This window comes from Triticum aestivum, chromosome 2B, assembly GCF_018294505.1.
Source record: "Triticum aestivum cultivar Chinese Spring chromosome 2B, IWGSC CS RefSeq v2.1, whole genome shotgun sequence".
Lineage (NCBI taxonomy): Eukaryota > Viridiplantae > Streptophyta > Magnoliopsida > Poales > Poaceae > Triticum > Triticum aestivum.
In genome coordinates this window covers 375,466,648-375,537,899 of record NC_057798.1, presented here as the reverse complement: position 1 = coordinate 375,537,899, position 71,252 = coordinate 375,466,648, and the positions used below count along the sequence as shown (strand labels likewise).

Below are 71,252 nucleotides of genomic sequence, written 5' to 3'. Positions count from 1 at the left end.
TCGACGGCAGCGGGATCGAGACCATGTACAGGCTGTGTGTGGGATGCATCGATGTACTGGCGAGGAAAGAGGATCCAGGATTGTGGAGGAGGTGGGATAAAGATGAGCATTTCATATTCTCTCTCAACGCCGCGAGTTCCATCTTCAACTCTTCCAACATAAGTTATGTGTCTGCTGATGATCCCACAGTAGCCCCTTTGAGGCTCTATCAGAGTGCAAGGGTGCCAACAGAGAGTTCGGTCTTGGGAAAGAAGTTCAATGTCTCATGGAGCTTTAACATTGACCCTGGCTTTGATTACTTGGTCCGGCTGCATTTCTGCGAGCTGCAGTATGACAAGGCTGAGCAACGCAAGTTCAAGATTTACATAAACAACAAGACCGCTGCAGAGGGCTATGATGTGTTTGCCAGAGCTGGAGGGAAGAACAAGGCCTTTTATGAAGACTTCCTTGATGCTGCCTCACCGCAGATGGACACTCTTTGGGTTCAGCTGGGGTCTGAGTCTTCAGCAGGTTCCGCGGCTGCTGATGCTCTTCTGAATGGCATGGAGATCTTTAAGGTCAGCCGGGAAGGAAATCTTGCCCATCCAACCGTCAGGATTGGAGGCATCAGTGGCGGCGCAAGGAAACCAAAACGGAGCCCCAAGTGGGTGCTAATTGGTGCTGCTTCCGGTCTGATAATTTTTATCGCAATTGCTGGTGCTCTTTATTTCTGTTTCAATCTGCAAAGGAAGAAAAATAGTTCGGCCAACAAAGCCAAGGACAATCTCCATGGTGTTACACATACCCGTTCTCCAACTCTTCGCACGGCTGGGGCATTTGGGAGCAAAAGGATGGGCAGGCGGTTCACCATTGCAGAAATCAGAACAGCCACCGTGAACTTTGATGAGTCCTTGGTGATTGGGGTTGGAGGCTTTGGCAAGGTCTACAGGGGTATAATGGAGGATGGCACTCGGGTGGCAATTAAGAGGGGTTATACAGATTCTCACCAGGGTCAGGGTGTGAAGGAATTCGAAACTGAGATCGAGATGCTCTCAAGGTTGCGGCACCGGCACCTTGTGCCCTTGATTGGCTATTGTGATGAGCAAAACGAGATGGTCTTAGTTTATGAGCACATGGCAAATGGCACATTAAGGAGCCATCTTTATGGAAGTGACCTTCCTGCTCTTACATGGAAGCAAAGGCTCGAAATATGTATCGGCGCAGCACGAGGGCTTCACTACCTTCACACTGGGCTTGACAGGGGTATAATCCACAGGGATGTCAAGACTACCAACATTTTGTTGGACGACAACCTTGTTGCCAAGATGGCAGATTTTGGCATCTCAAAAGATGGTCCAGCTTTAGATCATACTCATGTTAGTACTGCTGTCAAAGGGAGTTTTGGTTACCTCGATCCAGAGTACTATAGGAGACAGCAGTTAACGCCAAGTTCAGATGTGTACTCTTTTGGTGTCGTGCTGTTTGAAGTGCTGTGTGCTCGACCAGTCATAAATCCAACCCTGCCAAGAGACCAAATAAACCTTGCTGACTGGGCTCTCAACAGGCAAAGGCACAGGTTACTTGAGACCATAATCGACCTTCGATTGGATGGAAATTACACACTGGAGTCCATCAAGATATTCAGCGAGATAGCAGAAAAATGCCTCGCAGATGAGGGGGTGAACCGGCCTTCGATGGGCGAAGTCCTCTGGCACCTAGAGAGTGCTTTGCAGTTGGAACAAGGTCATCCGCAAAGCACAAATGGTGATGGTTGCTCAGACCCTCAACTGAAGCCTTCTGATGTACCTACCCGTGTGGCGTGCATCAAAGAAGTTGAGCAATCCACTCGTCCAGGCTCCCACGATTCAGATGGGCAAGTTGTTGATGTCAAGATTGAGGTGCCATGATACAGAAGGGCTTTGGAAGTTTCAAGCAAAATGAATAGGGCGGGTGTCCAGCTAACAACATGCTTAGGTGCATGTCACTTGTAGTACTGTAACGCCATATGTTGAGGTCCCTACAATATACTGAAATTCTTTTGGTAAGAGCAAAAATATTTCTGTTTTGCTAGTGCAAAAAATGGTTTATGATGTCAATTTTATTGATTCTTCGTAACACGCTGGAACCAAATGCTATGCAGAGCATTAGCGGAGACGTGCTAAGAGAAAACAAATTGAACAATTTCCTCATGAGCTGTCCCATATTTCAGTTGTGTCATGTTCAGCTATTTTATTCAAGTCAGGCTCTGTGCACTCATATATCCACTGCCTTGTTAGTTGAAGGTGTAGCATTTTGCTGATTATTTAGTCTTGATTACATCAATTGCACAACATATAAGACCATTATTTGCATATCGGAAACTTATCGCTTTTGGTAATTAAGTATAGGGATATAGGTGTCCGAAAATCTACCCTAGATGATGTAAATCCTTGCATGGTACATAATCTGGTTTCCGATACCAGGCTTCAAGAAGCCAAAGCACTAGTATTGTAAACAAGCAGAGCACCACCCAGCAGAATTCCAGCAAGAGTAGCCACCCAGAGCAACAACCATGTCTTTCCTGCATAAACCAAGGCATGAATGTTATTTATTTCCCAAAGAAAAGAGGCAACTGAAACGCCTATTTATTTAAATGTAGCGGCGAGAGCTTTAAGATCATTGTTTCCGGATAGTTGTGTGTGCTTACCTCCCGCATAGTAGTCACCACTTGGAGACCATTCTTCTGGGTTATATATTGGGCTACATTAAAGACATCGCAAATATCATATATGCAATGAAAACTGAGGGCAGTAGATGAATTCTGAATGCTATTATTTTCACTGGCATCTTCTTGAACATTTTTATCATCTAAACAGTACAGCCTGCTTATATATATATTATATATATATTTATTTATTTTTATATTGGGGTGAATGTTCTACCTGCCCCATCAACATTTGCTCCATACTTGCTGGCAAACTGGTAGACGCCCTTCCCCTGATAAAAATGTGCAATATTAAGTGACGAATAATGATACTTATTACTAAGAAAACACATTTCTTCAGCCTGAAAACTAACCTTGGCTAGCCTTCCAGATGCATCAACACCATCTTTCAGTTCCAATCCTCCCCCGGGCCCTAGATGTTAAGAAAGCACAATTTCATAGCTTTTGTAGGATATACTGAGCTACATTGATAAACAAAAAAAATGCTATCCAATAGGCCAGTAATAGTTCCTTTTTATTCCTAGAAATTCCGTATGACAGAAGGTGGATTTTATAGCATGTACTGACCGAAAGGCTGAGAAGTCTGAACTTTCTTTGCCTTTTTGGACATTACTCTGAAAGATGATGATCGTGCTGAAGGCTGGATGCGCTGGAGCTGCGACTGCCCAGAAAATGGCGATGGAGATGATTTCAGAGCCATAGAAGCCATGATCGAGGTCGCCATGCGAATGACAGTAAGCTCTCGCTCTTCCTTTTTTGCTGCTAGTCTAATTTGCTTCGCTAAATCATGTGCAATACTTGCCTTAAATACAAGAAAACAGGTTGGATGTAGCAGCAAGTGATTAAGCTTAGTTTGACAAGTGTCAGTTGTTGTCTGGTGCCAATAGGCTAATGGATTACTACCATGTGACCAATCGTTGTTCTTCACATGACCAACTGAAGATGATAGATTTTGAAGGAAACATCTAGGTCGTGACCGTATAGTCCTGAGAGTTCTGCTTCCATCTTCCCTGACAGAGATATGCATTTTGTTTGTTTGTGAATAATTTCATGGCAGTTCGAGTTTCAGATAACCTAGCTGCAACTGAGACATCATAATCCAAATATTTTTCTTACTATGTAGAAGAAGATTATCCGTTGCATCTTTTTACGGTTCTCTCGGGCTAGACTGTTCCATCAGAATGAGGCCTTTATGATGCAACGTCGTGAATTTATGATGACATTTTATTTTCCCCATAGTTTTGTTCGAGTATTCCTGCATGTTGTATGACAGACAACACTTATTCTATTTTATAACATATATAAATAAAAGATTAGTATACATGAGGGTAGGAAACTTTCTACTCCTGGTAGGTAACATTCTTTTTCGAAAAGGTGTTAAATCCGGCCTTTCCATCATTGTGATGCACACAGCCATCCTAGTAAGTGACATAAAAAAATGGAAAGTATCGTAGTCTTTTGATCTTGCAACAAAACGGCAAAACTTTGTGGTTATGAATTTATGATGATGGATAACTGATACAGGGAGTAGCATCCTGGCATCAGCTATTTATTATTGTATTATTAAAACAAGAGACAAATAACTCACCACATTTATCCACATAGACTAAAATTAAAACAATACTGGAGGAGAAGCATCTTGGACAGCATTTGTAAATTAAAACAATACTCGAGGAGAATCATCTTGGATAGCATTTGTAAATTAAAACAATGTATTTCTTAGAATTATTTCGTGAAACCTTATCTTATTATTGCTTTTGATAAAGGATGTTTTTTAAACTTAAAGTGTAGCATCAAGTGGATACAAAGCAATGAGCCACACCAGGCTTTTGCATGACCAAGATGCACACAGCCAAAATTCGACAGTCTGACAAAAGAAGATAAAATAAAAAACTGACATAAGGCCACAATAGAGTCATGTAAAACCGACATTATGCCTGTGTCGAAGGAGGTGATGGAACGATCTGGAGATTATGTTGCCACCCATTTGGGTACAAACCTCTCTGGCCACCTGCTCCAACCGCGTACACATCGTCTTGAACAACAGTTGGTACTTCATACGATGTGGCATAGACCACGTACGAAGCGAATGCGTACAAAGGAAAATAACCTACAAAGGAGAAGAATTTATGCCACTAAAAACCAAATCATTTCTATATAGGCAAAGTGAACATAATAAGGCATACGCTTCCACCCTTAACAGCGTTTTGAATCTATTTGAGATACCGTCCAACCAATGACCAAAAATATTGGCCACGGTTGTGGGTGAATATAAATTGGACGCTATTTGGATGACTGACAATGTAGAGTGCGCAAACTTGTACTGGAAAAATAGGTGTTCAATTGTCTCATCATGGGCACAAAAGATACACTTCTTGCTTCCTTGCCGGTTACGCGCAAGATTGTCTTTGGTTAGCACAACACCCTTCCAAAGATACCACGTGAAAAATTAAACTTTTGTTAGGATCTTTGACTTCCAATTTTTCTTGTTATTATCCACGGAAACCTCAGAATGCGTGAGAGCATGGTACATAGAGTCGATAGTGAAGGACCCAAATGTAATGAGGTTTCAGCGAAACACATCTCGTCCTTGTGTCATGTTAATCAATTCCAATCGGGATAGGAGATTTTGCATTACATGAGACGAGGGCCAACCAAATCCTGCCGAAAGGAAATATTCGGCGGAGATGAACTGAGCACATGTGCCAGCGTATCATTCTTATCCCGAGCAATAGGGTATAAGGCTGAATATTGTTCTCGGAGACTGGCGTTTCCTAGTCACTTATCCTCCCAGAAACGAATCTCTGACCCGTCCTTTATCGCGAAGGTTTCAGAACGTATGTATTGTAAATCCTTTTTCTTAATGTCTTAGTGTTGGTAAGGCTATAACTTTCAGTTGCAGAAACATTGCCATAAATATTGTACGGATCTTTCTTTTTTTCTATTGAGGTGCGGAGGACATGTATTTTCCTGATGTGCACAATGCTTTATGACCATATAGTTTAAAATAGCAATACCTGAAAATAGAAAATAAGCAATAAAATCAAATAGGCACGAGACATGAGGCCAACGGGACCTTGATGCGGGAGGCGACTGGGGGGGGGGGGGGGGGGGGGGGACTAAGGGGGCGACCGCCGCCAGTCCTCGATCTCCATCTCCAGGCCTCGATGCCCTGCGGCGCGTCAGAGGCCGCTTCTGGGCGCTCGCTCTTGAAGATGCGGATGATGCGGACGGGGAAACAGGCGCGGACTCGCCGGAGTTTCCACCGTCGTCGACGCCGTCTGACCTTATTTGCAATTTTTTCCAGTCGGGATACGATGAGGAGGAGGTGGCTTCGACGATCGACAAAGTGCTACCCCTAGATGATCCGGCTAGGATTGGTTTACACGCGGGGGAGAAGAAGGAGATGATCCGACGGGTAGTTCATCGACGGACGGTGGCAACAGCGGTCCGGCCATGGAAGGGCCCCCTCCCCAAGGTTTGTCTTCCAAATCTTACGCTTTTTGATTTAATTCGTCCGGAGTCTTGGATCAAGGTTGTGAGGAGGAAAAGTGGTCGTTGGGCGATGGCTCGGCCACCGCCGACGGTCACCGCGGCGTCTGCGCCGAGGATCCTGGAGATCGGGATCAAAGACGACCGGGCACGGCGTTTGAATCAATTGCTGGCCCAGAGGGGCTGTCTCTGGCGGCGGAAGGTATGGGCCGACCTGATTTCGAGTTGGCGGCCCGCGGCGAGACGTTGGGGGATGGGCCGGGACTAGCTGGTCATGAGGTCCAGGCAAAACTGGTGCCCAACTCTGGCTATTACGTAGACGCATGCAGGGACTCGTCTGACTGTAATCGAACTCCATCGTTGCCGCCGCCTAGGGTTCCATCGCGACGCTTTCTTCCTGGTTTTCCCAAGTGCGGTGCCAGCCGCGCCACTCGCATTCTCCCTCTTACCAGCTGCCGGGACTTTGCCGCCCGGGCATGGAGCGGTGCCTCCCTCGGGCCAGAGGCAACCGGCGGACGCCGGTGCTACGGGCGTGGGCCATGCCGCTGCGGCTCCGCCTGGGCAACAACCGTCGGGGGCCAGGGGGCCGGCTCCGGCTGGTCGGGGTGGTGCTGCCCCGCCGGGTCAGCGGCCTCCGAGCGCCTCTGTGGCTGCGCTGGCTGCAGCGGGTCGAGGCTTTGGCTCGTTGGAACCTCGGCCACCGCTGCCTGGGGCCGCCGTGGTGGCGCAACGCAAGCAGGTGCAGACACAAGGGCAGCAGCCTCGGGCGCCGCCTCCCCATGTTGCTGCTAGGCCCGCACAGAAGCGCGCTGGTGCGATGCCAAATCATGCTCCCACGCAGCAAGCGGGCGATGGTACCGCCAGTCTTGCTCAAGCCCCAGTCCACCGTGCCGCTAATGGACCACCTCGGGGTCAGTGGGGCAACGATGGAATTAATGCTTACGGGGAGGGGCATCATCGTGGCTCGTCGTCGTCGGGCGGCGGGCGTGGCTATGCTTGGCAGAGTGATGAGAATGGCTGAAAGACCGTTTCTTGGTCCGCCAGGAGGCTTTATCGAGGGGGCATCTGGCTCTGATCACCGACACAGAGGTGGATACCGTGGTCATCACGGTGGGAGAAACCGCTACCGCCAGCATCCGTCGTCGGTTGTTGTGGAACCGACGGCGTCCACGGAGGTGGCTACTTTCGGGCAGGCGCCGGAATTGTCCGGTGAGGCTATGGAGGTGGTGATGGCGCTGGCTACTACTGAGGTCCCTGTGACTGAGCCAGTGACCTCTGGTGCTTCAGGTGCCGTTGACAAGGCAGATGGTGAGAGAGCTTCCAAATGGGCTCGGAAAAAGGAGAGGATGTTGTGCTATCGTTGTGGTGAGAGGGGTCACTTTATTGTTGAATGTGTGACCGAGTTATGTGATACTTGCCTCAAGCCAGCGCATGACACGGGTGAGTGCCCGATACTGCGTGATCAGATGCCGAGTATTACTATCTATGGAGTATGTTGTGCCGAGCTGACGTTCTTTGAGTCTCCTTGTGCGAGGGGCGTCCCCGAGGAGTCCCCAAACACGACCACGGGGATCGTTAAAGTCAAGAAAGGTGATGTGTCTGAGGCTCGGATTCTGCAAAGGCTTAGGGACTTGGATCCAGGTGATTTTCAGCGGGAGCTTGTTCGTCTCGAGGCCAACATGTATAAGGTTGACTTCCCTACTACTGAGGACTTGGAGCGTCTTCTCGGTTTTGGGTTGTGCAGAGTTCCTGGCACAGAGTGCATTCTTGAGTTTCACGAGTGGAAGAAGGTAGAGCCACAGGGCAAGCCTCTCACTAAGGTCTGGTTGCATTTTTTGGGGGCTCCATCGAGGCTGATTCAGGACGCCTGGGTTGCTGCTAGCTTGGGAATTCTGGTCGGGAAAACTGAGAGGGTGGACATGGCTTTTACCCGAGCTAACGGGGTTGCCCGGCTTCTAGTGAGTGTTCTGGATATCGAGTTTGTTCCTGACGTGGTCAAGTGGACACATAAGGACCTTGTTTACAACCTTGAAATTAAGTTTGAGGATTCCGAGTACTTCGTTGAGGCCCTGGCAGGGACTGATGTGCACATGCATGATAAGAATGATGGATCGGGAAATTCAGAGGCGCGAGGGGAGGATGCTGGGCATGAGTTGCCCAATGGCCCGGGGGCTGACCCACAGATGCCCGGGAATGGGATTGCACCCTTTACTTTGGTGCCAATGAGTACTTTGTGTTTTGGCTCTTTTCAGCCAGCTTCCGCTCCTCCCAGGATGTGGAGCGACAGGGTGGAGTCTGAGGATGTGCTTGAGCGCATGCTTCCTCCCCTGGATTTTGCGGAGGCTGATGAATCTCTGGAGGGGAGGGATGATCTTGGGCAGGTGCCCCCCTGTACTTCCACCCTGACTGTTGTTTCGCCGCACGGGAGGACTACGTTGAGACTGGCCGCGGTGATGGCTGTGTCACCGATCGGGCAGGCGGCCCCGGCTACCTCGTACCCTGGTGTGTCCAGGGGGCCGAGCCTGGAGCGTTCACCGAGCCCTGCCTGACGCCGACAGGAGTGGACACGGCGCACTTCAGTATGACTATCGGGTCGGGTGGGGCGCGGGGGCAGGCGGCCCCCGTCCTCTCTTCTCCTCGCGGGACTCCGGGTGGAGCCTGGGCAGGTGGCCCAGCCCTCGCCAACCCCGCGCTTGCCGGCCGGACTCTGCGGTTCTCCGACTTTACTTTCCGTCGTGCGTTGGGGGTGGGGCAGGAGGCCTTACCCCCAACGGGGCGACCCGGGAGGAGGTCATCGCTTTTGGAGGTATTCTGGATCCTGTGTCTGAGGGAAGACGGATGAACTGTCGCCTTCAGGACCAGACGGATGTTGATGATATGCAGCTGAGGTGCGCCATGTGGGCGGCCAAGCTTCGTGACATGGAGGTCACTACTGGTATGTCGGTCAACACTTCCAATTCCATTTTACACTTTTCTAATGATGAGATCATTCAAAATGCAAATGAGTTAGGAGTTTCACTAGGTAGTAATGATAGTGAAATCTCTAAATCTGTTAATGATTTACTGGACCTGGAACTGGAAGCGGAACGTGCTTTAGAGTTGATTTGTAACTTAACAGCGGTCAAACCTATGAATGATTCAAACATAGATGCTTTGGGATTCAGGGTGCTAGATACGTTCTGTGCGGATCTTGCCCCATCCGTCCCTGAGACAGAGGAGGATGATGGTTCTATACCCCTCGGGGAGAGTGCCCCTGTCAAGGGTTAGGAGGTTAGATCCATGGAGCCCGGTGGTGAGGACCGGGTAGAGGACCAGAACAAGCCTAAGAGAAAGTGGAGGCGTAAGATCTATCCTACATCCGTGGTGCGTAGAAGTGCTAGGGTTCGTACTACCAAAAAATTCCATGATGAACTATGAGAGGCATCTTTTGGAATAGCGGAGGTCTGGCGGACTTGGCTAAAAGAAGGTTTCTAGCAGATGCTTCAATTGAACATAGACTGGATTTCATTGCCCTCGGGAAGGGACAATTTCTCTCATCATTTTCTGAGCACTTTATCCGGAGGTGTCGATTTTGATTGGCACTGCTTTCCCCCAAGAGGAAGATCAGGGGGATCCTACTTGGGGTAAGATGTGAGGTGTTGGAAGTCTGAAGTGTGGGTATGGGTGATTTCGCCGTCAAATTTCGGGCCAGATCCAAAGTCGATGGTTTTAATTGGGCACTGGTAGCGGTGTATGGGGCCGCGCAGCCAGAACTCAAACCAGACTTTTTGGCGGATCTCGTCCGTATTTGCGGGTCTAAGCAGCTTCCAATCTTGGTTGGGGAGATTTTAATATTATTAGAAGGAGAGAAGAAAAGAACAATGATAATTTTGATGCCAGGTGGTCGTTCATGTTTAATACCATCATTGAAAGCTTGGATCTTAGAGAGATAGAGCTTTCGGGTAGAAATTCACTTGGGCTAATACTTTGCAAAACCTGACGTATGAGAAGCTGGATCGAGTCCTAGCGAGCGTCGACTGGGAACAGAAATTCCCCCTGGTTACAGTCCAAGCGTTATCTCGCGGTATCTCTAACCACACCCCTTTGCTGGTTGACTTTGGTGAGGCAACGCATGTGAGTAATAAAAATATCTTTTCTTTCGAACTTGCGTGGTTTGAAAGGGAAGGTTTCCTGGACTGATAGCCAGGGAATGGCCGATAGATGCAGGAGGAAGGTCTTCTATTGAGAGATGGCAGAATAAGATTAGAAACTTGAGAAGTTTCTTGCGAGGGTGGGCTAAGCATCTCAGTGGGATCTATAAGGTTGAAAAGGAAAGGCTCCTTACACTTATCCAGTCCCTAGATTTAAAAGCCGAGTCCACAATTCTATAAACCTCGGAGCTTCATGCCAAAGTAGATGCGGAGATGAGATTGAAAGAGCTGTTGCGAGAAGAGGAGTTGAAGTGGGCATTGCGAGCTAAGGTTCGCAAAGTTGTCCAAGGGGACGCTAACACTCAATTCTTTCATATGATCGCCTATGGCAAGCATAAAAAGAAAATAATCTTTCAGCTTGAGCAAGACGAGGGGACGATCTTAGGGCATGAGAACTTAAAATTATACATTACCATTTACTACAAGCAGCTATTTGGGCCTCCAGAGGATAATTTTGTGTCCTTGGATGAGTTTAGGATTGAGGACGTGCCTCAGCTAGTTGCAGATGAGAATGATGTATTAACTGCACCATTCTCGAAGAAAGAGGTGTTTGAAGCGATTTCACAGATGAAGAATAATAAAGCTCCGGGGCCGGATGGATTTCCAGCGGAGTTCTATAAGAAATGTTGGCACATTATTAAAGGGGATTTGTTACCGATGTTCCATAATCTATTTTCCGGACAGCTTTAGTTGTTTCATTTGAATTTTGGAACAATAACTTTGCTTCCAAAGAAAAAAAAGGCTGTGAGAATTGAGCAGTTTCGGCCTATCTGTCTTCTTAATGTTAGTTTCAAAAAATTTACCAAGGTTGGGACTAATAGACTCACACAGGTTGCGCACTCTGTGGTGCAGCCGACCCAAACTGCTTTCATGCCGGACAGAAACATCCTAGAAGGGGTTGTGGTCCTTCATGAAACACTCCATGAAATCCATACAAAAAAGCTGGATGGGGTTGTTTTCAAAGTGGATTTCGAAAAGGCGTACGATAAAGTCAAATGGCCATTTCTGCATCAGGCCTTGCGCATGAAAGGTTTTGACCCGGCTTGGAGGCACCAGGTTGAATCTTTCACGCAAAAAGGGAGTGTTGGAATCAAAGTAAATGACAACATAGGTCACTATTTCCAGACACATAAGGGCCTGAGACAAGGAGATCCGATGTCACCTATTCTGCTCAACATTGTAGTCGACATGTTGACCATTCTAATAGGTAGGGCAAAGGATGTTGGTCAAGTAGGAAGCCCGGTACCTCATCTAGTTGATGGAGGGGTGTCTATCCTACAGTACGCTGATGATACTATCATCTTCATGGAGCATGACTTGGCAAAAGCGAGAAACATGAAGCTGGTGTTATGCTTATTCGAACAATTGACCGGGTTAAAGATTAACTTTCACAAAAGCGAATTGTTTTGCTTTGGAAGAGCCAAAGAGGAACAAGAGGCATACAAGCAATTGTTTGGGTGTGAACTTGGGGCTTTACCTTCCACGTATTTGGGTATACCAATTCACCATCGTAAGCTATCAAATAGAGAATGGAAGTGTATTGAGGATCGATTCGAAAAGAAATTGAGTTGCTGGAAGGGCAAGCTGATGTCGTATGGGGGCCGTCTAATTCTCATTAATTCGGTACTCACAAGCATGCCTATGTTTCTCTTGTCGTTTTTCGAGGTACCAGTTGGAGTTCGGAAAAGACTGGATTTCTATCGATCCCGCTTTTTCTGGCATAGTGATTGTTTGGGAACGTAGTAATTTCAAAAAAATTCTTACGCACACGCAAGATCATGGTGATGCATAGCAACGAGAGGGGAGAGTGTTGTCCATGTACCCTCGTAGACCGAAAGCGGAAGCGTTAGAGCAACGCGGTTGATGTAGTCGTACGTCTTCACGGCCCAACCGATCAAGCACCGAAACTATGGCACCTCCGAGTTCTAGCACACGTTCAGCTCGATGACGATCCCCGGACTCCAATCCAGCAGAATGTCGGGGAAGAGTTCCGTCAGCACGACGGCGTGATGATGATCTTGATATTCTACCATCGCAGGGCTTCGCCTACGCACCGCTACAATATATTGAGGTGGACTATGGTGGAGGGGGGCACCGCACACGGCTAAGAGATCCAAGGGATCAATTGTTGTTGTGCCTAGAGGTGCCTGCCCCCGTATACAAAGGAGCCAGGGGGAGGGGGTCGGCCGGCCAGGAGGGGCGCGCCACGAGGAGTCCTCCTCCCACCGGGAGTAGGACTCCCCCCCTTCCTTGTTGGAGTAGGAGAGAAGGAAAGAGGTGGAGAAGAGGAAGGAAAAGGGGGCTGCACCCCTTGTCCAATTCGGACCAGAGGGGGGCTGCGCCCCTCCTTCCTTTCGGCCTCTCTCCTCTATTCCCGTATGGCCCAATAAGGCCCATATACTCCCGGCGAATTCCCGTAACTCTCCGGTACTCTGAAAAATACCCGAATCACTCGGAACCTTTCCAAAGTCCGAATATAGTCGTCCAATATATCGATCTTTACGTCTCGACCATTTCGAGACTCCTCGTCATGTCCCCGATCTCATCCGGGACTCCGAACTCCTTCGGTACATCAAAACTCATAAACTCATAATATAACTGTCATCAAAACCTTAAGCGTGCGGACCCTACGGGTTCGAGAACAATGTAGACATGATCGAGACACGTCTCCGGTCAATAACCAATAGCGGAACCTGGATGCTCATATTGGCTCCCACATATTCTATGAAGATCTTTATCGGTCAAACCGCATAACAACATACGTTGTTCCCTTTGTCATCGGTATGTTACTTGCTCGAGATTTGATCGTCGGTATCCAATACTTAGTTCAATCTCGTTACCGGCAAGTCTCTTTACTCGTTCCGTAATACATCATCCCGTAACTAACTCATTAGCTACATTGCTTGCAAGGCTTATAGTGATGTGCATTACCGAGAGGGCCCGAGAGATACCTCTCCGACACTCGGAGTGACAAATCCTAATCTCGAAATACGCCAACTCAACATGTACCTTCGGAGACACCTGTAGAGCTCCTTTATAATCACCCAGTTACGTTGTGACGTTTGGTAGCACACAAAGTGTTCCTCCGGTAAACGGGAGTTGCATAATCTCATAGTCATAGGAACATGTATAAGTCATGAAGAAAGCAATAGCAACAACTAAACGATCAAGTGCTAAGCTAACGGAATGGGTCAAGTCAATCATATCATTCTACTAATGATGTGATCCCGTTAATCAAATGACAACTCTTTGTCCATGGCTAGGAAACATAACCATCTTTGATAAACGAGCTAGTCAAGTAGAGGCATACTAGTGACACTTAGTTTGTCTATGTATTCACACATGTATCATGTTTCCGGTTAATACAATTCTAGCATGAATAATAAACATTCATCATGATATAAGGAAATAAATAATAACTTTGTTATTGCCTCTAGGGCATATTTCCTTCAGTCTCCCACTTGCACTAGAGTCAATAATCTAGTTCACATTGCCATGTGATTTAACACCAATATTCACATCTTTATGTGATTAATACCCAATAGTTCACATCGTCATGTGACCAACACCCGAAGGGTTTACTAGAGTCAATAATCTAGCTCACATCGCTATGTGATTAACACCCAAAGAGTACAAAGGTATGATCATGTTTTGTTCGTGAGAGAAATTTAGTCAACGGGTCTGTCACATACAAAGCCATATATATTTTGCAAATATTCTATGTCTTCAATGCTCTGCATGGAGCTACTCTAGCTAATTGCTCCCATTTTCAATATGTATCCAGATTGAGACTTAGAGTCATCTGGATCAGTGTAAAAATTTGCACCGATGTAACTTTTACAACGAAATTTTTTATCACCTCCATAATCGAGAAACATCTCCTTAGTCCTCACTAAGGATATTCTTGACCACTGTCTAGTGATCTACTATTAAATCAAAATTATATTCCTTTGCCAAACTTAGAGCAAGGTATACAATAGGTCTGGTATATAGCATAGCATACTTTATAGAACCTATGACTGAGGCATAGTGATGTGGAGCATCCCACGTTCATCCCCATGTACACTCCGACTACTCCACAAGCCCCAAGAGGACATATGACGAGACCTCGAATATACACCATTGGACACAAGGTGAACTCGCTCCTCTCCGAACCTTCACTTTCTACATGTGAGACATGGCTACTACCTCATGCATGGATCTTGCATATACTCAGGTACGACCGAGACGACCATGGAGAATCCAAGGACCAAGGCCAAGCATGGAAGAGAAGGAGGAAGAGAACCTGGCCGCTCCAGAATGAGCGGTACAACCGGTCAACAACCGCCCGGGCGGTACAACCGGTCGACTACCGGCCACCATTCTGTGATCGTGCGGTGCAAGGCCGGTACTGCCCCGGATGTACCGGTAATTCCCAAATGACCGGTATACCGCCCCGACATCCGGTACAACCGCTGGCCCCTATGACGTCCATCTCCTGAAGCCAGCGCCTGACCTCCCAGCGGTAGTACCGCCTTCCTTGTTCAGTACTTCCGCCCTGCATGAGTTGCCAGCGGTACAACCGCCCCCATGACCGGTACAACCGGCCTGTCTGCGCACAGTGTATTGGGCCGAGCCCGTGTACCCCTTCGCCCTCACTTACCCCTTCGTGGCTCTAGACTATATATACTCCTCCACCTCCTCCTAGTTAAGGTAGCATAGGTTTAGCTCATATTTTGTGTGAGAGCCTTGCTCGTCCACTTGGCTACTTCTCCTCGGAGCTCAGGACCTCTTCGGAGAAGATCCCCCAAGCGGATTCAAGACCCCTTTCTAGGGAAGACCATCAAGGCCTCCGTAAGGAGAAGAACGGTTCCTTTGTATCCTTACCTTTGTTGATTGTGGATCATATGTTACTCTATGTTGTCGGTGATCTAGCACTCATGTGATTGATTCTATGTCGGTTTAGCGTTTTCTCTGGTTCTGCCCGTGTTTCTTCCCTCGAGTTCTTCCGCATGTTCTTCGTGATTCCCCGTAGGATCCCTCCAAACGTGAAAGATCGACCACTTAGGGTTCCGCCCTACATCATCTTGGTATCATGAGCCACGTTGATCACGTTTTTGGAGCCCCTACCCCGTGTTTTCTAGCTTGATTTTGTTGTTTTTGTCCTAAATCCGAAAATCCCCACCAAAAATAGCCCCCAAATTTTTTTGTGATTTGTTGGTTTGATGATGTTTTGTTGATTTTGATCCGTGGATTTGCTTGGTTTCAAGTGGATTTAGCATTCCCCCAAGTTTCCCCTCTTCTCATCCATGAAATCCATCCAATTTTGGCCTCAAAATCATCCATTTCCGCCCCAAAATCGCGCCCCGAGTCGATCTGTGAAAAATCCTGACACGAGCGGTACTTCCGCCCCTCCGAGCGGTACTACCGCTGAGTTCCACAAGTGGTACTACCGCCCTCCCAAGCGGTACAACCGCCCCTCCCAGTTTCAGCGTTCCGAGTTTCACCGTTTTGCCCATAACTTCCACATCCGGAGTCCGTTTTTGACGTTCTTTAGCTCGTTTTGAAGCTATTGACATCCCCCATCCCACAAAAATACCACCAACATCATTTGACTCCATAAAATTCTCGAAAATTTGGCAAGTTTGCCTAGGCCTTCCACCATATCATCCGCATATCCACCATAGCCTTCCGCAAACCTAACCCAATTTTGTTTGAGTTGTGGCTTGTGTCTCCTAAGGTGTTTCGGCTACTTAGGGACGGCAACTTCAACTCCGACACATGTATAGCCCGTCACTCCACTTCCGCATTGCCAAGTGCAAACCACCACCGCTTTTCGCTACCACCATTTTGACATTTGACGTTTGAGATTTTGAGTTTGCGGTTTTTCCGTTTCCTAAGGTGTTTCGGCTACTTAGGGATGAGACTCCATCATCTTGGTATCTGCATCAAGAACACCGCCACTCATCATCGCCACGGACGGTAACCTCCATATCATCTTGGTATCGTGGTATTCCTCCATTGTATATTACCCTTGCCATTGCATTGATAACCTCTAGCCCATTTTGCGTTACTTGCCTATCGAGACTAGCCATTTGAGTATTGCCGGCAACGTGACTTGTGCACATTAGTGATCATACTTCCCATAGCATACATACCATATCATCGTGGTACATATATTGGTATCATATCTTGTGTCACAAGTTTGTTCCCGCATATACACAATTGCTATTTTGGTTTGTGCATTGTGCAAAAGTGGCCATAGAAAAAAAAGAAATAAAGCTTTTAAGCAAAAGAAAGAGAGCAAAGAAGATTGTAAGCAAGTGTCATAGCATCATACCACATTGCACATAAGATTGTCATATCCGATCATCTTGGATCATCTTGTGAGAAACACCGGGAACCATACATACATAGCATACTTGGGATAGAAAGTATATCCATTTTGCATGTTATAGGTTGTGCACAAGTGTCGTATCCGTCTATTGAGCAATCGTGCTAGCGTCTCTCTTGAGTTGTGCAACACGAGCGTTTTCCGTGGATTCCACATTTTGTGCTCATTCCTTGGTTGCACGACCCCATTTATCTATCCGTGTGTGTGTTTCCGTGTGCCACATATTGCTATTGGTCTACTTGTTTCGCTTGCGAATTTGTGAATCTCTTTCAACATTATTAACTCTTGCTAACATTTTGCATTAAATTTTTGTGCCACTATCCTCACCGAGCTCCACCATAAGCTTTACTTGTGTAGGTGTGAGAACCGACAAGGATTGGTACCAATAGTGCTATTTCATTGTCCGCATTTGAGTGAACTTGATTCATTGTCAACATCGGTCAAGGTACATTGGTATAAGTTTTTTCTTTCTCCCACTCATTTGCTCGAGTCTTGTGATGGATAGGCAAGGCATTTCCTCTCCGGTCTACGACAACAACGACGGCGTGAACAACTACATCACCAAAGCGTCTATCTTCGATCTACAACGACAAGTGCAAGGCACACAATCAAGATTGCGAGAGCGCATCGAGAACATCTCCATCGACATTCGCCACTCCGAAGCAAGGAGAAGGGACTACATCGACAAGAAGCTTGTCGCACATAAAGAGGAGCAAGATGCAAGGATGGAGGAGATTCGGACCTTCCTCAAGTCTACTTCCCCTTCGTCATCTTCAAGGCGGCGACATTCAAGCCACAAGTCTTCGGAGCGCGAAAAAGATGCAAGTGCAAATCGTCCTCGTCCACATCTACATGGCGACCATCATCACGTTCGTGATCCACATTGTCATGAAGGGCAAGTCACCTCCAAGCATCATGTGTACGACGACGACGAACGCCAAGGAGCTCAAGCACGACAACGACATCATCATCATGAAGATGCTCCACAAGCACAAACATACAAGTCCCAACAAGACCTACGTCACGCCAAGTCCAAGCTTCATGAGCACAAAAGAAGACCGCGAGACGACCACCACCAAGACGGCGCTACGGCTACAACAACCACTTCGGCATCTTCGCCAAGTGCTATCAAGGCATCTTCGCCTTTGGACGTACGACATCTTCGCCTACTTCCCATGAGTACGCCTACATCGACTTCATCAAGTCCAAGGCGACCACCTACAAGCGAGGGCGACACTTCCATCTTCGGAAGCCCCTCAAGGAAGATGGCCGAGCATGAGAAATTCCCTTCGGTCATGGAGACGAGCTACGAGGTGCCACATCATATGGACCTCCAACACCAAGACGGCGACAAGACGGTCGAGCAAGGGCCATCCCCTTTGACTACGGCGACAAGCACAAACCTCTTCAACAACATGAAGATGGTGCCCATGTTGGACTCATCCTCCGAGTCAACCTACGAGACCGTGCATGGAGACTTTTGCCACCATATTGAGAGTGAGAGTGACTTCACCACTAGCCCCATATATGATGAGCCGCACCAATTCCCATGTGAGGAGAACCACCACCACCACCACTTGACTGATTTGAGTGCCTCCACCATATGCGATATTGAGTACACCTACCTTGAGGGAGTGAGTGAGCCACCGCCACATAGAGAGAGTGAGATAGTTGATGAGGCATATGAGTCCATTTCGCTTTCTAACAACTTAACCTCTACCTCTCTTGTGTTTTCTTCTTTGGTGCTAGGACCCATATATGATGACGCGCCGATTCGCGATGACTACGTCCTCCCTTTGGACACGACGATGGCCATGGTGGAACATGATGCACCCCCCACATGGTTCCATCAAGATGAAGATGACCACCATTTGGTCTTTCCCACCTCACCTACACCACTTGAGTGGAATGACAAAGGTAACAAAGGTGACGGTGATGCTCTAGTCCCACTAGTGGACTCTCTTGACCTTGATTGCTCCCATGATGTTGACCCACCTATTACCATGCTTCATGCTAGTGAAACTTCTTCATGCCTTGAATTACCTATTTATGTTGAATATGATGATGAGCATGTTGAGTTGCCTAGTTGTGATGCTATGCTTCATAGGATATCTTGTGAAAATTCTATTGGTCACTTCATGTTTGACAATCCATTGACCTTGTCATATGCTATGAGTGAGATCTCCCATATTGCCTCATTACAATCTCAACATAGTAACTATGCATACCCCATTAAAATCAATCCCATTTGCACTTATGGCATAGATGATGAGATGATGGTCATTGGCTTTTGCTTCTCTTGTGATGATATTGCCATGCTTCCTTTACATGATTTGTGCAATTCATCTCCTATACCATGCCATGAGCACATTGGTCCGAATATGCATTGTTTTGGATGTTGTCAATATTCTCCATGTGATGTTTCCACTAATGCTCATGTGGAGACCCCCATAGTTTCCTCATACATATTAGGAGATTTTGATGCATTCCATACTTTGCATGATTCCCATAATTGCGTGCACCATATGCATTCCATGAATAACAATGCTTTAGAGATTGCTCGTGATGCATTACACAATTTGAGTCTCCATTATGCTATACATAACAACAAACCTATCATGATGGATGACATGTTTCTATATCACGCATCTCATTTATTTGAGCATTGGTTATTTTGTGCTAACCGACACATGCACGTGCGCATCATGATGGATGATGTGTACATATACCATGCACACACAATTTTCTCTTTGTCTTTGTTTTGTGTAGGTACTTATAAACACTCGTCAACCTCACAATCCCATGAGTTGACGAAACGAGCTCTTGAGAGCAACGATGACTTGGGATCCCGTGGACTATCCTTATCACCATTCCCTTCACGCAAGGACTACGCGCATCTCTTCTACTTGGCTCTCACACGGCTATGGGCTATTTACCACTTGTCACCTTATGCTCATTTCCCGTGTTCACTTTGCATGTTATACTTGCTTCTATGCATTTGCCATGCAATTGTGACCCTTGCTTGCATCTACCCATGATTCACCATTATGATACTTCTATGTGTATTTGCATGCTTGGTGGAGATCCTTGTTGCTATTGCCATGTTTATCATGTGCCTCATACTATTGTTGATTCTTGTGTTGGGAGAGTCATGATGTTACATTGCTATTTACATAGGACTTCTTGCCAACACCATGAACCTACTTTCCTCATATCTTGTTTTCATGCTTGTGCTATGACATGTGAATTATTCATGCCCACTATTAGCACACATGACATGCTTGTCATTCTTCCCTATAGTATGTTACACCTTTGCACTACTAGCTTGCTTGACTTGATCGCTATGATTGCTTGCTATGTTGCATCGCCCATGTTCCACTATTACTCGCTTTCTTGGGTTGATGACATATATGCTCATGCCTCTCACTTGATTTGTCATAATCATTGCCTCTTGTCTCCATTAGTTGCATCTCTCATATCACCTTGTATTGAGTGCCAACTTGCTATGCTTATTGATCTTGGAGACTTGGACACTTTACTTGTGATGCATGATTGTTTGATTGAGCCTCTTGTATTTGGTTGTTCTTACATCATAAGCCTTCATACTATGAAATGCTCCCTTGTCCATTCTTATGATGAGCATGATGCATACACTTGTTGGGTATCTTACCACACGAATGATAGGTTTTGCACTTCCGCTAACCTCATTTGTTTTTCCGAGTGTTTGTCATGTTCTTTCATTTTGAAGGATTCACAAGGCGGTACCATCACGCGGCATATTGGTTATGTGAAGGCATACAAGATGCGCAATCCTTGTGACACTCCTAAAAGTGAACTCCTTCTCTTTGAGCCATCCTCAAATGCGCATATTGGATGGGTCACTCTTTCATTGTTGTCTCCTTGTTGTCTACATGATACATCTCGTGAACGGAGGAGCGGCATTGGAGATCGGCTACATGGACCTTCACATTGAGGAGCGCTCACACTTATTGGATGCACCTTCGAAACTCCACTCATGCCTCGACATCGAGCTTCGGTACGCCAATACCTCCATATTTGTTGATTGTGCTCATACATGTCATGCTCGATGGACTTATCATACTCACCACAAGTTTGCACCCTATGCATGGATTGGCTCACATTATGATTGCCTTGTTGCATCTTGTATTCCCACTTCATCCATGATATATGAGCTTGTGCATTTCCTTAGCAAATTTGTTGTGATCTTCCTTGATGGCATATTCATAATGATCATATTGTCCACCATCAATTGCATGATAACATACACATGTTGAGCATCCATTGCCATATTCATGCTATTGATAAACCGTCTCACTATGACATCATTTTGCACCATGGTTGCATTGATCATACTTACAACACATTTATGTGCACAATGATTGCATTTCCTCCCATGAATGCTTTGCATCTCATTCTAGATCATCTTGATAAGCTTCATGCGCTTTGTCACGACCAATCTTGCCGCACGGACTCATTCTTACATGATGGACATTTTGTGTGCGCTAACCATTGTATTCCCGAGTGTTGCTTGTGTTTGCTCTTTTTGCATGTCTATCACTCCGGCGACACCTTGGACTACTTGGATTGCGCCATGTCTTCAACTTCGACCAACTACAAGTTCGTCCACGACAACCGTTTCCATGGTGATGAGGATCACGATCCGAGGTTGGATCTTTCCCAGGGGGGGGAGATGATGCGGAGCATCCCACGTTCATCCCCATGTACACTCCGACTACTCCCCAAGCCCTAAGAGGACATATGACGAGACCTCGAATATACACCATTGGACACAAGGTGAACTCGCTCCTCTCCGAACCTTCACTTTCTACATGTGAGACATGGCTACTACCTCATGCATGGATCTTGCATATACTCAGGTACGACCGAGACGACCATGGAGAATCCAAGGACCAAGGCCAAGCATGGAAGAGAAGGAGGAAGAGAACCTGGCTGCTCCAGAACGAGCGGTACAACCGGTCAACAATCGCCCGGGCGGTACAACCAGTCGACTACCGCCCAACTACCGACCACCATTCTGTGATCGTGCGGTGCAAGGCCGGTACTGCCCCGGATGTACCGGTAATTCCCAAATGACCGGTACTACCGCCCCGACATCCGGTACAACCGCTGGCCCCTATGACGTCCATCTCCTGAAGCCAGCGCCTGACCTCCCAGCGGTAGTACCGCCTTCCTCGTTCGGTACTTCTGCCCTGCATGAGTTGCCAGTGGTACAACCGCCCCCATGACTGGTACAACCGGCCTGTCTGCGCACAGTGTATTGGGCCGAGCCCGTGTACCCCTTCGCCCTCGCTTACCCCTTCGTGGCTCTAGACTATATATACTCCTCCACCTCCTCCTAGTTAAGGTAGCATAGGTTTAGCTCATATTTTGTGTGAGAGCCTTGCTCATCCACTTGGCTACTTCTCCTCGGAGCTCAGGACCTCTTCGGAGAAGATCCCCCAAGCAGATTCAAGATCCCTTTCTAGGGAAGACCATCAAGGCCTCCGTAAGGAGAAGAACGGTTCCTTTGTATCCTTACCTTTATTGATTGTGGATCATATGTTACTCTATGTTGTCAGTGATCTAGCACTCGTGTGATTGATTCTATGTCGATTTAGCGTTTTCTCTGGTTCTCCCCGTGTTTCTTCCCTCGAGTTCTTCCGCGTGTTCTTCGTGATTCCCCGTAGGATTCCTCCAAACGTGAAAGATCGACCACTTAGGGTTCCGCCCTACATCACATAGGGAATGACTTTTCATTCTCTTTCTATTTTCTGCCATAGTCGGGTTTTGAGTCTTACTCAACTTCACACCTTATAACACAGGCAAGAACTCCTTCTTTGACTGTTCTATTTTGAACTACTTCAATATTTTATCAAGGTATGTATTCATTGAAAAATCTCATCAAGCGTCTTGATCTATCTCTATAGATCTTGATGCTTAATGTGTAAGCAGCTTCGCCGGGGTCTTTCGTTGAAAACCTTTTATTCAAGTATCCTTTTGTGCTATCCAGAAATTCTATATCATTTCCAATCAACAATATGTCTTGCACATATAATATCATAAATGCTACAGAGCTCCCCCTCACTTTCTTGTAAATACAGGCCTTTCCAAAAGTCTGTATAAAACCATATGCTTTGATCAACTCATCGAAGCGTATATTCCAACTCCAAGATGCTTGCACCAGTCCATTGATGGATCACTGGAGCTTGCACATTTTGTTAGCACCTTTAGGATTGACAAAACCTTCTGGTTGCATCATATACAACTCTTCTTTAAAGAATCCATTGAGGAATGCAGTTTTGACATCCATTTGCCAGATTTCATAAAATGTGGCAATTGCTAATATGATTCGGACAGACTTAAGCATCAATACGAGTGAGAAAATCTCATCGTATTCAACACCTTGAACTTGTCGAAAAACCTTTCACAACAAGTCGAACTTAGTAGATAGTAACACTACTATCAATGTCTGTCTTCCTCTTGAAGATCCATTTATTTAACATGGCTTGCTGATCATCGAGCAAGTCAATCAAAGTCCATACTTTGTTCTCATACATGGATCCCATCTCAGATTTCATGGCCTCAAGCCATTTCGCGGAATCTGGGCTCATCATCGCTTCCTCATAGTTCATAAGTTTATCATGGTCTAGTAACATGACTTCCAGAATAGGATTACCGTACCACTCTGGTGCGGATCTTACTTTGGAAGACCTACGAGGTTTTGTAGTAACTTGATCTGAAGTTTCATGATCATCATCATTAGCTTCCTCACTAATTGGTGTAGGAATCACTGGAACTGATTTCTGTGATGAACTACTTTCCAATTCAGGAGAAGGTACAATTACCTCATCAAGTTCTACTTTCCTCCCACTCACTTCTTTCAAGAGAAACTTCTTCTCTAGAAAGGATCCATCTTAGCAACGAATAACTTGCCTTTGGATCTGTGATAGAAGGTGTACCCAATAGTTACCTTTGGGTATTCTATGAAGACGCACTTCTCCGATTTGGGTTCGAGCTTATCAGGTTGAAACTTTTTCACATAAGCATCGTAGCCCCAAACTTTTAAGAAACGACAACTTTGGTTTCTTGCCAAACCACAGTTCATAAGGCGTCGTCTCAACGGTTTTTGATGGTGCCCTATTTAAAGTGAATGCAACTGTCTCTAATGCATAACCCCAAAATGATAGTGGTAAACCGATAAGAGACATCATAGGTCGCACAATATCAAATAAAGTGCGGTTACGACATTCAGACACACCATAACATTGTGGTGTTCCAGGTTGTGTGAAGTGTGAAACTATTCACATTGTTTTATATGAAGGTCAAACTCGTAACTCAAATATTCTCCTCCACGATCAGATCGTAGAAACTTTATTTTCTTGTGACGATGATTCTCCACTTCACTCTGAAATTCTTTGAACTTTTCAAATGTTTCAGACTTCTGTTTCATTAAGTAGATATACTCATATCTGCTCAAATCATCTTGTGAATGTCAGAAAATAACGATACCCGTCACGAGCATCAACACTCATTGGACCGCATACATCAGTATGTATTATTTCCAATAAGTTACTTGCTCGTTCCATTGTTCCGGGAAACGGAGTTTTAGTCATCTTGCCCATAAGGCACGGTTCGCAAGCATCAAATGATTCATAATCAAATGATTCAAAAAATCCATCTTTATGGAGTTTCTTCATGCGCTTTATACCGATATGACCCAAACGGCAGTGCCACAAATATGTTGCACTATCATTATCAACTTTGCATCTTTTGGCATCAATATTATGAATATGTGTATCATCATGATCAAGATTCAATAAACCATCAACATTGGGTGTATGACCATAGAAGGTTTTATTCATGTAAACAAAATAACAATTTATTCTCTGTCTTAGATGAATAATCGTATTGCAATAAACATGATCTAATCATATTTATGCTCAACGCAAACACCAAATAACATTTATTTAGGTTCAACACTAATCTCGAAAATATATGGAGTGTACGATGATGATCATATCAATTTGGGAACCACTTCCAACACACATCGTTACTTCACCCTCAACTAGTCTCTGTTTATTCTGTATCTTCTGTTTCGAGTTACTAGTTTTTAGCACCCGAACAAGTATCAAATACTCATGGGATACTATAAACACTAGTAAGGTACACATTAATAATATGTATATCAAATATACCATTGTTCACTTTGCCATCCTTCTTATTCACCAAATATCCAAGGTATTTCCGCTTACAGTGAACATTTCCTTTGCAGTAGAAGCATCCAGTTTCAGGCTTTGCTCCAGCTTTGGGCTTCTTCGCGGGAGTGACAACTTGCTTGCCATTCTACTTGAAGTTCACTTTCTTTTCCTTTGCCCTTTTCTTGAAACTAGTGGTCTTGTCAATCATCAACACTTGATGCTCTTTTCTTGATTTCTACCTTCGTCGATTTCAGCATCACGAAGAGCTCGGGAATCGTTCTCGTCATCCCTTGCATTATAGTTCATCACGAAGTTCCAGTAACTTGGTGATGGTGACTAGAGAACTCTGCCAATCACTATCTTATCTAGAAGATTAACTCCCACTTGATTCAAGCGATTGTAGTACTCAGACAATCTAAGTACTTGCTCACTAGTTGAGCAATTCTCCTCCATCTTTTAGGCGAAGTATTTGTCAGAGGTCTCATACCTCTTGACACGGGCATGAGTCTGAAATACCAATTTCATCTCTTGAAACATCTTATATGTTCCATAAAGTTTCAAAAACGTTTTTGTAGTCCCGGTTCTAAGCCATAAAGCATGGTGCACAAAAACTATCAAGTAGTCATCATATTGAGCTAGCCAAACGTTCATAACGTCTGCATCTGCTCCTGCAATAGGTCTGTCACCTAGCGGTGCATCAAGGACATAATTCTTCTATGCAGCAATGAGGAGAAACCTCAGATCATGGACCAAGTCCGCATCATTGCTACTAACATTTTTCAACTTAGTTTTCTCTCGGAACACATATAAAAACATAGGAAAGCAAAAACATAGGGAAGCAACAACGCGAGCTATTGATCTACAACATAATTTGCAAAATACTACCAGGACTAAGTTCATGATAAATTAAAGTTCAATTAATCATATCACTTAAGAACTCCCACTTAGACAGACATCTCACTAGTCATCTAAGTGATCACGTGATCCAAATCAACTAAACCATGTCCGATCATCACGTGAGATGGAGTAGTTTCAATGGTGAACATCACTATGTTGATCATATATACTATATGATTCACGTTTGACCTCGGTCTCCGTGTTCCGAGGCCATATCTGTATATGCTAGGCTCGTCAAGTTTTAACCTGAGTATTCCGCGTGTGCAACTGTTTTGCAGCCGTTGTATTTGAACGTAGAGCCTATCACACCCGATCATCACGTGGTGTCTCAGCACGAAGAACTTTCGCAACGGTGCATACTCAGGGAGAACACTTCTTGATAATTTAGTGAGAGATCATCTTAAAATGCTACCGTCAATCAAAGCAAGATAAGATGCATAAAGGATAAACATCACATGCAATCAATATAAGTCATATGATATGGCCATCATCATCTTGTGCTTGGGATCTTCATCCCCGAGGCACCGTCGTGATCACCATCGTCACCGGCGCGACACCTTGATCTCCATCGTAGCATCGTTGTCGTTACATCATCTATTGCTTCTACGACTATCGCTACCGCTTAGTGATAAAGTAAAGCAATTACAGGGCATTTGCATTTCATATAATAAAGCGACAATTATATGGCTCCTGCCGGTTGCCGATAACTTCGATTACAAAAATGATCATCTCATATAATAAAATATAGCATCACGTTTTGATCATATCACATCATAACATGCCCTGCAAAAACAAGTTAGACGTCCTCTACTTTGTTGTTGCAAATTTTACGTGGCTGCTACGGGCTTAGCAAGAACCGTTCTTACCTACGCATCAAAACCACAACGATAGTTCGTCAAGTTAGTGTTGTTTTAACCTTCGCAAGGACCGGGCATAGCCACACTCGGTTCAACTAAAGTTGGAGAAACAGACACCCGCTAGTCACCTGTGTGCAAAGCACGGCGGTAAAACCAGTCTCGCGTAAGCATACGCGTAATGTCGGTCCGGACCGCTTCATCCAACAATATTGCTGAACCAAAGTATGACATGCTGGTAAGTAGTATGACTTGTATCGCCCACAACTCACTTGTGTTCTACTCGTGCATATAATATCAATGCATAAAATCTAGGCTCGGATGCCACTGTTGGGGAACGTAGTAATTTCAAAAAAAATCCTACGCACACGCAAGATCATGGTGATGCATAGCAACGAGAGGGGAGAGTGTTGTCCATGTACCCTCATAGACCGAAAGTGGAAGCGTTAGAGCAACGCGGTTGATGTAGTCGTGTGTCTTCACGGCCCGGCCGATCAAGCACCGAAACTACGGCACCTCCGAGTTCTAGCACACGTTCAGCTCGATGACGATCCCCGGACTCCGATCCAGCAGAATGTCGGGGAAGAGTTCCGTCAGCACGACGGTATGGTGACGATCTTGATGTTCTACCGTCGCAGGGCTTCGCCTAAGCACCGCTACGGTATTATCGAGGTGTACTATGGTGGAGGGGGGCACCGCACACGGCTAAGAGATCCAAGGGATCAATTGTTGTTGTGCCTAGAGGTGCCCCCTGCCCCCGTATATAAAGGAGCCAGGGGGAGGGGGTCGGCCGGCCATGAGGGGCGCGTCAGTAGGAGTCCTCCTCCCACCGGGAGTAGGACTCCCCCCCTTCCTTGTTGGAGTAGGAGAGAAGGAAAGAGGTGGAGAGGAGGAAGGAAAAGGGGGTTGCATCCCTTGTCCAATTCGGACAAGAGGGGGGCTGCGCCCCTCCTTCCTTTCGGCCTCTCTCCTTTATCCCGTTATGGCCCAATAAGGCCCATATACTCCCCGGCGAATTCCCGTAACTCTCCGGTACTGTGAAAAATACCGAAATCACTCGGAACCTTTCCGAAGTCCGAATATAGTCGTCCAATATATCAATCTTTACGTCTCGACCATTTCGAGACTCCTCGTCATGTCCCCGATCTCATCCGGGACTCCGAACTCCTTTAGTACATCAAAACTCATAAACTCATAATATAACTGTCATCGAAACCTTAAGCGTGCGGACCCTACGGGTTCGAGAACAATGTAGACATGACCGAGACACGTCTCCGGTCAATAACCAATAGCGGAACCTGGATGCTCATATTGGCTCTCACATATTCTACGAAGATCTTTATCGGTCAAACCGCATAACAACATACGTTGTTCCCTTTGTCATCGGTATGTTACTTGCCCGAGATTTGATCGTCGGTATCCAATACTTAGTTCAATCTCGTTACCGGCAAGTCTCTTTACTCGTTCCGTAATACATCATCTCGTAGCTAACTCATTAGCTACATTGGTTGCAAGGCTTATAGTGATGTGCATTACCGAGAGGGCCGAGAGATACCTCTCCGACAATCGGAGTAACAAATCCTAATCTCGAAATACGCCAACTCAACATGTACCTTCGGAGACACCTGTAGAGCTCCTTTATAATCACCCAGTTACGTTGTGACGTTTGATAGCACACAAAGTGTTCCTCCGGTAAACGGGAGTTGCATAATCTCATAGTCATAGGAACATGTATAAGTCATGAAGAAAGCAATAGCAACAACTAAACGATCAAGTGCTAAGCTAACGGAATGGGTCAAGTCAATCATATCATTCTCCTAATGATGTGATCCCGTTAATCAAATGACAACTCTTTGTCCATGGCTAGGAAACATAACCATCTTTGATAAACGAGCTAGTCAAGTAGAGGCATACTAGTGACACTTAGTTTGTCTATGTATTCACACATGTATCATGTTTCCGGTTAATACAAATCTAGCATGAATAATAAACATTCATCATGATATAAGAAAATAAATAATAACTTTATTATTGCCTCTAGGGCATATTTTCTTCAGTGATGACCTGAAAAGGAAGTATAGGCTCATTAAATGGGATATTATTTGTCGACCGAAAGACCAAGGGGGTCTAGGTATCGAAAATCTTGAGGTTAAAAACAGATGTCTTTTCAGCAAGTGGCTGTATAAGCTATCTGTAGAGTCGGAGGCCACGTGGGCGCAGATTCTGCGTAATAAGTACCTTCATTCGAAAACTTTGTCACAGGTGACAGTGAGGCCGACGGACTCACCTTTTTGGAAAGGGCTGATGAGAATTAAATCAGTCTTTTTCAACAGAACAAAGTTTCTAGTCGGAAACGGTACTTCGACGAGATTCTGGGAGGATACTTGGCTAGGGGAAACACCCCTCGCGCTTCAATATCCCTCCCTTTATAGCATTGTGCAACGAAGAGAAGCTTTCGTTGCAACCGTGCTTCAGTCCACTCCCCTCAATATCCAATTTAGGAGAACACTTGCCGGAACCAGTTGGGAAGCATGGCTCCATTTGGTGAGAAGACTGATGGATGTGCAGCTTTCTCAACTGCGGACATGTTATGCTGGAAGCTAAACAAGAATGGAGAGTTCACGGTTAAATCTATGTATTTAGATGTCATCAACTCTAGCTCTATTCCTAGTTCGGAACATGTTTGGAATGCCAAAGCGCCTTTGAGAGTTAAAGTGTTTATGTGGTTTGTACACAAACAAGTCATTTTAACTAAGGACAATTGACAAAGTGCAACTGGACTGGTTCTACGAGATGTTGTTTTTGTGATCGGGATGCATCAAACACCTCTTTCTTGACTGTCCGATGGCGAAGGTTCTATGGCGGACTGTTCATATTGCATTTAATATTACTCCTCTGAATACGATCAACACGTTATTTGGGACGTGGCTTGACGGGATAGATTCCCAAACAGCGAGACATATTCGTGTAGGAGTATGTGCTTTACTTTGGGCAATCTGGAACTGCAAGAATGATTTGGTTTTTAACAGAACAACAAATACTCATTTTTGCAGGTTATCTTCCGAGCCACTGCGTTGATCCGTATGTGGTCGCTACTCACTCAGACGGAGGTCAGGAAGCGTTTGGTTACTGGATCTACCCGATGGGAGATGGTAACTCAGGCTATATTCAACCGGTTTGGATGGCGGTCATGTAATAAGATATGCAATTAGTTTTCCTATCTATGTTTTGCCTGCCGGTTGGGGCTTTTCTTTTCCGCTCTTCGTGAGCTGGTTCTTTTGTTTAAGACTTCATGACCTTTGTTGAACTTATTTGCTTTATAATAAAGGTGGCCGTAGGTTTGTTTTTGTTTCAAGATACCAGTCTACGCGTACCTCCAACATAAACGTCACCGCTTGGAGATGCAACGTAGGTTTGTTTTTTGTCAGTAAAAACATAATTTAGGCACCTCCAACATAAACGTCACCGCTTTTAAGTGCATAAATTATGTTTTTGTTTTTTGAAAGAGATGCCTAAATTATGTTTTTACTGACAAAAACTGTAGGTTTGGGTCTGCGTGTTTTTACCTGTACCCATCAACACTAGATCGGTACCGCGCCTTGGCGCAAGGGTGCCGATCCAAACGTTTTGGTCAAGTAGGTAATACCAAGTTAGTAGGAATTCAGGTTTAGCATATGCACTCATACAAAAAAACAATAAAGTGAAGAAGAAACATTCAATCATGATAGAAGCAAGACATAGTGGAGCTCAATATCGTCATCAGATTATAAGCTAGCATCAAGTATAAGCCAGCATCAAGTTAAGAACGTTCATAAGAGCACAAAAGATAGCCACTCGACATGAAATTCGATACCAAAAGCGAGAATACAGGAGAGGAAGTAATAAGACCAAGAACATAATAAAGGAGAGCCAACTACGGAGCCATAACTACTAAACATACTAATAAGTGGCTCCGTTCAGCTGCCTTGTCGATCAACTTCTTTCCAGGAAAGGTAAGGTGATAAAGTTGAATTGACCTGCACAGAGAAATGCATATCTTTGTCGGCCGAGCAACCAGTTCCAAACAAACTTAATTTTGCACTCGTTATTCTATCAATGCACGATAGAGATAAAAAAATAATGAAACACAATGGAAAATCACCAAGCAAGATATGAGCATAAAAGGCACATTCCATGATAGGTTTAGTGGCAAACATCCCTGACATAGAGCATACGACAACACATGGTAGCTTACAAACAATCCGCAACTTTCATAGATAACTAAAGTCTTAGGCATAATGTAGTCTAATAGGAACAATGACACGACACGTACAGAAGGAAGTGCAACATATGCACAAGAAGCTGAAACCAGTTCAACAGTCGAACAAAAGAAAGTGCGGCGTTTTTGAAAGAACAATCTAGTTAATTACCAGTTGAAAATACAATTTTTTTAGCAAGAGCGGTCGATAAGATAAGATCTATTATCTATATGATCACCTCTTGTTCAAAGATAGAAAGCTAATCGTCACGATGCTTGGTCTTTCTAAAGAAAATGTAATTACATATAAGGCCTATACAACATCTAATCAATTGAGAAACACCTATAAAGCTATTCACTGCATGAAGAGCATGTCAAAGAAATAGAGTTTAAATTATCACACCCCCTAGATCTAAACATCACTATTTCTCTACTGCTATCCGTGAGCACCTAAACAATCTCTCGATTAGATACATTTACATCAGTGAGCATTTTCTTTGATTCTAACATTAGCCGAGGCACATACTGATCATATTTTTTCAGCCGTTCAGTAAAATCAGAGATGGGACACGATGGAGCTCAGCTGACCTAGGCAAGTGCTCGCAGACAGCTGTTAGTGGGGGAAGCGGAACCCGGCGAGCCGTGAACCTGGAGCTCTTCTTCCACCATAGTGACCTGAACAGAATATATGGATCCAAGAAATCCCCAGATGTGGGCACACCTTTAGAGCTTAGAAGAAAAAGGAACCATGGATGTAATTGAACATAAGCACAGACTGACCTGGTCGCCGGAGCTGAGTTCCGAAGGGATAATCGAAGAGGCGCAACAGAGGTCTGATCCAAGGCGGCGCCGCCGCGCCGAGAAGACGATGTATTCGCATGAGCAAAGGAAAATGTCGGAGAGAGAACGTGTAAATCCTTCTAGGTTTGACCTATGTATCAGACAGGAAGATGACCGAAATAGCCTTGCCCAACGGCCTTCTCAAAGGTAGGCTCAATGGTGGAGCGCCGCTGTGACTTTTGGGCCGGCCCATGAAGTTCTCTTCCATCTTTTTCCTGTTTCTCATTTACTTTCTTTGTGTTTGTATAGGTTTACTTATTTATCTTAAATTCTGGTTTTTAAAATTCATTCGTGATTTCGGAAAAATGTTGACAAACTACCACGCGTGGGAAAATATTTGGCCCGTGCAACATGGCACTCTTGCCTCTCATAATCAAATTCACACACGCAGACTTTACCAAAACAGTACACAATTATGTAACATGCCTTTGGTTTGCTGTCTTTCTGAGCTCACCAACCATAGGCACAAGAAACATATATATTGGCTGTAAGAAGAGATGGAAAAGGAAAGTGGCACAGAGCAAACTATCTGCTATATACTACGTCTGAAACATTAAAAACATGTGCATATAACCAGTTCCTAGTTTACACCGACAACCATAGCCAAAATAAAGAGAAGATTAGGCAGAACCAGGTAACCAGGTTAAAATCCTAGCTGAGACTTTAACGATTCTACAAATTTGGTCCAAATAGCATGAATAAGAAAATGTACAATTGTTATTCCAAAGACCTGGAAAGAACTAACACTTCCATACAATTGAGAAAATAAAAATAATGTAATACTTCTTAACAGCCGGTATGTGGATTGAAATTTAACTCGAAATAACATATGCATTCATATTTAACTACACATGTTTTCATCCCAGTTTACTTCTAACCAAATTGTTTAAGATATTATACTCAGAATGTTAATTAAGAGAATATTGTGAACTATCACGAAACACATAAGATCCGTTAAGTTTACATCATTCAAGAGAACAGATCAATATTACCAGTTTGAGAGAACAATAGTTTTATCACCAATGCACTATGTAATGCTTCTATCATACCAATGACTAAAGCACAACTGCCAAGCAATGCTATATTCATCACTCTCAGTAGCTGCCTCACAGGAAACAGTTAAGCTTGTGTAAACAAAAGGATGTCATATACAATCTGGAGCATTTGGTCACATATAAGCCATGGAAAGAAATTGGTGGAATTCAGAGTGTGCTCTAACAACCTACCTATAACGCTTTACTACTGAAATGCAAGACAACATGAATTGATCATCCCTTTAGAGTAAGATCATAAGGTCATTTTACACAAAGGTAAAGGGAATGTTCTGAATTCTGAATTTAAAATTTCAACCTTGGTGAAGTCAGAAATAGCGGAGTCCAGTTCTCTTTGAAATGCATATGTTGTACCTCTCCCAATTGGTGCCTCTGGATATGTTAGACTTTCCCTCAGTATCTGCAAATGTAAATGCAGATTTTCAGGCTCCTTTTCTGATTAGAGAGAATAAGCGAGAAAAACTGATAATAGACCAAACAAAACCTGATAAAAAAACTGATTATAGGTTACAAAACCTGAGAAAAATTAATGGTGAAATTTGCTCCAAAACAACAGTATCCACATGTAAAAGAAATAGAGATTACACCTACAGAAACTTCACTACAAATGGAAGAGCTTTTTTCATTCAGGTGTTCTTTTGATCATTGGTGTACCTTGGACTCAGAGCAGGGGAGCATCCTCTTACAAGCCAGGCTAGCAGCCAGCAACAAGCCCAACGTGCAGAATGATCCATAGATCCAGCGATATGAAGTTAGAGAAGACACACACAGAGGCACAGACCTACTCCAGAAAGCTTCAGGGCACGGTTGAACACGGCCAGTGCCATGTCCTCTACAGCCTGCTTGCTTGTGAACTGCAGGGGCAATTGGAAACCAAAAGCATGGTCGGTGAGTCAGTCTGATGAGTGCCTAGGGCGTGTCAAACGTGATGGCTCCAAAGTCCTTTCTTGATGGAAACAAGCACAAATGATTTTGCACTATCTCTAAAAACTCATACAAAAACATAACCTATTTGCTGAATGGTGCTAGAATCGCTTAGCCATGAAAACATTGAAATATATACCCCAACTTCAGACTCAAGGAAGGCAGGTTAGAGAAAGCCAACATCCCAATCTCAATCTGAAGCGCATCACCCCTAGGAAGCCATCTGGAGCCTGTGACAACACAATCACATCAAAATGCAGTAACAAATTTCACTGCATACACGAGAGAGAGAGAGAGAGAGGTACTTTTTGTTCAATATTTTCTGCAGGCAAATTCTTCATCTTTCGTCCCTTCTCGAACCTGCAAACATGGTGTACGATTAACCATATATTACATTATGAAATCAAAACCAGGGAGACATATTAATAACTCCTTTGCTTCCTTACCTTCAGACCTCTACTAATAGAGAAATCCTTTAGTATCTTGTGATCAACCCCCTACTGCTGCGCGGAGCTAGCCATCCCCCTGTGCGCCGAGGAGGTGGGAAAGGCGCAGCAGAACACGCTCCTCCTATGGAGTCTGAGCTCGTCTGCAGCTCGAGCTTACTCCCATGCACCTCTGGAATATATAAACAGACTTAATGCACATACTTATGATATAAGAAGCTGTACATGGGAAGTATAACCAAAACCAGTTTACTTTTATAGACTTATTATAGTACATCCTGCAAGACTATAAAGAATATTTGTGAAACTAATTTTTGAAGGCAAATATCTCCAATGGTAATTTAATCTGGTAATTGTTTATTAGCGCTGAGAACAACTATTTCATTTATCAAATAATGAAAAGAGCAGCAGCTAAATGATAATAGAGATCCGCCAGAAAACCCAAGTGCAGTATTTGGTTTATTGTTTTCTTTCTTTCCTTCCACTTTGTCGTATACTAACTGTTTGCCTAGTCATATTACATAAGGGAGAGGCGAATTGTACCTGTAAGGAACTCAAGTCCAGCTCGTCGTTCGACATGTACCGGACGCCAAAGTCTGTTAACAGTAATTCTCTCGTCACTCTCTCTGCATTATATTGGTTCGTTTGCAAGAAGCGAGGTGCAGTGTAGGGGTGTGGTATGTATGTACTCACGTAGAAGGCGACGACGACGCCGGCGGCGTAGTCTCAGAGGGCAGCTTGATGCTGGCCCTGAAGAAGCCGTGGAGCTACACGCCCTGTGACGCAAACCTGGAGCCTGAATATACACCCAAAAAAAGCAAACAGAGGCAGGCACGATGAGGAACAGAAGGTGGCGACAAGAGTGTCTTTCAGAAACTGCAATGCATATGAAGCCAACACAGCAGGGCGCGTACCTATCCTCTCGTCGAGGGAGATATGAACTCGCTGGCCGCCGCCATGGAGCCTCAGGTTGGAGTCCCCGCTGACTCCGCGAGATGGATCGAAGGTGGCTCACCTTGGGTCGTCTTCTTCCTGGAGGAGAAGGAACGCAAGGACGACGGTCCGGTGATTCCTCTGTGTGGTCGAACAGGAGGTGTCGACAGCCGGCGGTGGATGGTGGCGCGGCCTCCCCTGATCATCCTCCTCCTTCCCGCCGCGCTCCTGCTCCTCCTGCGGCCGGTATTGATCCTCGCCGTCAACGGTGGCCGCGCCGGCTTGGAAGAAAGGGGTCGGGGCTGGGTGGCGCGGAGCGGCTCGAACCAGACCGGCGAGAGGTTGCTGATGACGTAACGGGCCACGGTGGAGAAGGAGGGGCCGTGGAGATTGGAACGGCGATCGCCGCCGCCGGCGCCGGGCTAGGGATGAACGGGGAGGATAGGGGAGACGGGATCGACAGTGAGAGCGAGGAACGGAGGGAGGCGGCTGCGGGAGGAGTGAAAGCGAGCGAGGGAAGAGGAGGCGGCGGCTAGGTTTTAGCACGGGAGCCGCCGTTTATTTATAGTCGTATGCGAAATGACCAGAATACCCTCGGAGGGATCTAGGAATTACGCGCGGTGGCAGCTCGGGGCGCACACTGTTTCGATCCACAGTGTTGCATTTTTATCCGACGGCCGGGAATCGCTAAACTCTGAGGAGGCTGGGGTGCTCCCGGTATGTATCTTACCCTGATTTGCTCCATACTTGTCGGCAAACTGGTAAACACCCTTCCCCTGGTTAAATTGGGAAATTATTTAGCGACGCACAGCAGTGTTAATTTTGTCAGGTCTACTTTCTTGAGCTTATGACTGACCTTGGCTACCCTTCCAGACGCATCGACGCCTTCCTTGAACACCACTCCACCACCAGGCCCTACAAGTTGACACACACACAGACACACACACACACAAATTCATGCGAAGCTAGTTCTCAACTCTGAATATTACAGCATATATAGCACACCGTAGGGTTAGGCAGTCTTGGCCTTCTTGGCCACTATGAGCAACGACGGCCTTGGCCTCGCCGATGGTCGCAGGCCTCGAAGCTTGGATCGTTGTAACAGAGGAGAGGGAGATGGTTTCGGAGCCAAAGGTGCCATGACAGAGGCAGACATGTTGTTTGTGCAACACTCGCTCACTCACTCTCTTTGAGTTTAACTTGGTTCCTCCGATGGCTAATGCATGGTTTAAATACAGGGGGGCTGAGAGTGGCAGACAGTGAGTGACAGGGATTTGACGGTCTATTTTCATATCGGACGGTGGCTATAATGGTCTGTCATGGGTCCATGATCACGTGAACAACCCTTGTCTCTTGCTTGGCTGATTAGAAACGGCGCACTTATGGAATCTGGAATGGATAAGTGCCCGGGGTTTCACCTTCCTTTTATCGTTTCCCTGGTGGAGAAATTTCAGGTCAGGTGTCCCCTCACAGATCAATTTTGAGAGTACCACTTTGGATCATCTTATCTTTAACAGTAACATTAGAAGGAATGCTATTTGTAAGCCAAAGTGGTCTGTCAAAAATTATTTGCAAGCAAGGCTTACGTGGTGTCCAAAAAACTGAATGCCCATGCATCCAGATGGTGCGGAAAATTCTGAAGCCCCACGCATTCAGATGGCCGAAAGAAGAAATGATCACCCAAGACGTAAAATACTACACCCTCTGTCTCAAATTAAGTGACTCGACTTAACACTAACTTAAATATAATGTTAGCATAAAATTGAGTCACTTATTTTAAGACGGGGGAGTACAATATATTAAGTGTCACCCAACACCTATCCCTACTCCCAATGCATGACCCACAGAGCGTGGAAGGGACTAGCACTGCCCATTTTCTTGGTTAGTTCTCCTACCTCCTACTGACGGCCAGCGAGAGTCACTGGAAGTGTTAAATGTGGTGTATGGAGATTTTGCCGTCAAATTTCGGATGAGGTCGAAGCTTGATGGATTCAGATGGGCTTTGGTAGTTGTATATGGTGCAGCCCAACCGGAGTTTAAGTCTGATTTCCTCGCAGATCTGGTGAGAGTCTGTGGGAATGAAAGGCTTCCTATACTTGTGTGTGTGTGGGGGGGGGGGGGGGGGGGGGGGGGGACTTCAATATAACTAGAAGGAGAGACGCGAAAAGTAATGACAACTTCGATGGAAGATGGTCATTTATTGTTCAATACGATTATTGAGAGTCTCGATTTGAAGGAGATTGACCTCACTGGGAGACAGTTTACATGGGAAAATTCGTTGCCGGTTCCGGTTTATGAGAAACTGGACAGAGTACTCACCAGCGTCTGAGTGGGAGCAGAAGTTCCCTCTAGTAACGGTGCAGGCTTTAAATAGAGCAATTTCTGATCATACACCGTTATTGATCGACTCTGGGGAAGCAACTCATGTTGGCAACATTAATCACTTCTCTTTTGAACTAGGATGGTTCGAAAGGGAAGGATTCATCGATCTCATTGCTACACAATGGGCCAAAGATTGTGGTGGCACTACTAGTGTCGATGGATGGCAAAATAGGATTAACACTTGCGTCGGTTCTTGAGGGGCTGGGCCAAGAATCAGAGTGGAATTTACAAGGCAAAAAAAGAGAGGCTTAGGCTCCGTTCGGAAGCTCTCCAGAAGTTGGCTTCCTAAACTCGCTCCGAGAAGCCAGCCGAACGGCTCTGCTCCGAGGAGCCGGCTCCGTGGAGAAAAAGAATACGCGGTGCAATTTTGACAGAGATGAGGAGCAACGTCAGACCAGCTTCGCGAAATAGAGAAGCAGGAGTTGGTCGAAATTACATGGGAATGCCCTTCCGAAGTGAACCTTGCGTACCGTTTCGATCGCTTCAAGCTGGCCCTCGACACATGGAAGGCAGGAGTTGATTGAAATTACATTCCACTACCCTTCCGAAGTGAGCCTCACGTACCGTTTCGGTCGCTAGAACCCGCTTAATCCACCGAACTGGGCCAATATGACCTGGCCCAAACCACGGCCGAACAGGCCTTAGCCTGATTTCCTGGGCTACCAGTCCATGCATACGCGAGTATTTAACCAAAAACTACCACAATTCGCGGAAACATGACAGAAAACTATCACTTTACGATTTTGTCCCGAAAACTACCACTTTTTTATTAATCCGTGGCAAAAAACTACCAAGTGTGAAAACTGCTCGCTTTGCCTGGGTTAAACCCGAATCTGACTGCCCGACCCCACACATAAGCGGGCTAAAAATGCAATCGGGTCCCTAGTTTTTCTTAAAAAAAGCAATCCAGTCCCTGCAGGCCGACCGCTCCAGGCCCTCGCCTCCGCCGCCGCTCTCCGGCTCCCTCCGCCGCCTCGCCAAGCTCCTCCGCTAGGCCCCCTCGGTCCTGCACCGCCTCGCGCCCAAGCAACTTCGGCGTCGTCGTCAAGGCGCGCCACCGCGCCACTGGAGAGGACGTCGCCCTCAAGTTCCTAGTCCGCTCACCCGACGGCGGCAAGAGGAGGCGCCACCGTGCACACGCGCTCCACCACGACCTGCTGCGCGAGGCGTGCTACCTCGCGGCGTGCCGCGGCCACCCCTCGGTCGTCGGCTTGCACGGCATCACGCGGGACCTCCGCAGCGGGCAGTGCAGCCTTGTCCTGGAGCACGTCGGCCCGAGCCTCGACCACGTCCTGCGCGCTCGCCGCCGGCCGTTCACGGAGGAGGAGACGCGCCGCGTCATGCGGCAGCTCCTGAGCGGCGCCGCGAGGATGCACGAGCGCGGCATCGTCCTCGTCGGCGGCGAGGGCGCGGTGAAGATATGCGACCTCGGGCTGACCTCGGACTGGATTGCTTTTTTTAAGAAAAACTAGGGACCCGATTGCATTTTTAGCCCGCTTATGTGTGGGGTCGGGTAGTCAGATTCGGGTTTAACCCAGGCAAAGCGTGCAGTTTTCACACTTGGTAGTTTTTTGCCACGGATTATTAAAAAAGTGGTAGTTTTCGGGACAAAATCGTAAAGTGATAGTTTTCTGTCACGTTTCCGCGAATTGTGGTAGTTCTTGGTTAAATACTCGAACGAGCCGCTGCTCCACCCAGAAGCTAGAAGCCAGCTAGAAGCAGGGAAACCAGCTATTTTAGGAAGCCGGTGGAGATCCGAACGGGGCCTTATTAACCTCGTAAATGATTTAGATTTGAAAGCTGAGTCTTCTATTCTTAATATGTTAGATCGAACTGTTAAGAATGAGATCGAGTAGAAGTTAAGAATTCTTCTTCGAGAAGAAGAGCTGAAATGGGCCCTCAAAGCCAAGATGTCTAAGATCGTCCAGGAGGATGATAACACACAATTCTTTCACATGATAGCGAACGGGGAAACATAGAAAGAGGGACAACAGAACCTAAAATTGCACGTCTCCAATTTCTATAAGAAACTCTTTGGGGCTCCCGGAGAAAATTTTGTATGGCTTTATAAGCACACAATCGATAACATACCTCAGCTCAATTCAGACGAAAACGAGGTTTTGTCTGTGCCGTTTACTGAGAAAGAGGTGTTTGAGGCGGTATCACAGATGAAGCACCACAAAGCTCCGGGATTTATTTAATGGTCATCTACAGTTATTCCATTTAAACTTTGGAACAATCACTTTGTTGCCAAAGAAAGAGGACGTTGTGCGCATTGAACAGTTAAGACCGATATGTCTGCTTAACGTGAGCTTCAAAAAATTTACCAAGGTTGCCACGAACAGGATCATAGCTTATGTCCTATGAAGGTCGCCTCGTCCTAATAAACTCAGTGTTGATGAGTTTGCCGATGTTCCTCCTATCTTTCTTTGAGATACCAGTAGGGATACGCAAAAGATTAGACTTCTATCGATCCTGCTTTTTCTGGCAATCTGATGAGGATAAGAAGAAATACATGTTAGCTAGATGGGATATCATTTGCAGGTCAAAGATCAAGGTGGGCTTGGGATCAAAAATTTAGAAGTTAAAAATAAATGCCTTCTCTCTAAATGGCTTTTCCGTTTATCCACTGAGACCGAGGGTGCGTGGATTCAAATTTTACGTAATAAGTATCTTCAGTCTAAGACTCTGGCACAGGTCAATGCTAGACCTAATGACTCACCTTTCTGGAAAGGGTTGATGAAGGTGAAACTCTTCTTTTTCCAGAGGATTAAATTCATCGTTGGTAATGGTCTTTCGACCAAATTCTGGGAGGATACATGGTTAGGGGAGACGGCCCTAGCTCTCCAATATCCCGCTCTTTATCATATTGTACAACGTAAGGAAGATTATGTTGCTACAGTATTGAATTCGTTCCCCCTTAATATCCAATTCAGGAGGGCTTTGGTGGGGAACGGTGGACTTCTTGGTTACATCTGGTCTGTAGATTGATGGCAGTTCAACTCTTTGACCAGGCGGATACCACTTTTTGGAAATTATCAGTGAATGGTACTTTTTTCGTGAAGTCTTTGTATATGGATGTTATTGATACTGGGCCACTTCTGAGATCACTTCACATATAGAGGGTTAAAGTTCCACTAAGAATTAAATTTTTCATGTGGTTTGTCCACAAGGGAGTGATCTTGAAAGATAATTTGATTAAGCGAAAGTGGGTTGGTAGCTCTCGTTGTAATTATTGTGATCGGGACGAATCTATTCATCACCTCTTTCTCGATTGCCCATTGGCAAAATTATTATGGCGTACGATACATATAGCCTTCAACGTTAACCCTCTAAGTTGCATGAACACGTTATTTGGTATATGGCTAAATGGAGTGGATTCAAACATAGTGAGTCATATTCGGATAGGAGTATGCGCGTTATTATGGGCTATCTGGAACACTAGGAATGACATAGTCTTTAACCGAAAAAACTTTATCAACTTTTTGCAGGTTATCTACAGAGCTACTGCTTGGATCCGTACGTGGTCGTTGCTCACTCATGAGGACTCCAGGGAGCGTTTGGATACTGGGTGCAATCGATGGGAGACGGTCGCACGGGGTATCTTCAACCGATTTGGATGACAAGCTACTAATAGGTTAGGTGTGTAGACATCCTGGCGTGTGGCTATTTTCGCCGGATGTGACATCTTTTTATTGCATTTTGCTTTGCTCCGTTTGTGAGCCAGACTTGCACTACAGACTTGTGTTCATATTTGTTTTAATATTATGGCTGCATGCATCAATCTGATGCAGAGGCTGGGGGTTATCCTCCTTTTCCAAAAAAAATTAGGTGGTGGTGTTGCGGCTAGCTTGGGGTCAACGGTGGTGTGTTCTTCTTCAGCATGTGTTACTCTTCGGCTGCGTGGTGTGTTGTCTTGTTGTTGTGCATGCTTAAGGCCCTCCCATGATTGCTCTTGTGTTACGGCGAGCTCTGGGCTCTTAGTGTTATCTCGGTTCACCTTTGCACATGACAGGTGCAATGATGCCTCCCCAACTTGCTAAACGTTTAAACTTCCTGTGGTGGAGCCAAGGTTCATGTTCAGGTTTGGCACTCGTTGATTGTGGATGCTCCTATGTTGCACCGTGGGGTTTGATACGCACATCGGTGCGGTGTGATAGGTTGTTTGCAAAGTCTTGGTCGATCCCTCAACGACACCCCGCAGCTACTTCAGTCTCTCATGATGATGGTCCTTTTGTCTGCTAACTAGGATGTGCGTCCTCCTGGGCATCAATTTCCTCTCATCTTCTTTTACTTTATTAATTGTAGGGTTTTTGGCCCGGTTTCCCTCGTAAACAGGGTCAACTTGTTCAGATTTTTTGTCTGGTTTCGCTTATATGCTGGATCAGCTAAATACTAAGAGGATAACTACTCTTGACTTTGGCATCATTGAACAATATATTCAGGTGGGAGAATCCATCATCCGGTGATCCTTGAAAAAAGCTAAGACGTGAAGGGGCTGAAAGTTGGCACCTCCATGATCGATGATGCTTTTCTATGAAGGAAATACTACAACATGTAATCTACTAAAAGAAGAATATGAATCAAACAACATGGACGCATTCTAGTGGAAAAGGGGATGATATCTCGGGAGATATTGGAACGTTTCATCATTATGTGCTTGATTTTGTCTCATGCTCTCGGATCAGGGTGTATCTTGTGTTGGGAGGGTTGAGCATGAGTGAAGGGGCTTACAGTTCACACACACCACACAGAAACCAGAAAATCAAGGACGTGGAGAAGAAATGAGTCTTTCTTTTTAACCTGCCATGTTATCCTCGGTGAGCTTTTTCTCTTGAGTTAGTAGCATACTTTGGTACTTTGGTTGCTTACACATGGCGAAATTTGTTGACCATGACTTTTTTCCCTTTGTGTAGGCTTGTTGGTCTTCCATTTTAGTCAATTGCTACAGTTGATTTACACTTTTCTTTTGTGTGATTATGCATTGGCCAATAAGGATATGGCATCATAGTGGCACCTCACAATAAAGGATGCACTAGCAAAAACAATGCCCAAAAGGCCAAAAGGAAGAGAGAGGTAAGTTCGTAGGAAGTGCATGCAAACTGTTCAAGTGTTGATTCCATAGAAAAAGTGTTGGTGCACTAATGCTTAGAGATCTCGCATGCTCTCTTGGGTAGATCAATCAAGTCGGAGGCCCATGACATGATTAGGCTAGGGCTGGGTGGGGCTTTGCGGTTGCAGGAGCTCTTGCCGGCGTGGCCACTTGGCTTGTACATTCTTCGCTTCGTTCTTTCTTTCTTTCTAAAGTACATTGTGAAGAGAGAAAGAAAAAGGACTAGACGCATCATGAATGCACCATTGTGAAGCAATTGCTCCACCGTCATCTATTTGGTTAGAACTCTCCTCGACTTGCGTCAGCGATGCACTGACGAATTTATAATATACACATGTATGTTTGACAGCGATATATTTGGATGGGTCGGGGGTTGATCCTCCCTTTCGACAGTAGAAAAAAATATGCATGTGTGTTGCATGTGGACGGACTACGAACTTGTTGAGTTCGGGTGTGTTTTTTCACACTGGAAACACATGATATTCATCGTTTTCTAATAACGAATGTGGGTTTTACTAATATATTTTACACTATAGTTGCATGGTCGAATCTCAGAGGTATGAATGCGGTTGGATTTCTTTTGGTCTGCTAAAACCTTAACGCGCTCTCTGTTTTGGCCACCTATTGGAGTTTTCCTTCAGGTGTTCGTCATTTCCTTCTAGTTTTCCACCCCACCCATTTTGTGAAGAGACAAGAGGATTGGCATGGAAATGCCAATTGATAGTAGGTTAGCGTTCTATAAGTGGAACCTCTGAGCTAAGAAGTAAGAAAGTTAACAATTATTGCAGCTTTATTAACTACTACTCCCTTCGTCCCATAATATAAAAATGTTTTTGACACTAGTGTAGTGTTAAAAATGTTCTTATATTTGGGACGGAGGGAGTAAATCCTAACTGAATCCACTGTCTCGTTCAAGCCCCTTGGGTATTCGCGATTTCTTTTCATACTACGTAGTAGTATATCTCTACAGGGATTAGGTCTTGCGTTCGAAATTCGTACGAGATTGCTGCGATTCGAGCGGGCACGTGATCTTTGGGAGCCGAGGAAACAATGCCGTCAACACAGAACTGAATGCTACTGTACGTGTTAGGTGATGTCCCCACTTGTAATCCATTCAGCCCTCGACTGCTTGGCCTTAGCTGCCTGTAGTGGCCTGTGGCTGCTTTCGCAAGTTTTGGCAGCGACTTAAAACTTGATTAGGATCTTGTAATTGGCCGCGTTGGTGCTTGGGCACAAGCTTTGTCTTGTCTCGCCTACGTTGTTGCTGCATCCGCGGGTAAAAGTAGCACTCACTTGTTAATTAAGTACTCACAGGATCCTGATCAAGTTGATTAAGCGAATGATGTTGGCGTTGAATTAACCAAAAAAGTGGCGGGCATTTGGTTCCTCTAAAGCATCAACCCAACCACTTTCCTGACCTGCGCTGCACTGCACTGCACTGCCAGCGGTGAACAATCATGGTGCATGTTTCAGCTCGCACATGCACATGGCGGGACAGAGCGAGAGGGAGGAACTTTTTCCATTGGATGCTGTTGAGCCTTTGACCCTTTACTGATGCGTAACCACCATCCCTAGCTGTTGCTGCTTGCACTTGCAAAGGTTAACTAAGATCTGCGCTAGGGGAAAGAACCCATTATTCCATTGCCAAAGGAAAAGGTCGTAACATTTGACAGGTTAAACTTTGTTTAAATCACAGTTCATGTGATCTCAAGAGTAGTAGCAGAATCTTTTCCAGAGTAGTACTGTCAAATACTACCTCTGGCGCTTCAAAATACTCCCTCCGTTCCGAATTATTTGTCACACGTATGGATGTATCTAGATGTGTTTTAGTTCTACATACATCCATTTCAGCGACGAGTAACTTGGAACGGAGGGAGTATGTGTGAGTAAACTATGGCAAATTACAGGTGCTTCAAAGTGGGCCAACTTTACTTAATGACACAAAGATGGCTCCCTGTTTGCTTAAAATATGCAAATGGCATGGGAAGAAAAGTGTGCAGCAAAAGCGAGTATGCATCCTTTTCCTCAAAAGAACAATCATCATAAGGTTAAAATGTTATTCGTTATCCAGGGCGTCAACAAAAAGAGGTTATTCGCTCTCCGGTCAGTAAAAAAATTGTAGCAAAACACGACAAAAATGTAGTTTCCTTTTGGAAGGATGGACAAAATGTACTTTCTTCAATTTGATCCAAAATAATTGTCATGGTTTTAGTTCACTTGTTTTGGATTGAATGGAGTAGTAAAACCAGCTAGTAAAAGAAATGCATTTATGTTTGTGTTTTCTCCATGGTAATACATGTCTCGTTCATATTATAAAGATTAAAGTACTCCCTCCGTTCCTAAATAATTGTCTTTCTAAAGATTTCAACAAGCGACTACATACGGAGCAAAATGAGTGAATCTATACTTTAAAACATGTCTACATATATCCGTATGTTGTAGTCCATTTGAGATGGCTAGAAAGACAATTATTTGGGAACAGAGGGAGTATAAGTCATGTAAAAACCGACATGGCAAAACTGAAAAGACTCTGTTAGCATAGATTGAACGTTTAGACGATATCATTGATATGTGTCATCAAGTTAGTACCATGTTTTCTACAATTTGTTTACCATGCTTACTTGGATACTACTCCCTGTAAACAAATGTAAGACGTATAGCCTGAATAGACTACTTGACTAAAAGGAAAAAAAAGTTGAAAACTTAACCACAAATTTATAATGATAAATCTGCAGGCAAAAATAAAGAAAAGTAATAGATGTATTATATGGTCCAAAGGCTAAATAGTACTTCCTTTGTCTTGTTTATTGGTCCACTCGTATTTTATGTCAAACTTTAAACATAAATTTTACTAGTATAATATAAGTTGTATGTCACAAAAATATATTGTTGGATTTGTACTCGAAAGAATTTTTCAAAAGTACTACTTTTGTGGATATAATTTATTTGTTGCTGTTAAATTTAAATCCAATTTGACAGTGGACTAACAAACCCGGAAGGAGAGAGTAGTACATGCAGTTACACCAAACTCTGTCTTTGAGCCCATGGGTTATGTGGACATCATAGTTGATGTGGTACGGGTGTAGGTGCTAGTAATAACCCGATCTTGATGAGGTCAAGCCTTGCTGATCTTTTACCCCGTTTGACCAAATCATGGGGAACCTGTTATTTTGATGGTTGCTATTTTTAATGGTGTATGTTAGTGATTGCTAGCTTCAAAAATTTAGGCCTTTTTTAGTGCTTCATGGTGTCGACATACTAAGAGTGTCACATAGGCAAAAAACCGATGTGTCAAAACAATCAAGAGAGAGAGTACTTTGCTGACGCGGAAAGCAAATGTGTCAAGCACACAAACTCACGCAAAATTCCCACCAACCAATGCATAGATGAGTTTAGTTGCTAAACAATAAATGAAGGAAGCTCAACTACAAAAACTAAGCCCCTATGTATTGGGGAGACTAGTTGTTAAGCCCTTTTTGTTAAGAAGTATCGATTGGCTAAATGGAATGTTGTTTGCCGTCCTAAGGACCAATGAGGGTTGGCTATTCACGACCTTGCGGTTAAAAGCGCAGCCCTACTAGGCAAGTGGTTGTTTAAGCTACTTACAGAAGTTAGTGTATGGCAAACCCTTCTCAGAAGTCTTAGGCGTTTTGCAATCTCTACATGATTACGTGTATTCGGCCTTTTTTCTACTTTTTGGATTTTGGACTTATTTGGTTGTGGGCCAGTTATGCAGAGTCCGGGTGTAATATTTAATTTTTTTAAGTAATAAAGTGCCCTTTATCGAAAAACTTGTTAAACCTTTAATGCACTTAACACCTCACCAAAGTACCAATGCATTGTAAGAGATCTTAGCTAGGGAATGATAGGTGGGCGGACTGACAACTGCATTGGGCAAGCACGGTTAACTAGCCCCACTTCCTAGACAGGTTCCTATGGGTCCACATGTCATGGAATGGGCCCCTTGACATATAAGAGAGGAGCCCTATAATTTGGTGTCTTAAAATTAGTTTTAGTGAGAAGAGAGAATGTTTGGGGGCACTAGAAAAGTTTTTGGTTTTCCAACGGCCCTAAAGCTGGTGCCCTAAATTTTGGCATTCTTCTTCTTTACTCCACAATTTCATACATATTCAAATAAACTATGTAATGGTAATTATAACTTTGCAACATCATAACACACATGGTCAACAACATTCCAAATTCTTTGGTAGTGTAGTTTGTACCTCTCCCCTTTTGAGTTGCATCAACAAAGTCATTTTCCATGTCAAGAATGTGTTCTTCTTACGATGCATATTCTTGATTTGGAATTTTTTGAGATGGATGTTCTTGAGATGCGACACAAGTGGATTGTAAAAAAGTTTCATCCACACTACATACGTCAAAATTGAAGAAAATACACATCACATCGCAATTGCATACAAAATGCATAAAAATCAATAGAAAATCTAGAAAAAGAAGTTTTTTTAACCTTCCCATCATTTCACTAAGCATGTTGTGGACGCCAGTGGTTGTGGCGATGGGTGACGTCGGCTCATCCTCGGCAACGGAAGGAGGAAGATGCCCTAGGTGGTGTCGGACGAGCCGTTGTCGCCGTGGAAGGGACCAATGGTGGTGGGGTCATCGCCGTTTGAAAGGATCGAGAGGTCGACTGGAGAGGGGTGAATAGAAGACTACGCATTTTAAGCTTAACTTTCAATTTAGGGTAATGCGAATAAAGTGGGTATGCTATGCAATAAACTAGATAGAAAACCAGCAAGCATACATGGAAAATACACTAGGTAGTGCGGACCAACCTGTGGTTGGATGATTAGAAGGACAGTGATATCCCCAACCCATCAGGGTTCAAGTCCTAAACTTGAGGCCGGTGCTCGCATCTTTCTGAATTTATTTCAGACCTTATGGCGATGTGCATTAAGTGGGAGGAGACGTTCTCGTGGACTACGAAGGCGTTTGCTACGACTTCATCAATCTCAAGATGATGTGCCGACTCAGTCTCTCGAAGGTGCTCGTAGGGTAGGGTGTGCGTGCGTGCTTTCATAGGGATGAGTGTATGTGCGCACGTATGAGCATTTGCGTCAGTACCGTGCTTCAAAAATACACTAGATAGCAGGGTATAAGGGCATCTCCAACGCCGACCTTCAAACCGCTCGCAAGTCGCAACACTCCGGACCATGTGGTCCGGACGTGTTGTGTCATCCAACGTGGTACGGACGCACTTTCTCTCGCAAACCGAAGACAAAAGTGGGGACCTTTGCGGGCGTCCGGGCAGTACCCGCGTTCGCTTCTGACCATCTTGGCCCACCCAACCCCCCTCCTTCCTCGCCCGCGTTCCCGCTCGACGCCAGCTACCCGCATTCATGGCGCATTGAAGCCGGTCCAGAGCGGACGCAACCTCTCACTGCCTCCACCATCGAAGTGACGCGCCAGCTGAGGGTGCCACCCCCGACGCGTCCCCGATGCCCGCACCTGTTCAATGTCGGAGCCACGTTACTGGACATGATGGATATGTACCACGCCCGTTCAATGCCCAGCCCGTCCATATGTCGTCATTAAACAGGCTCGCCGCTCGAGAAACCCACTACGGCGTCATGCATTGACACACCCCGACTATGGCCTCACCGAATTCCGCTATTTAAAGGCGACCGCACTCAGCTAACTCCACGCCACAACACAAGCCTCTCCCTATCCTCCTTCCTTGCATCGCATCCGCCATGACTGCAGGTGGCGAAGCTCTGTGGGAGACCCTTTCCACGGAGATGAAGCACGAGGGGGCTGCCCTTGCGGCCGCCTGGCAGAGCCGCAGTGCCAGGCGGATGGAGGCCAGCTTGCCCGAGGTCTCGGACGACGAGGATGACCCCACAATGGAGACGGGCTCCGACGACACCACACCAGCACCTCGCCTATGCACGCCGGCTTCACCATGGAGCAGGCACAGGCGCACTACAACGCCACCATGTCAACCTACGCCGACGCCTATGTCGTCATTTCAGCACGCGCGGGAGGAACAACGATACAACTTGTTCCTTCAGGGGCAGCACCGGCTGACGGGAGGGCCCAATCGACGGTGAGCGCGCGAGCGAGGATGCCGTGGCGGCCATGGCCGCGGTGTACCCCAACTTCATCACAGAGGCAGCATGCGATCTATGAGGGCGTCCATGCTCAACCAGCCGCTCGCGAGGAAGCGACTGTCGCGGAGACGCAACTCCAGGCAATCGTGGAGGAGAACAACGCCAGCTGCGCCTCCTATGTGCCACCGACGAACTGTGTGTCGGCCCGGTGGGACGACGACAGCGCGGGCGGCACCATTTCCATCGTGGACCTCACGTCCATCGACGACAGACAGGTCGCAGACTCCTCCGAGTATGATAGGGCACGGGAGGCGGCAGGGCCTTGTGTCCCATGTGGGGCGGTACGTCACCCGTGTTCTATTTTTCCTCGCCGAAGGCCGCACCTTCACTTCACAGGTCTTATCGCCGGTGCTCATGAAGACGACGGGCCGAGAAAGGGAACAACAAGGGCTTGGACACCGGCAGCCGCTGTAGTTTTCTTTTTTTTCTTTCTAAATGTTCGGAATGTAATGAAAATCCGCCGTATTTGTACGGATGTCGTCCGTTTATGTAAATTATATCCGAACTTCGTCCGGTTAGTTCGGATGGTAGTTGAGATGTATGCGGGTAGCGTTGGATTGCCGCCTCTCGCATACATATCAATGAACGAATGCGAGGAAATATGCGGATCGCCGTTGAAGATGCCATGGCAAGATATGGTATGCAAGAAGTTTTTCTTTTGAAAGGATGGCGAGAAGATTTGTTTCATTTTTCTGCTACTTTTCGTTCATCAAAGGCCCGACGCGCGAAAGGGAAAAACGAGGGACACGAGCACGGAGGGAAAACACCCCCGTCTGCTGTTCTGGGGCCGGACCCCTAGGCCATTAATTAAATCAAACCGAAGCGGAGCTACCGCGGAGACCGGGATCTGCGGAGCGGGGCCCACGGTGGAACGAGCCTTTTGACGGTGTGCGTGCGTGGAGGCGGGGCAGTGAGCTGCACTTGAGCCGCAGGTTTGGGGTCCGCGAGGGAGAGAGAGAGAAAGAGAGGACCCGAGGCCGCTGTTTTTGGCGGGTGCGGCTCCGGCGACACCGCGGGAAAGAAAAGGCGTTGAGGACACCTTTTCGCTGCCGTTTCACGTTTTGAACCCCCACCCGCATCTTACCTACTCCTGCGAGTCGCGTCCAGGGTGCCTCTTCTACGCGTCAAAGCACCTTCACCTTCTGTACAAACATAATACTACTACTACTATGATAAAAAATAATGATAATACACCAAGGAAGCACCTACAAATCTCAGCATTGCCGCATGCGTGAGCTATGTATAGGAAAATGGGTGCGGCCATCCAGGAAATAACGAGGAAATTTGACTTTTTGCTAGATTTCACATGGATCTTGCTACCCATCCTTTTTAAGCTCACATGTGTCAAAGCCACTCAGGACACAACCATCGGCTATGTATGTATAAAAGTCCTACTAATAGGTAATAACCTCTCTCTCCAATCAAAGCCATTCACAAATTTCACTTAGAGCATCAACAGCAACCCTACAATACGACACCAAACATTTACTATTGGGCATAAAAAGGTGATTCGCATCACCTGATTTTTTTTCTCCAACAGCAGCCCTATAATAGGGCACCAAACTGCTCCAACAAATGCCCTACACTGGGCACCAAAACATCAAAACCATTTGCAAATTTGATCAACAACACGAAGAGTTTTGAACATGCAAATTTAAAATACAATGTAGATAAAAAGATACTTCGACTACAAACTACTCACAGGTTGTCATAGTCAATGTCGGAACCTGATCCATCATCCTCGTTCTTCACCTCGTCCGAACTGAGTTCAATCACCGTCAAGGGGCCAACCAAACAGGGTCGGGCCTTTTTAAGACTTTTTGCTAATAGTCGCTTAGAAACACCTCCTTGAGAGTCTTTTTCAAGAAGTCCTAGGGACTAGGAAAAGTTCTAGGACTTATAGAACCAAACACCACCTAAGTCCCGATTTGGTGGCCGAGCCGCCAACAAGTTTTGTTCGAGGTGGAGGGCGGTGATGTTCTGGCTCGTTGTACGTGCCACCAATCCGGTACGCCCTCGTGCCGAGATCTCATCTGGGAAACGACGAGAGTCCCGCTGCGAACGTCGTGGAGCCAATGGAGCTCTCGGTCGGTGGCGGGGCAGCATTGCGGAACCTCGGGGCAGAAGTTGAGGACGACCGAAGAGAGAGACGACAGTGGAACTGCCGCTTGGAGGGCCGATGCGGGCTGCAGATTTCTTGGAGGCGGATACGACTGTGCCAACGACCGAAGAGAGGTAGGAGAGGGGGTGGATCTGCCGCATGGATGGTCGACGGCGGCAGATTCCTTGCAGGCGGGGCGTGGGCAATCGAATTTTGTGACGGCGAGAGGGGTGTGTGTGTGGGGGGGGGGGGGGAGGGGGAGGTGCTAGATCTGCGACAGCGAGTCGCGATGGGGCGGTGCGGTGGCTTGAGCCAGCGGATTTGGCGGCAACGCCTCGCGGGTGAGGGAAGAAAACGCGCACGGGAAGGGGCGGTTTGTTGGGCAGCTGCCCTATTATAGGCCTGTTGGAGATGCTCATATGAGGAGGCCAAAATATGACACATAAACACCCCAAGACCCCAACGCCCACGAAGTAAACCTCTTGTAAGGACCATAACGCAAAAGACACAATAAAGTGCCGCAAGCAGAAAAACAAAAATCTCTTGGTTGCGCTGCCAAACACAGAGAAAAGACACCCCCATTCCCCACTGCCCCCTTGCCACTCCACTCTCCCCCTCCTCCGCCCCACTCTCCTCCTCCCTCTTCTCGGCAGCCGCTCCCCCACCCCCGGCTGCTAGGGTTAGGGTTCCGCATTTGCCCTCTCACCCAGGGCTCCCGCTCAGCCCCACGGCATTGCGTTGCCTTGCCTTGCCTCCCCTGCAACCCAGCTCAGCCCAATCATCCCCGGAGGCGCCCTGCGTGCCGGTGCCGGCGCTTTGCTTCCGAGTTCTTGTCATTTGCGCGGTAAGGAGATGCATACGCAGCTGCTCCCAGTTGTTTTCTCCGCCGCTGCCCTGCATTTCGAGGATTGGTTTCTCACTTTCTTGGAGGGAGGGGTAATGACTTTCTGCTGCTTTTGAGCTGTGTTGTGTTCATGGCTGAAGCTCTGGTGGGTGGATGCGTTTTGCGTTTAGTGGGCGGGGCTCCGCACTTTTTAGTCCTCTTCTACCTGCATTATTGGAGGTTAAAAGCTGTGGGTTTTTATTAACTGTCCTTGTGTTCTTTCTTTGGCAGTTAAGTGTTACACCTAGATTCTTTGTTTTCCTATTATTACTTGGATGCTCAAAGATTTGGCTCTTGAATTAGTGCACCGTGAAAGCAGGACATGTAGTTAAGTTGCCATTTCTGTGTCCATTTCAGGTTCCAAGGAGTTAATCTGTTGTTTCTTCTATGTGAGTGTGGGCTGCTGTCTAGTGCAGATCAAGCTGAAAGGGACAAGTGCTAGCTGTGTCTACTAGTACCTGTGGAGTCCTGTGTGACAGTAGGTACAGTCCCAAGCTCAGTCCATCTTTCGCCCCGGGAAATGCATCAGGTGCTGCGTTCTTGAGGCCTGCTAGCTTCCAATCTTTCCCGTGGAGGAGCATCAATCCGATGGGGTTCGTCGGCAGATTTTTGTTTTTGCTCTTGCTGGTGGCCGCCCCTGCCTTGGGCCAACTGCCGTCGCAAGACATCCTCGCGCTCCTGGCCTTCAAGAAGGGAATCACTCATGACCCTACCGGTTTCGTCACAGACTCCTGGAATGACGAGTCAATTGACTTCAATGGCTGCCCGGCCTCCTGGAACGGCGTCGTCTGCAATGGCGCCAGCGTGGCTGGAGTTGTGCTTGACGGCCATCGGATCTCGGGTGTTGCTGATCTCTCCGTGTTTGCCAACCTGACCATGCTTGTCAAGCTCTCCATGGCCAATAACAATCTCTCCGGGAGCCTCCCTAGCAATGTGGCTAGTCTCAAGAGCTTGAAGTTCCTGGACATCTCCAACAACCGGTTCTCGGGTCCAATCCCTGATGATATTGGCAGTCTCCGGAGCCTGCAGAACATGTCGCTTGCCGGGAACAACTTCTCAGGTCCATTGCCTGACTCCATTGACGGGCTCGCGTCGCTTCAGTCGCTGGATGTGAGCGGCAATGCTCTCTCTGGCCCATTGCCGGCAGCTCTGAAAGGTCTTCGGAGCATGGTTGCTCTGAACCTCTCATATAATGCCTTCACAAAGGGCATTCCTGCTGGGCTTGGCCTCCTTGTGAACCTCCAGTCTGTGGATCTGTGCTGGAATCAATTGGATGGTGGTGTCGATTGGAAATTCTTGATTGAGTCAACTGTTACTCATGTTGACTTCAGTGGAAACTTGCTCACCAGCACCACCCCCAAAGAACTCAAGTTTCTCGCAGATATTTCAGAGACAGTTGTATATCTGAACCTTAGCAACAACAAGTTGACCGGGTCACTGATAGATGGAGTTGAGCTCTCAACTTTTGGGAGGTTGAAGGTGCTTGATCTGAGTAGTAATGAGCTGTCTGGAGACCTCCCAGGATTCAATTATGTATATGATCTTGAAGTTTTGCGCCTTGCAAACAATGGATTCACTGGGTTTGTACCTAGTGGACTTCTAAAGGGAGATTCTCTGGTGTTGAACCAACTGGACCTTAGTGCAAATAACCTGACAGGTATAAGCTCTAATTCAGCATTTATGTTTTTGGTCCTCTCGCTATTTCATTTTATGCATGGCATGCAATGCTCATTCTGATTATATTGGAAGTTTGATCCATCTATTTACAGCTCTTTGGGTTTTTATCTCGCACCTGGTTTCTTTCTTTATTTATGTCAGCTGATTTTGTTATGACAAATATGATCTTAGCTGGTGATTACTGGAAACAAGTTGATCTCTCACTGGTCAGTGGTTGACTTAGTATGGTACCAGTTTGTCAATTCTATATTTCAAATTATCTGTTCAGAATCACATTTCTGTGCGCAAATGGATGTGCATATTGCTGCCTACTGTGGCATTGCCTACAAACTAAATTTGATTTTCTCCTTTGCAACTACTTGATTGGGGATTGCTCGCATGATAAAGTTTGGGCGTGCAGAGTCAAGTTGTTACAGAGATATATATCCCATTAGCATAGTTGGGAGTTGATCATATGGCATAACACTACAGATGATATGGAGAAGTTATGTTGAGTGAAATTAAGTATGCTATGCATTTCATGCATCGCACCAAACCTATTAGATTGCTGATAATTATGTGCATATTTTTTGACATGATGAGAAGCAGATTAGTTAGGATATATATCCTGAAGGAGAAGTGAAGGAGGATGACCAAACAAACCAAACCAAACTGTTTTGTTTAAATAAACTGCAATAGGCATTTCTGTTGTCAGTACATATTGCATGAGAGTAGCATGTTCATGTGTATTGTTTCATTAGTAATCTTCTGCTGGGTTAATTTCCTATCAGATGCCATGCTTCATTCACCTTTCTTGGTAGATCATTTACCACTGTAAGGTAGAGTGGCCTACAGTATGCAGGACAGCGCTAGGCCGTGTGTTGTTGGCTAGCCCTATGCAGTACAGAGCTAAGCTATGGTTGTGTCGTACAGTTCCATTTCATAATTATGGCACTGGCATCTGACGCTTCACAGATGCGTCCGATGTAAAATTATCTTTCCTTTTCTCAGCATTAGAAAAATGTGGAAAATCCATGTGTAAATGCATGCATAATTATCTGCAGTTTTACTTTTGTAGCATGGCATTGTCTATGATGATAATCTTTCAGTATCTGCCCATCAGTTTCTAAGTGTTAGTTTTTTCCTACTAACTGTAGTTCTCTGTGCTGTGCAGGTCATATCAATATGATCACATCAACAACCTTGCAGATCCTTAATTTGTCCTCAAATGCTCTTTTTGGGGATCTACCATTGCTTGCTGGAAGCTGCACTGTGTTAGATCTATCAAATAACCAGTTTCGAGGAAATTTATCAGTTTTTACCAAATGGAGCAATGACTTGGAATATGTTGACCTCAGCCAGAACAATCTAACTGGGAGTATGCCTGATGTGAGCTCACAATTCCTTCGCCTAAACTACCTGAACCTTTCTCATAATTCTCTAGCTGATACCATACCTGAAGCTGTTGTTTTGTATCCCAAACTTACTGTCCTTGACCTCAGCTCCAATCAGTTTAGTGGTCCTATTCCTGCTAATCTACTCTCTTCCTCCATGCTGCATGAGCTCTACATCCAGGATAACATGCTTACTGGTGGCGTGTCGTTCCCAGGATCCTTGTCCAAAAATTTGAGTCTTGAAGTGCTTGATATTTCTGGGAACCATTTTAGTGGCAGCCTCCCTGATGATGTAGTCTCCTTGTCTGGCCTCCGTGTCCTTGACATATCCTCAAACAACTTCTCTGGAGCTTTACCAGCCACTGTCACTAAGCTTGTAGCACTTACTGCGCTTGACATATCAACGAACCAGTTCACGGGGCCACTGCCAGACGCACTTCCGGATACTCTTCAGTCCCTCAATGCCTCTTATAATGACCTATCTGGTGTCGTGCCTGTGAACTTGAGAAAGTTCCCGGAATCTTCTTTCCATCCTGGGAACTCGAGATTAGAGTATCCAGCTAGCTCATCTGGATCCGGCAATTCCCACTCTGGTTCAGCAGGTGGCAAATCACTCAGCACAGGTGCTAAAATAGGACTTGTAGCAGCTAGCATTGTTCTTCTTGTCATCCTTATCCTTATTACTATTGTATGCCACTACAAGCGGATCTCACGGCAGTTCCCTAGCTCAGAGAAGGTCTCTGACAAGAACCTCCACAGGGCTACTAAAGACATTGAGAGCATGAAAAGAAAGGACAACAAAGGTAGTTCGGAGGTGTCGGCGGATGATCTTGGTGCTCCTCGAAAGGGCTCCACATCTGAAGCACCGAGCCAAGAAGAGAAGTTGTCAGGTGTGGGGGCATTTTCACCATCCAAGGGGAGCCGCTTCTCTTGGTCACCGGATTCTGGAGAGGCGTATGGACAGGAAGGCCTAGCACGGCTGGACGTCAGGTCACCTGACAGGTTAGCAGGGGAGCTGCACTTCCTGGATGAGACCATCACGCTCACACCGGAGGAGCTGTCAAGGGCGCCAGCTGAAGTGCTTGGGAGGAGCAGCCACGGAACTTCGTACAGGGCAACGTTGGAGAATGGTGTATTCTTGACAGTGAAGTGGCTGAGAGAAGGTGTTGCGAGGCCCAAGAAAGAGTTCACCAAGGAGGCCAAGAAATTTGCAAACATCCGGCATCCCAATGTAGTTGGCTTGCGTGGATACTACTGGGGTCCAACACCACATGAGAAACTCATCCTGTCAGACTATGTTTCGCCCGGAAGTCTGGCTAGCTTTTTGTATGGTAATACTATAATGCTCTCAGTTCGTTGGTTTCCAATTTCTGCAGATGCATTAATAATCTGATAAAGAACCTCCTCATTCTATAAACTTATTGAGCCATTAATTCAACCTTCTTGTGTCTATGTTACTGAGCAGATCGGCCGGGGAGGAGAGGCCCTCCACTGACCTGGGCGCAGCGGCTCAAGATCGCAGTTGATGTGGCACGTGGCCTAAATTACCTCCATTTCGACCGTGCAATGCCTCATGGGAACCTCAAGGCCACCAACATCTTGCTGGACGGCCTTGACCTCAATGCCCGTGTCGCGGACTACTGCCTGCACCGCCTGATGACCCAGGCCGGCGTCGTCGAGCAGATTGTCGACCTGGGGGCGCTGGGCTACCGTGCCCCGGAGCTGGCGGCATCCAAGAAGCCATCCCCCTCGTTCAAGTCTGATGTCTACGCATTTGGTGTTGCGCTGCTGGAGCTCCTGACTGGCCGATGCGCGGGCGACGTCATCACGGGGTCTGAAGGCGGCTTCGACCTGACCGACTGGGTGCGGCTGCGGGTGGCGGAAGGCCAAGAATCGGAGTGCTTTGACCCGGCCATGGCTTCGGACTCGGAGAACCCGCAGGGGGTGAAGGGCATGAAGGAGGTGCTGGGCATTGCGTTGAGATGCATCCGACCGGTCTCCGAAAGGCCTGGGATCAAGTCTGTATACGAGGATCTTTCATCAATCTAGCTAGCCACCATCATTCTGTAGCTTTAGAGTTGGATGCTCATGTGCTGTTAGTTTGTGCCTCAAACTCTAGTGTTTCTGTAGGTGTGTGGCATCAACTTGATGCCTGCAAGTTCAGATGGCAATGTCTCATTGGTTGCCAAGTGCCGCCGTGCTGTACTTACATTGTTTATTATGGAATCTGCTTTTGCAAGTAGATTAGCCAACTTTAGAGGAGTGCCCTCACCTGTCTTTTGAAATACGAAGTTCTTCTGTAGTTTACTCCTGTCAAGTGTACTGATCCGTACGTCACTTCTGTAGTTTCATATAGAGGTTCATGCAGCAACCTGCACATTTGATTTGACAGCAGTGCTTATCAATTCTAGAAAGCTAAACAAGTAAAGACACTATTTAAATTTTATTATTTTATTTAGTGGAAGATAAGGCAAATTTCTTTTAGAAGGGGATGAATCTGGGCCAACTTATTCACTGAATTTGAATTAGAGGGAAGCCCTTTTCAAAAGAAGAAATGCTCACGCCACAAGTAAGATTCAGTGAAAAACGTTACCCTCCCATCACAGCTGTCCATGCTTCATAATATCAACTAGTCAAGTCTGCAAAATTCTTCTCCAAGTATTGCAGGTGCTCAGATTCATCACAAAAGCAAACCTCATTCGTAGATGAGGATACCAAACGGTAAGCACAAGACAAACCCCCAACACATCTTTTTGTCAGCCAAGCCTTCAGGTTACATAGAGACAACTGCAATATGACAATCCTATCACTTGGCTTTCTCTTGGCTTCTCTTGCAGGTTCTAACAAAGCACCACAAATGGCACACAGACTACTAACCAAGGAAACAGTCAATAACTACCACACTACACCAAATACCAGCTCAACATAGTCATCTGGCCACTCCAAAACAAAAAGAAGCACTCCATGTTCCTCTAATCCAGATCTTTGCTAGTATCCGTGCAAGCCTTCCCACGAATGCACCATTACAACGGCACACAGAGAGAAACCAAGAAATGGTAAAATGTTACTCTGCTACTCCAAATACCAGCTCAGCTTAGTCATATCTGTCATCTCAGTTCTACACAAAACCAATCTACATCTTTCCCAGTATCACCAGAAGCCCTCCCATGAGGCCAGCAGCGGCACACACCTTTGCAACCTTCTTCACCTTCTGCATGTTCTCTACCTCCTCCACCTTCTCCATGCTCTCTACCTCCTCCACCTTCTCCGCCTCCTCCACCTCCTCCGCATGCTTCAGGATGGATATTTGCAATTCATGATACTCCCTTCCAAAATAGACACAAGAGATATACATGTTTGGATCAACACGAGTTATCAAAACTAACAATAATAAATTGCTTCTTACGCCAATGAGAACAGATTGTTATAATCCCTTTACCTCAAAGCATTGATATAGTCATCTCCCTCCTTCCTTAACATTTTCATCTGTTCGTCAATCAAGCGACCCTTAGACTCATGAATGGCCCAATCTTTGTCATAGTCATCCTCCAATCTGCGGTATATTGCATTGATTCTGGCAGAATCCTCTCGGCCATCACGTATTTTGGCAAGAAGTTTCCTAAGGCCATCCAGTCTTACCCTAAACATAGCATTAGCAACCCTAGAGTCATGCAGCGCTTTCTTTATAATTTCCCTACGCTCCTTAATATTCTTTTCCATGTCTTCCAGTGGCTTCTTACTGTCCTTGAGATCCTTCAGTTTATCCAGCAACGACTTTGTACTGTCACTCATGGTACTTTGAACAGCAGTGCAGCGGCGTGGTTCACCCTGCATTTTAATCGACTTCAGTAAAAAAAAGTAGATGATACATCAATGTCAAATGTAAACCATTCAAATCATGTTAACAAAAATAACACACTTAATCAATATCAACTTCATATTTCTGCATTTATAGGAAATCAGACAGCTACATTTGCATTAAAGTAATTCCCCAGGTGTAGGTATTTCTCTGTTTGGCCTTTCGAAGGAAGGCTAAATACAAAGGACAAATATCCCGGGAACATGACGCGGGCAGTGTCAATTGCACTGTCGATCACATGGCGCTCTGGCTCTGCTGTAAATTATTGACGCGACATGTTTGGAGAGTGCTCTCGCTGAATCATGCTGCCTCCAGTTGAAGCAAAATCACAGAGAATTCGTACGGCCCCATAGCTACACTGAAGGTAGTACATAGTTGCCAACTGAAGTTGCTGCCTGAGCTATGCATTGAATCATGGAAGGCAAGAAATTCAAGGGTTTTCGAGAGTCCAGTCCAGCGTGGGCATCAGGTTGCAGATAAAAGAAATGAAATCAAGTCTCGATTCTCGAACAAGCAAAGGAGGGACAGAGCCAGGGCCTAGATCGACATATCTCCCAACCCCTAAATGTTGGGGGATAAAAGCAAAAGCAAATGATTTCATTTCCACCCCCAATTCCTTCTAACCTCTCCGAGTTCGGGAAAGTGACCAGCAATTTCGGTGGACTTGGGAGGTCGGAACCCTTTTCTTTTCTACTCCCTCGCTACCAAAATAAGATGATTTAACTTTGTACTAACTTTATATCATCTATTTTGAAACGGAGGGAGTAACTGACTATGCAAATCATTACCTTTGGAATTGGAGGAGCCCTCCTTGGAGTAACCTCCCTCAGAAGGGGAGGCGGCAGGGGCGCGTGGCACACGGCTGGGGGTCTGGCGGCGGCGGCGGCCTGGAGAGGGGAGCGAAGTTAGCGCGCCCAGTCGAGGAGAGGGCCCAAGGGAAATCAAGCAGCGAAACCATCTTACCTTGGAGTACGGCGCGGGGAATAGAGAGCGCAGCATCGAAGATGGCGGCAGAACTGCGTGCCGGCGGAGCAGGGGGCGGAGGGCCGCGGCCATGATTGCCGCCGCGTGGAGGCGCTTGTCACGCCTGCACCTTCGGTACAAACTTCTGAAACTATGTTTGAAGAAGGGCTGTTTGGTTGCCAGCCACCCTGACCAAATTTTGAGTGGAGACCTGCAGGAAGTGTGTTTGGTTGGAGGCCTGAAGCTTACACGGCTTCCCTGACCTGAGGAGGCCACGCGATGGTTAGGGCATCTCCGACGCATAGAAACGCCGCTAAACGTGTGGACAGTGCGGACCTGTCCGTACATTCGAATTCCCACAAACCGGACGTGAAACTGGCGTTTGGACCTGCGTTACGTAGGCGTTTGATTGCCCGGCCCCAACCATAGTCCTCGTTGCTCGTCCCGCGCTGATCGTTTTTGCGCATTCATGCCGCACTCTCGCTTTAGAGTGAATGTGACTAAACGGCGTGAATGGTAGTTAGACGAACGTGACTGGATGGGAGGGTAGCGCCCCTTTAATGTTCACAAGGCTACCGAGAAGCCTACTCTGACCGTTGCGCTACATTGAAGCGACATTGGCCACCTGACCAGGCTATTTAAGCAGGCAGGCTGCATCGACCAACTCCATCCTCGCCTCTCCTTTCCTCTCCTCTCCTCGACCAAGCGATGGACAAGTCTGGTGACAAGGGCTAGTTCTCGGCGCCGACGGGTGGATCCAAAGGGAGCTCCGGGTTATGGCATCGCGTCCACGATCTTCAAGGCCATCATCCTCCACCGCTCTGTCGATGAAGGAGGAGGTGGTGCTTTGCTCCTCGAACGACGACCAACAGCAGCCGTCGCCCCTCCTCACAGAGGCGACACATACCGATGAGGAGTTCCATGCTATGTGGCTCGTGATCGAGAAGTCGCACCGCGAGCGTGGCTTGGTTGCGCCCTCGTTGCCCCACCCCTACATCAAGCAAGAGCTATGATGTAAGGCAAAGTCGTAAGTGGCCCAATCTTTCACACTTGGAGATAGATCAGAGGAACAAACAAGAGCGCAAAGGGAACAAGCACTTCAAGACAAGATCCAATCACACATGCCCTCTTTAAGCAAATCCACACAAGTACCACAAGATCCACAAACAAGAAGGGGAATAAGTATTAGGGTAAGTTCTTCCAAATCCACTAGGGAGATAAGGTCTTGGATGTGGTCTTCCCCAAATTCATAAGAGGAAGAGGAGGTCTTGATAATCCCTTGGGACTCTTCTCCTGATGGAGGCCTTGAACTCCAAGAGAAGATGATAGATGAGCAAATCCCTCTTTAGTTTTAGTCCAACATACTTTGCTAACCCTAATGAGCAGGCAGGGGACGATTATTTATAGTCTAAGTCATGAAGGGGTAAGTGGGAAGGAAATGGTACATGGGTTTCACCCCAATCACTGCTCATGGGCAGAGGCCGGAGGGTTCAGGATCCAGTTGCTCCGGGGCAAGATCCATGGTACAACAAATGGTTTGCACTCAGCCCGGAGGTTGGTCCGGATGTGGTTTGGGGTCCAGAAACTCCGGGGCACCTCTAGGGGACATAAGAAGGTTTGCAACCCTGGCACGTAGGTTGTCCTGGAGGCTCCGAGGAATCTCGAGATACCTTCTAGTGCAATAATTCACCTCCTTATGTTTTGGAGATTGTTGAAGGAAACAATGAGGGACTAATATGTTTGCTAGTCCACATAGAGAAATTAGGTCCCTGAAGTACTAAGGAGTTTGCTATAAACTCCAAAGATTATCATCTGTGTTGCATAGAAGATTGATATCGAAGATATTGCGTGATGGAAGTGACCCCTAAAATTGACGTGAAGCAATTGCTTTGGTACTTGGTTCGTGTGTTTGACTGCAACCAAGAATAAAGAAGACAGAGAAAAGATGTAGTATTTTCTTTCGTAGTTCTCTTTCTCTTATTTGAGTCATAGGACCACCATACTATTAAGCGGGGTTGAGTGTTTCAAAACTTATGTTTCTCTTATGCTAAACCGAAACCTATGAGAGTTGAGAGAAATCTCTTCCAGCCTCGATACAGTACTTGCAAGTCAGGGACGTTGATCTTGTGGGCTGCGGAAGATATGTTTCAGCAGAGGAGTGAGATTTGCTTGTTCCTCAAGCAAAGTTACCGGATGCGTTTGAAATAGGACCGTTGGAAATGTGCCGGTTGGCCATTGGCTAGACGACATGTCCTGAATGGTCATTTTCCCCTTGGGATTGCTCCAGTTATAAATAGCCACCCATTCCAACCATGATGGTTGGCTGACAGTTTGTGTGAGCACCCACTCCTTGAGAGATTTGAGTTTAAAATCCACTGAGAGAAAACCATACAGCTGAAAAACTAGATAGTGGTTTAGCATCATAGAGATCTAAGTTTAGTACACACAGCCTATTACTCTTGAGCGCTGCTAACTCTCTAGATGGTTAGGCGTCAAAGTCTTCAGCAACTAAGAGTCATTGGGGTTCATGAAGACAATCTATGAAGGTTTTGGAGATTCCCTGAAGTATCTACCTAGAGTAATAGACACAATTTGATGAACTTGTTCTTGAGGAGAACATGACGAAGAGAGTTTATCTTGTGTGTTAAATCACAAGTCCCTCCAACCAGATGCAGCTCTTTTGCAAAAGAGTGAACTGGTCTACGAAATACCTTGTCGCCATTAAGCACCACTTGTTTCATCTTTACCTAGAAATACTTCCGGTTGTTCATCATCTGCTGTGTGTTAGTCATGTAATTTATCTTTGATGGTTGTACCTGATTTGTATCGTTATGAATTGTGTCGGTAGTTTTCTTTCGTAGTTAAGTCTCTGTTTAGTTCTTTTTGAGATATTTCAAGTTTCCTGTAGAAATTTTAAATCTCCCATTCACCTCCTCTAGTAAACATACTTGGTTCCTATAGTTGGTATCAAACCTGTTGTAGAAAATGCTTCGGAATCCTCTGCTGATGATGCCCCTGATTATCGACGAAGAACTCGTCAAACTACTGCTGATGAGAATGCCAATGCCAACCACAATGCAAATGCGGAAAACAATGGCAATTCTGATGGTAATGGTGATGCTGGAAATGATGGTAATACCGAAGATAATGGCAATCCTAAGGAAAATGCAAATGGCGAAAATAATGCCAATGCTGAAAGAAATGCTGACAACCGTTATTAGCAAAATGAAAATCCTCCATTGTGTCGAGTAGCAAACCGTGTGGACGCAGACTTGATTCTCCATGACATAAACAATCCAGGTCCAGGTCCTACAACTTGTTCCCGTAATTGATTAACACATTTTTGGGGGGAGTTTCTCCTTTGTTTATATTTCAGAACCATAAAGTATGATGAAGCTATGCATGACCTTGGTTGGATGAATTCAATACAAGAAGGATTGGTGCAGTTTGAGATAAATGATATCTGGGAATTGGTCGATCGCCCAAATCTTAAGAAGCACAATATTATCGACACAAAATGGATCTTCCATAACAAACAATATGAGAATGGGTTGTTGTAAGAAATAAAGCCAAACTTGGGCTCAAGGCTATACTTAGGTTGAAGGTATTGATTTTGGTGAAACATATGCACCTGTTGCTCGCCTTGAGGCCATTCACATTCTTGTTGCATATGCTAATTTCAATGATATCTTTCTATATCAAATCGATGTGAAAAGTGTTGGAAATATGCTCTAGAGGCAATAATATTGTATTATTATATTTCCATTATTCATAATTAAGAGTTTATATTTCATGCTATAACTGCTATGATCCTGGAATATGTGATTCAGTGGAAAACTCATATGCACGTGTGAAATGATAAATGATAAACGATAGGTTCCCGGTCTCGCCTCTAAGATTGGCTCAAGTGTTGTTGGTGATCATGTTTTCCGGACCTTAGGACATCGTTAAGTGTAACGATAGTCCTAAAACAACATTGAGGGTATGACGTTAGAAGAACAATCATATTGAATCGACCCAATACTTGTTCTATTATACTTTGTGATTATATCGTCTGAAATCATCTGTTATAACATGAAATGGTTAGCATGTGTTTTAGATCCTCAGACAATGGGAGTGTCTTCTTCACTTCCTAATAGACGGTGGGCTTTGGGGTTGCTCAAATGTCATCTGTAACAAGGTGATCATAACGACAACTTTCAGGCTCACTGGAAAGTTTGACAAGTGTTCAGATAGCTCAAAAGTGGAATTTTCTCCTCCGACGATGGAGAGATATTCTTAGGGCCCTCTCGGTGTGACGACATCCATCATCGTCTAGCCAGACACAGGCGACTATGTCACGGGGATGCTGGAACACGTTAACGAGAAAGAAGAACAAAACCGGTAACAGGAGCAACGGTATAGTGAGCATGGTGATGACTCAGGAGGATACTGATGCACAACGGGTTTTGTAAAGTATCACGAAGCAAAGGGAACATCACATGATAACCAAAGGTTCACTCGAATATCATTCGTGTAATCATAGGGACCGATATGGATGTCCACGGTTCCACTATCGGTCTTTGAATAAACGAGTTTTCGTTCATGTCTATGATTTACCGAACCTATGGGGTCACAAGGTTAAGGTAATCATGATCTGCTGAGTGTTAGTAGGACATGATTAACGAGAATATATTTGTTGAATTGTTTCATTAATATCCGGAATAGTTCTGAGAGGTTCTGGAAACGTTTCAGGGTCACCGGAAGGGTTTCGGTGAATATCATGTAATATTGGGTATTACTGATTGATTATATATAGGTGGAAAATGTTTCTGGGGATGTTAAATTATATATATAATGCTCTGAAAATGTTTAGAACATTCTATACTTAATTTAAATATCAATGGGCCTTAAAAGGCCAAGAGGTGGAAGGCAACTTGGGCCACAAGGGCCCAAGTAGGAAGGTGCCCCCTTTCCTTGTGTGTGTGTGGGGGGGGGGGGGGGGGGGATTGGACAAGGGGAGGGAGTCCAACTCCCTCTCCCTAGGCCGACATTCCCCCCTTGGGGGCTGCCCTCTCCTCCTCCTCGTCCAACCTATATATACTAAAGGGTTTCTACCCTATGTTGATACATGTTTTGGAGCCTCATCTAGTTGATCTAGTTCTAGTTCTAGTTGGTCCTAGTTGAACAATTAGAGCTAGACCTAGCCATCTCTAATCCTCATAACCAAAAGCCCCGTGTGGTTCTAATCTCCTCCCTCTAATTCTCCAGCGACGATTAATTCTGGATGGCGAAGCGCTGCCGGATCGTGAAGACCGTATGCTTGCAACCAAGTAGAGAGGCCGTGCTTTCGGTCTTCTGTTCGAGGGATCGTTCGAGGGCGGTTTGCAGGATTGTCATCAATGTTCGAGGGACTCCAAGTACGATCTACACCAACTCACCTACTTCCGATGCGCTCCGGAGTTGGTAACGATCATTGATCCAAACCGGATATGCATCTTTATATTGTTCCTAGGTGACCGCAGGGCGATTTTTTTTGTTTTCTACTACGTTTCCCAACAGTGGCATCATGAGCGTTTCTATGAGTAGATGCAGGTTTCGATCTAGATCACATGTGATTGTGAGAGTGATGTTCTTGCTATGCTTCCCTCGAGTGTTGCTTTACAGTTCATTGACGACATGGTGTCGCTTTGCACAAGGTTCTGACAATCGCTCGGCTCTGGCTGTCGATGATCTCGACTAACAGTTCCTTGGGCTTCACCATAGTCAAGAATAGCGAACCATCATGTACGCAAGAGGGCGTTGAAGATGGATGGTCTTCTAGGGGGTGACACGTATTAGGTGGAATTTAGTGTGGGGGATGAGATTTTTAATTAAGTCTCTTCTTTAGCACACCCCGAAAGTTAATCTAGCAACAAGGATTATCACTTTATGGTGTGCACGTAGGTAGCTAGGTTTATTCGGAAACCCTAGATGCCACGTAATTAAAATTTACCAAACCGATTAGAGGACGTCTAACTTGGTTTTGCAGGGTTTGCATATGATGTGGTATAGCCTTTGTCATGATAATGAGTTTATATATGAGATGGTTATATGTTGTAATGTTAAGTGGCCTGCGCGTCACGACATGATGGCTAGAGCCATGAGAGTGCCACCTTAATGTAAATATCATAGAGATAGGTTATATGTGAGGGAGTCCTGGATTAGGGGGTCCTCGGACAGCCGGACTATATACTTTGGACGGACTGTTGGACTATGAAGATACAAGATTGAAGACTTCTTCCCGTGTCCGGGTGGGACTCTCCTTTGCGTGGAAGGCAAGCTTGGCAATCCGGATATGTAGATCTCCTTCTCTGTAACCGACTCTGTGTAACCCTAGCCCCCTCCAGTGTCTATATAAACCGGAGGGTTTAGTCCGTAGGACAACAACAATCATAATCATAGGCTAGCTTCTAGGGTTTAGCCTTTACGATCTCGTGGTAGATCAACTCTTGTAATACTCATATCATCAAGATCAATCAAGCAGGAAGTAGGGTATTACCTCCATCGAGAGGGCCCGAACCTGGGTAAACATTGTGTCCCCCGCCTCCTGTTACCATTAGCCTTAGACGCATAGTTCGTGACCCCCTACCCGAGATCCGCCGGTTTTGACACCGACATTGGTGCTTTCATTGAGAGTTCTACTGTGTCATCATGATAAGGCTTGATGGCTCCTTCAATCATATGCAACAATGCGATCCAGGGTGAGGTTTTTCTCCCCGGACAGATCTTCGTATTCGGCGGCTTCGTACTGCAGGCCAACTCGCTTGGCCATCTGGAGCAGATTGATAGCTACGCCCCTGGCCATCAGGTCAGGTTTGGAAGCTTGAACTACACAGCCGACATCCGCGGAGACTTGATCTTTGACGGATTTGAGCCCCTGTCAAGTGCGCCGAACAGTCACGACGAACATGACTTAGATCTGCCATCGGGCGGTGTTCGGGAGATCACACCTGCGGCTGCCCCGACCCTTAATCCGGAGCAGATCGTGTCGTCCGAGGACGGGTGGATGGACCCCGCCACGGAGGCCGTGCACTCATCGGCGATAGAGCCGAATACATACTTCGCCTCCGACGAGGCCTATATCATCAGACCCTCGGACTCGTCTTCGGCCATAGGCTCTGAACCGCGCACGTCCGTGCCTATCGAATCTGATTGGGCACCGATCATGGAGTTTACCTCCGCGGATATCTTTCAGCACTCGCCCTTGGGCGACGTGCTAAATTCATTGAAGTCTCTCTCCCTGTCAGGAGACTCTTGGCCGAACTATGTCCGCCTTGAGTGGGAAGCGGACGACAAATAAATTCGTTCCCCACCCACCACCCACTTAATAGCCACTGTCGATGACTTAACCGACATGCTTGATTTCGAGTCCGAAGACATCAACGGTATGGACAACAATGCAGGAGAAGAACAGGAACCACCGCCCATAGGGCGCTGGACAACCACCTCATCATATGATATATATATATGGTGGACACGCCCAAAGAAAGCAATGGCGACGAGGCAACATAGGATAATCCCCTCGAGAAGCAATCTAAGCACCGACGGCGCCGCTCTAAGCCCCGCCATAGCAAAATTTTTGATACCGGCACAGGAGACAATAGAACTCCGGATGGTGCTGAAGACGAAAACAATCCCGCCCAGCCAAGCTTCGAGCATGCCGGATAGGGGGATGGGCAAGTTAGCCCTGATAAACAGGAAATGGATGGAGATTCTGAGGACGACAATTACATGCCTCTCTCTGAAGACGAGGTGAGCCTCAGCAACGAAGAGTTTATCGTGCCTGAGGACCCCGTCGAGCAGGAGCGCTTCAAGCGCCGGCTTATAGCCACTGCAAAAAGCCTGAAGAAAAAGCAACAACAGCTCCAAGCCGATCAAGATCTGCTAACTGATAGGTGGACTGAGATCCTGGCAGCCGAGGAATATGGACTCGAGCGCCCAACCAAAAGTTACCCAAAGCGTAGGTTTCTACCTCAACTCGAGGAGGAGGCATTAAAGGCTACACTACCAGCGCAGGATGTGACTGACCGGCCACCCCGTGTTCGAGACAAAGCGGTGTATCAGCCCGAAATCCAACCCGCATCCCGTCGCCAAACAAGCAAAAACACGAAGGCCCGGGGCTACACGCATGACCTGCAAGACAAATTGGAAAACAAAGCAGGACAATCAAGATCAATCTACGGATCACGGGGGCGCGCCCCAACGCATGACGATGACCGTCACGCCAGATATACCAAAAAAAATCCGACCGGGCCGAATACAACAGACCAGACTCATTTGAACTACGTCGTGATATAGCCCGGCACAGAGGCGCTGCACACCCCCTATGCTTCATTGACGAAGTAATGGATCATGAATTCCCAAGAGGGTTTAAGCCCGTAAATATCGAGCCCTACGATGGGACTACAGACCCCGCGGTATGGATAGAAGGTTTCTTTCTCCACATTCACATGGCCCGCGGGGATGATCGACACGCCATCAAGTACCTCCCACTAAAACTCAAGGGACCGGCTTGGCATTGGCTGAATAGTTTGCTGGCAAACTCCATTGGAAGTTGGGAGAACCTTGTAGACGCATTCCTGGATAACTTCTAGGGAACTTATATGCGACCACCGGATGCTAAGTCACATAACCCAACAGCCCGGAGTGTCAGCCAGGAAATTCTGGACTCAGTTCCTAACTAAAAAGAACCAAATTGTCGACTGTCCGGATGCCGAAGCCCTAGCGGACTTTAAGCACAACATCCGCGACGAGTGGCTCGCCCGACATCTCGGCCAGGAAAAGCCGAAGTCCATGGCAGCCCTCATGACACTCATGACCCGCTTTTGTGCGGGCGAGGATAGCTGGTTGGCTCATAGCAACAACACAAAAAGCAATCCTAGCACAACAGAGGCCAGAGATAGCAACGGCAAGCCTCGACGCAACAAACACAAGTGTCACAAAAATGGTGATAATGCCGGAGACACGCCAGTTAATGCTAGATTCATTGGCTCTAAGTCTGGTCAGCGGAAAAAGCTATTCCAAAAGAACAATTCGGGCCCGTCCAGTCTGGACCGCATACTCGATCGTCCATGCCAAATTCATGGCACCCCAGGAACACCATCCAATCATACCGACAGAGAATGCTGGGTCTTCAAACAAGCCGGCAGGTCAGGTGCCGAAAACAAGGAGAAGGGGCCTCAAAGCGATGACAACAACGAGGAGCCCCGATCACCAAACACAGGAGGGCAAAAGAAATTTCCCCCGAAAATCAAAACGGTGAATATGATAAATGCCATCCACAAGCTGGAACGGACATGCACTCTTAGGCCTTGTTCGGTTGAGGTGGTTTGTGAGGGGGATTGGCAGGGATTGAGGGGGATTAGATCCCCTACAAGCCAAATTCCTCTTCAATCCACTCCAATCCCCTTGGGAGGAGGATTAAACGAACAAGGCCTTAGGGATGTCGACTCAACGGAGCCAGTCGCCCCACAATATAAACTATGGCCGATCACTTTCGATCGTACGGATCGTCCGGCCAATACCAATCAGGGCAATTCAGCCGCACTAGTCCTTGACCCAATAATTGATGGATTCCACCTCACACGAGTACTTATGGACGGAGGCAGCAGTCTAAACCTGCTGTACCAGGACACAGTGCGCGAGATGGGCATCAATCTTTCGATGATCAAGCCCCCTAAAACCACTTTTAAAGGTGTTATACCAGGTGTGGAGGCCCGTTGTACAGGCTCCATCACTCTGGAGGTAGTATTCGGATCATCGGACAATTACCGCACCGAAGAGATAATCTTCGACATCGTCCCTTTTTGCAGTAATTGTCATGCACTGCCCGGACGAACCGCGTTTGCTTGATTCAACATGGTGCCACATTATGCCTACCAAAAACTCAAGATGCCCGGTCCGCGCGGCGTCATAACAGTTAATGGCATGGCCGAACCCCCCCTCTGTGCCAAAGAGTATACCACCTCCTTAGCAGCAGAAGCAACGAGTGGCATCTTCCAATCGAACCTCGAGTCGACGGCCAAGCTCTCGGACACCATCAAGGGAGTCCGAGCTACTTCGCGGCAGAATAACCCTGCTCATCCGGAGCTCAATTAAAACACTCCGGCAGTAAACGGAGGCACAACTAGGATTGTCCATACAATGCAGCTTGACCGCTCCGTGGCACACAAAATATCTTTTTGCACTTTCTTTGTAGGTCCACTTTCGCTTAGGCCAGGATTGGCGACATGGAAGCAGCTCGAGTGCGTAAGGGAATCCTTAGATATTCCCCTTGATAACCATCCGATTACACTCCGGATCCGCACACAGCCTCCTCCAGCCTGATATCAGCAGGTTCCGAAGTCATATTTCTTTTTATCACATTTCTTTTATACGTACGCATCGACGTGTTATTCAATTACAACATGTGGCTTTATATGACGCTTATCTACTGTTGTTTCTTATTGACCCTCTTTGTCAAATGGCATCCATACACCGCGGTATGCCTTCATATGCCAGGGGCTTCATTGTCCCCATAATATGGCAACAAAGCCCGAACACCCTAGCGGTTGTTCGGCACCCTGAATTTATAGCATTATATGCATCAGCTCCGAATCATGTCTTGGGTGAATAGTTGGGTTTGCCCGACTCCCATGTTTTGCTGCCTTACGTTCCGCTATATCGGCTAGGGTGGCACAGGGAGAACTACTATGATTGTGTCCCGGTTCTTCCGGACGAGCGCCTCAGTAGAGAAAGCCAAAAACTGACTGTCATGATATGGAAGAGCTGGTCAGCTGTTCGAGAGGTTGTAAAATCTTTAAGGATTTCTTCCGCATTATGCGATAGCTAATGCAGCGTGCGACAGATCGGCTTTTCTTCTGATCAGGTGCTTATAGAGCCCCTCGTGCGGTCTTCCGAACACCAGGGGCTGCGCCTACCTTCCTTTGTCAAACTCCTATGGCTAAGTGAGAGTGATAAAGCCTTTTAGTCCGATTGCTTGGTTCGTTGTGCTAAACACTTCAAGGACCCAAAACTGGGATAATAGAGTGCTCAGGTTTATCCCGAACACCCCCGTACTTCCTACATGGGGGCAGAAGCCAACGACTGGCCAACTCTCAGGATTAATATATAAAACGGCCGCGCAGGAGGATTTTTTTTCAAATAACAAGCAGTAAATAATATAAATGACCTTGTTTAACATTACAAAGGACAACATGACTGTATTCATGGAAATATAATGTCCTTGGTGCATTGCTCCGCCGCAAGGCGGGATCCCTTCAAGACACTATCATAATATAACTTAGGCTTGCGGTGCTCCTTCCCCTCCATCGGTCCCTCGGTCATCAACTTTTCAGCATCCATCTTCCCCCAATGCACCTTTGCGCGGGCAAAGGCCATTCGCGCACCCTTCATACAGACCGACCGCTTGATGACTTCGAGTTGAGGGTAGACACTCACAAGCCGCTTCACGAGCCCGAAGTAGCTGCTTGGAATCGGCTCGGCGGGCCATAGCCGGATAATTAAATCCTTCATGGCTAGTTCGACCACTTTATGCAGTTCGATCAGCTGTTTCAACAGATCGGCAAATGGCACCGAATAATTCGGCGCCAGATACTGCGTCCATAAGAGCT

General features: G+C 46.2%; 4 protein-coding genes and 1 long non-coding RNA gene across 6 annotated transcripts in view; 2 read left to right on the top strand and 3 right to left on the bottom strand.

Annotated features, from left to right (window-relative positions):
• The window catches only part of LOC123044999 (probable receptor-like protein kinase At1g30570), a 3,445-nt gene extending 1,277 nt beyond the window's left edge, over positions 1 to 2,168 (top strand). Inside the window, exon 2 of the mRNA XM_044467908.1 lies at positions 1 to 2,168. This exon is cut by the window's left edge and continues 753 nt beyond it. Within this exon, the coding sequence (XP_044323843.1) occupies positions 1 to 1,886 (1,886 nt within the window). The 3' untranslated portion in view covers positions 1,887 to 2,168.
• An 83-nt stretch (positions 2,169 to 2,251) lies between these two features.
• LOC123045000 (photosystem II 10 kDa polypeptide, chloroplastic) lies at positions 2,252 to 3,531 on the bottom strand. Its single transcript, XM_044467910.1, has 5 exons — positions 3,251 to 3,531; positions 3,037 to 3,095; positions 2,901 to 2,955; positions 2,666 to 2,718; positions 2,252 to 2,539 (listed from the first exon to the last, which is right to left on the bottom strand). The coding sequence occupies exons 1-5, from the start codon at positions 3,405 to 3,407 to the stop codon at positions 2,387 to 2,389; spliced, it is 477 nt and encodes a 158-aa protein (XP_044323845.1). The 5' UTR covers positions 3,408 to 3,531; the 3' UTR covers positions 2,252 to 2,386.
• A 26,918-nt stretch (positions 3,532 to 30,449) lies between these two features.
• On the bottom strand, positions 30,450 to 36,343 carry LOC123045001 (uncharacterized). 2 transcript variants are annotated; one of them, XR_006420905.1, is made up of 12 exons: positions 36,146 to 36,343; positions 35,997 to 36,055; positions 35,122 to 35,916; positions 34,901 to 35,003; positions 34,751 to 34,803; positions 34,208 to 34,379; positions 34,067 to 34,121; positions 33,901 to 33,991; positions 33,492 to 33,691; positions 31,726 to 33,237; positions 31,534 to 31,620; positions 30,450 to 30,724 (listed from the first exon to the last, which is right to left on the bottom strand). It is a non-coding gene; the product is annotated as an uncharacterized lncRNA (long non-coding RNA). The 2 variants fall into 2 exon arrangements; XR_006420904.1 differs by having other exon boundaries at positions 35,997 to 36,340.
• A 15,096-nt stretch (positions 36,344 to 51,439) lies between these two features.
• On the top strand, positions 51,440 to 57,099 carry LOC123044997 (LRR receptor-like serine/threonine-protein kinase GHR1). Its single transcript, XM_044467906.1, has 4 exons — positions 51,440 to 51,708; positions 52,105 to 53,404; positions 54,578 to 56,128; positions 56,263 to 57,099. The coding sequence occupies exons 2-4, from the start codon at positions 52,336 to 52,338 to the stop codon at positions 56,844 to 56,846; spliced, it is 3,204 nt and encodes a 1,067-aa protein (XP_044323841.1). The 5' UTR covers positions 51,440 to 51,708; positions 52,105 to 52,335; the 3' UTR covers positions 56,847 to 57,099.
• A 378-nt stretch (positions 57,100 to 57,477) lies between these two features.
• LOC123044998 (uncharacterized) lies at positions 57,478 to 59,867 on the bottom strand. The gene is made up of 4 exons (XM_044467907.1): positions 59,620 to 59,867; positions 59,445 to 59,543; positions 58,237 to 58,625; positions 57,478 to 58,123 (listed from the first exon to the last, which is right to left on the bottom strand). Exons 1-4 carry the CDS (start codon positions 59,710 to 59,712, stop codon positions 57,931 to 57,933), a joined length of 774 nt encoding a protein of 257 aa, XP_044323842.1. The 5' UTR covers positions 59,713 to 59,867; the 3' UTR covers positions 57,478 to 57,930.
• Between the last annotated feature and the right edge of the window lie 11,385 nt (positions 59,868 to 71,252).

Excerpts from the sequence above, each read along its gene's own strand:
- LOC123045000 (XM_044467910.1), bottom strand. The coding sequence starts at position 3,407 with ATGGCGACCTCGATCATGGCTTCTATGGCTCTGAAATCATCTCCATCG. Across the intron at positions 3,096-3,250 it reads TCAGACTTCTCAGCCTTTCG|GGCCCGGGGGAGGATTGGAA; the intron begins GTCAGTACATGC and ends CTTAACATCTAG. Across the intron at positions 2,719-2,900 it reads AGCAAATGTTGATGGGGCAG|CCCAATATATAACCCAGAAG; the intron begins GTAGAACATTCA and ends TCTTTAATGTAG.
- LOC123044997 (XM_044467906.1), top strand. The coding sequence starts at position 52,336 with ATGGGGTTCGTCGGCAGATTTTTGTTTTTGCTCTTGCTGGTGGCCGCC. Across the intron at positions 53,405-54,577 it reads TAGTGCAAATAACCTGACAG|GTCATATCAATATGATCACA; the intron begins GTATAAGCTCTA and ends TGTGCTGTGCAG. Across the intron at positions 56,129-56,262 it reads TCTGGCTAGCTTTTTGTATG|ATCGGCCGGGGAGGAGAGGC; the intron begins GTAATACTATAA and ends GTTACTGAGCAG.
- LOC123044998 (XM_044467907.1), bottom strand. The coding sequence starts at position 59,712 with ATGGCCGCGGCCCTCCGCCCCCTGCTCCGCCGGCACGCAGTTCTGCCG. Across the intron at positions 59,544-59,619 it reads TCCCCGCGCCGTACTCCAAG|GCCGCCGCCGCCGCCAGACC; the intron begins GTAAGATGGTTT and ends TCCCCTCTCCAG. Across the intron at positions 58,124-58,236 it reads GACTATATCAATGCTTTGAG|GGAGTATCATGAATTGCAAA; the intron begins GTAAAGGGATTA and ends CTATTTTGGAAG.